Consider the following 57,757-nt stretch of genomic DNA (forward strand, 5'->3'; position numbering starts at 1 on the left):
CCTCTGCACCCTCTGAGGAGTAAGTCACCTTTTGCAAGAGCTTGGTCGAGTTCTGGAGCTTCTTCACGGCTTCCACGTGATCCTCCGCTCCACACCTGCAAGGGAAAGGCGCCTGGTCACCCGCCCAGCTTTCCAAAAGACTTGTGGTGCGAGGCGTAAATCCATGAGGCCCTTCTTGACAGTGCACCTCCCTCCAGATGGGGACCCGGGGACATTCCTAAGCAACTGAGAAAGAAGATAGAAAAGAACAAGTCATTTTGTGTGGGTCTGACTCCCGCCCAAAGTGCTTGATGGCTTATGACGGCATCTCACCCCACTGTGATTAGAGATTATGGTCTTCCCGAACAGGTGGAAAGCTGAGCTTGGGGCATGCAGGACCTCAGACATGGGGACAGGGCAGGGGCAGGGAGCCAGGGCAGGGGGCAGGGAGGAGGGGCAGGGGGGTAGGGGGCAGGGGGCAGGGACCGTACTTCAGCAGCGCAGTCAGTGCTTTTTCACTTCCGTGGCTTCTCTCCATCCACTTCAGCACCCGGTTCCCGGCCAGAAACACCAGGTTGGTCTTGTTCTTTTTCCCTTTCTCGGTGCCCAGAATTTTAATGACCTACACGAGGCAAGGGTGGGAGCACGCCACATGCATGAACCGCAGCAGGAGTGAGACCTGAGGGTAGGAGCTCCCTACACCTGCCCCCAGCTCAGAAGCAAGAAAGGAGTGACTTCACCAAGGCCTCCTCCACTGTCCCCCTCGATCACTCCCAGCTGGTCGTGATCCCTACTTCCCCAACATCCTCCCTCCCACTCAGGAGTCCTTCCTCGCCTACCTGAAGGTCACTGAGATTGCTGACATGGGTTCCACAGCACATGTTGGCATCAACACTCTCGATGGTAACAACTCGAACGGGCCCCGCATGATCGTCCGGCAAACCCCGGCCCCTCACCTGGAACACAGAGGGAGAAGGGGCATCTGACTTCTGAGGGGGGGGCCCTCAGAGGGCCGTTCTACAGACGCTGCCCGATTGGCTCTCCCTCACCTGCTCCACCTCCGGGTCATCCAGGCTCAGCTCTCGCACGTTCACAGGCAGCCGGGCCCTGATTTTTTCATTGACGCTCTGCTCGATGGCAGCCACCTGCTCCGCAGTCACAGAGGGGCTGTCCAGTTCAATCACACTCCGGACTCGCCCTAACTCCCTGCCAGAAGAAGTGGGGTGGTCACCGGATGCTGAGGATGACGACAATAACATAAGACGGTTTCCGGAGAAGGTTTCTATAAATTATCTTATTTAATGCTCACAAGAAGCCGCAAGGTAGAGACTGTCATTTCCTTTTCACAGGTGAGGGCTAAGAAGGAATGTGAGCAAGATCGTGTAGCCAAAATTCACCCCCTAGGTCTCTGGGCTCCCAACTGCACGTTCTTTCCTTCTCCCATCCAAGCATGTCCCCTGAGGCACACAAGGGCACCCACTTCCCTAGGTAAAGGGAAGAGGTGAATATAGCAGATGGTGAATGCTACGTTGTCTTTTCTCCCCCTACCCACTAACCCACTACTGGGAAAGGAGCTGGAAGCTGGGGACCTGCGACCTATGGTTAGTCTTGTGCCCCCTGCTCACCATGATGTGGTCTTCAACCCAAAGAGATGGTCAGCAACGGCTGTGATGAGATGCTGCCCTGAGCCGAAAGAGCGAAAGACATGGAACAGTGAGCCGCGTAGCCGGCCACATAGCCCCACAGTATCATCACAGACACTCTCGGCTAAAGACCTGCCGAGCACTGGCTTATACTCTTGACAGATATTTCACTGAAAATCCTCATGAGGGGACACCTGGCTGGCTCAGTCACTTAAGCATCTGACTCTTGGTCTCCGCTTCGGTCATGATCTCGGGGTTATGGGATCGAACCCCACACCAGGCTCCACTATACATGGAGTCTGCTTAATTAAGATTCTCTCTCCCTCCTGCACGATCTCTAAAAATAATTAACAAATGAATAAATAAATATGAAAATCCTCATGACGGGGCACCTGGGTGGCTCAGTCAGTTAAGGGTCTGCCTCTGGTCATGATCCCAGGGTCCTGGGATCGTGACCTGCACTGGGCTCCCTGCTCAGCGGGGAGCCTGCTTCTCCCTCTGCCTGCTGCTCGCCCTGCTTGCACTCTGACAAATAAATAAAAATGTTTAAAAAGAGAGAAAAAGAAAAAGAAAAAAATCCTCATGAGAACTCTACAAGAAGCTTTATGATACCATTTCATAAATGACCTATGTCAGAGGTCCAGGGGAGAAACACTGAGAGCCGGGAACAGGACGACTGCACTGACATGGAAGGAAGCAAAGAGGTGTTTTTAGAAGATGAAGTAACAGGACTCCGTGACTGGCTATCCCCAAAGAGGTACCCACACTGACTTTCAGGATTCAAGCAACCAGGTGGGTGCTAATGGAAGATCAGGTCTGGGGGAAAAGATGCCTTTTTAAGTCCATTTCAGACACACTAAATTTAAGAAGCCCAGGAGATACTCAGATAAAGATAACAAGTGGGATATTGGTAATACTTAAATCTAGGAGTTATTCTAATACTTTAATTGTTCACGTTGTTGTTGAAGAATTTTATTTATTTATTTGACACAGAGCATAATCAGGGAGAGCAGGAAAGGGAGAAGCAGGTTCCCCACTGAGCAGGGAGCCCAATGCGCGGCTCAATCCCAGGACCCTGGGATCATGACCTCAACCAAAGGCAGTCGTTTAACTGACTGAGCCACCCAGGTGCCCCTGTTCATGTTGTTTTTATACCACTTATCATATCCTGCCTGAATGGGAGCTGATTCTAAACGTCTGTCCTTTACAAAAGGTTACCTCCTAGAGAACCCAAACCAAATCTCAGTCATCACGGCATCCCCACACACGGCAACCAGCCTTCCTGCCCCACGCTGCCCCACCTACCCGAATGCTGCTGCATGTGGTCAAACCTCCGCTCCCAGTCCACCCGGACCTGGACCTCAGTCCCGGGGGCCAGCGGTGTCTGTGTGAAATGATCAGCCTGGGCCCCCCGGCGGGTCACTCGCAGCACAGAGATGTCATTGATTGTACCGTGGTCATCAGGCTGGGGAAAGACATAAAGCTAATCAGTGGCGGGAGGCAGAGCTCACCTTAACTCCTGGATACAAACACCCTCTAGGGAAAGTGTGTGAGAAACACTCCTGGAATTTGAGATTCCCTAAAGGAGAAGAGGCAATGGCAAGTGAGGTGGTCCACTTTGTTCCATGAGAGACTCTGTTCTCTTTACCCTGAACACCCATACATATGGTTCTTCAGAACAAAATAACAGAATTGAAACAAAGATTATTAACTTACAGCAATGAAGATTTTAGTAAAATCTTAATCATCACTATCACTGCCTTAATTTAGATTCTTATTCTTCAATAGTTTCTAAAATGGTTTGAATTTTCCTCCCTCCCTCCCCTCCATCCTTGGTACTACTATTAGAATTAGATTCAAGGGGCGCCTGGGTGGCTCAGTGGTTTAACCCTCTGCCTTCGGCTCTGGTCATGATCTCAGGGTCCTGGGATCGAGCCCCGCATCAGGCTTTCTGCTCAGTGGGGAGCCTGTTTCTCCCTCTCTCTCTGCCTGCCTCTCTGCCTACTTGTGACCTCTCTGTCAAAAAAAAAAAAAAAAAAGATTCAAAAACATTCACTCATGGGGCGCCTGGGTGGCTCAGTGGGTTAAAGCCTCTGCCTTCAGCTCAGGTCATGATCCCAGGGTCCTGGGATCGAGCCCCGCATCAGGCTCTCTGCTCCGCGGGGAGCCTGCTTCCTCCTCTCTCTCTGCCTGCCTCTCTGCCTAGTTGTGATTTCTCTCTGTCAAATAAATAAAATATTAAAAAAAAAAATTCTCTCATTTCAGGGACCCCTGGCTGGCTCAGTCAGTGGAACCCGTGCCTCTTGATCTTGGGGTCGTGAGTTTGAGCCCCATGCAGCACGTAGAGTTCACTTAAAAAAAAAAAAAATTCATTCATTTAAAAAAAAATATCTAGTGCCAACTGCTTACAAGACACTGCTACCAAGAATACAATGTAAACAAGACCAGGCCCCTCATGGAACTTCAGAGTCTGGAAAAGAGTAGACATACACACAGGTCACTGCAATATGATCCACGACAAGCCACGGTGTAAAAAGTACATGGACACCTGGGTGCTCTGTGGGTTAAAGCCTCTGCCTTTGGCTCAGGTCATGATCCTGGGGTCCGGGGATCAAGCCCCACATGGGGCTCTCTGCTCAGCGGGGAGCCTGCTTCCTCCTCTCTTTCTGTCTATCTCTCTACCTGTGATCTCTGTCAAATAAATACATAAAATATATATTTTTTAAAAGGTACACTGTTCTAGAGCTCAGAGGAAAGAGACCTAATAGTCTCAAGGAATCAGGGAAGACTTCTTGAAAGAAAAGTATAAAGTGAGTCCTCCTGTAGTTGCCTGAGGTCACAGCTCTTCCTTCAGCAGAAAATCTCTATAATAATGATAACACCCATATGACATCGGAACTTTCTCACTATCAAGTTTACTAAACATGTTCCCTTGTATCACTTCTTTTTTTTTTTTTTTTAAAGATTTTATTTATTTATTTGACAGAGAGAGAGATCACAAGTACGCAGAGAGGCAGGCAGAGAGAGAGAAGGAAGCAGGCTCCCCGCAGAGCAGAGAGCCCGATGCGGGGCTCGATCCCAGGACCCTGAGATCATGACCTGAGCCGAAGGCAGCGGCTTAATCCACTGAGCCACCCAGGCGCCCCCCTTGTATCACTTCTTTGCATAAGTACCTCCATGGCTCACCAGAGCTTTTTTTTTTTTTAAGATTTATTTTTTTTATTTGAGAGAGCGAGAGCAGGAGTAGGAGAGGCAGAGGCAGAGAGAATCTCAGACTCCGTGCTGAGCGCAGAGCCCAATGCGGGGCTCGATCCCACGACACAGATAACGACCTGAGCCAAAACCAAGAGTCGAATGCTTAACGGACTGTGCCACCCAGACGCCCCTCACCACAGCTTCTCGAATGAAGTCCACACACCTTAACACACCCTTCAAGTCCCTCTGAACTGGCTCCAATTTACCTTCCCAAGGTCATCTCCAGCCTGCCATCAATACACACCACAGGCTCCAACTACACTCAACGATGCAGTTAGCTACACATGTCAGATTCCTTCTGGCTTCCTTGCCTGTGTCTGTGCTGTTATCCCTGCTGGAAAAGCCTCTTCCATAATGCCCACCTTTTTGCTGCTATTACCCCCCTTTCCCGTGTTCACACTGGACCTTGTTCCTACCCTATCACAGCACCGATAAGTCCATCTTCTGCTGTGCTCCCTTGGGGGAATCTTTTCTGGTCCCTGGCACACATCCTAAGCTAATGCCTAGTTCCTTTGCACTTGCTATTCTTGCTGCCTGGATATATTTCCCGCTTCCCCACCAGCCCCAGGAGGTAATTGCAATGGCTTAGCCCCTCACTTCACTTAGGTCTATGAAATAACTTGCCCCCCTACCTAGGAGAACATCCCAGCACTGTCTTTCCCTCAAGCTTTAAATTTCTTTATAGCACTTACTATACTGGGCATGCTATTTTATCTATTTACCACTTCGTCTGTCTTCTCCCATAAGTATTCTACATATGTACACATGCTACCTTGTCCACTCCTTATCCTTACTCCCTGAAATAAGCACACAGCATACGTTACAACCCAACAAACATCTGTTGGGTGAACAAATGACCGGAACTGAACGAACTTCAACCTGCATCACGGTTAGGGTAGAGGGGCAGGAGGGCGTTTCCCACCTGAGCAGAAAGGAATAAGGGGCTTCCTGGGAAGGGATCGGGATGAGGCGCGGGGCTGGTACCTGTCCCCCGCCCTCGGGGAAAAGCAGTGTGTCTTCCAGCACCACATGAAAGCCACTCAACACTTCTTTCCTGCCGTTGCTTCCTTCGGTCTTCAGCTCGGCGGGGCTGCAGGAGACCACGGTGGTGGTGAACTACACAGAGAGGGACAAAAAATAAGCCCGACCCCAGCCCTCAGGCCACTGGGACTGAGTCTCCCTCAGCACCCTGCTCCACGCGGCGCCCTCCTCCCGCACCGCCCCACGCGCCCTCGCCCAGCCAGCCGTACCTCGCGGGCGTAGCTGTCCCGCTGACACCGGAACGCCATTGCCACCGTCTCCCAGGACGCGGGGAGTTGCACACACTGGAACGCCGGCGGGCCGACGGAGAGCCGCGTGGGACAATCTTCACTGCGGGCGCGTCTCTTCTGCGCAGAAGCAAAAGGACAAAGGACGGGGTGTGGCTTGGACAAATTTACCGCAAACGCGATTTGCAAGTGTTCTGGGGTGCCTACCAACTGTGCGAAGACTTTGAAAAGGACCAGAAGACAAAATAAAACAAAACTACCCGCGACCTGAACTTGTCAAAGCAGTTTGGCCCTGTGCATTCTCGGCTGGATGGTACCTATTTGGATAGACGGCAGGGCTGCCCAATAGAAATTAGTGCAAGCCCCATATGCTAATGTTATATTGAAAGCAGCAGATCCAGAATATTATGTCAATGTGTAATAAAGAATGCAAAGATGAGTGAGATTTTTTCCGCACAAAATTTTCGAAAGCTGATGTGTATTTTGCATTTAAAGCACATCTCAGCATGCCGTAGCCACATCTCAGTGCTCAATAATCACATGCACTCAGTAACTACAGGTCACTAGTGCTACCTAACTGGAGAGTGTAGATAAGAAAGGCAAGTTACGAACTGTAATCAGTACCTTAAAACGTTAAACGGATTAGATGTTAAAATTAACTTCCTGCTCTCTTGAATCAGCTAATAATAAAGTCTGAAGACTCCAGATGTTTCAAAATTTAGGACTTTTAGGATTTTAGGCAGTAATGCCGAGCATACCCCATCTGTTATGTATGTTTATTTATTTATTTGACAGACAGAGATCACAAGTACGGAGAAAGGCAGGCAGAGAGAGAGAGAGAGGAGGAAGCAGGCTCCCTGCCAAGCAGAGAGCCCGATGCGGGGCTGGATCCCAGGACCCTGGGATCATGACCTGAGCGAAAGGCAGAGGCTTTAACCCACTGAGCCACCCAAATGAGTTTTGCTGTCAGTTTTTTTTTTTTTTAAGTGGGTTTTCAGAACTTTTTGGTTTTCAGAATTGTGGGTAAGAGGAGGGACACAGGCTATACAAGCTCAAGTCCCAATTCTGCCACTTATTATGACCTGTTCAATCACCTATGAAGAAAAGACCTAATTATGAGGTTGATTTGAGGTTCAAAAAATTTTAATGAGATAATATATAGACTTAGTAAATTGTAAAGCATGCTACAAATATAACTTTATATTATCAGATTTTTTAATGTCAACAGTAAAATGGGCAAACATATAGACAGGGCAACTTAAAAGAAATACCAATTACTAATAAAAATAAAAATGAACACCTTGGGGTGCCTGGGTGGATCAGCGGTTTAAGCCTCTGCCTTCGGCTCAGGTCATGATCTCAGGGTCCTGGGATCAAGCCCCGCATCGGGCTCTCTGCTCAGTGGGGAGCCTGTTTCTCCCTCTCTCTCTGCCTGCCTCTCTGCCTACTGTGACCTCTCTCTGTCAAATAAATAAATAAAATATTTAAAAAAAAAAGATCTATAAAAAAATGAACACCTTATAATTAATAAAAGTACATTAAATCAGGTATACCTTTTTACCTTCACAAATATCTAAAAGGTTTTGGAGAATGCAGCACATTGTTGGTGGGAGCAGGAAGATGTTCAGTTTCATCTAAGAGCAACTTGGCAACAGCTATCAAAATGTTTAAATATATCTACTCTTTTTTTGTATTAAGATTTCTTTTTTTTTTAAGATTTTATTTATTCATTTGACAGACAGAGATCATAAGTAGGCAGAGAGGCAGGCAGAGAGAGAGGAGGAAGCAGGTTCCCTGCTGAGCAGAGAGCCCGACGCGGGGCTCAACCCCAGGATCCTGGGATCATGATCTGAGCCGAAGGCAGAGGCTTTAACCCACTGAGCCACCCAGGCGCCCCTAAATATATCTACTCTTGGGCGCCTGGGTGGCTCAGTGGGTTAAAGCCTCTGCCTTTGGCTCAGGTCATGATATCAGGGTCCTGGGATCGAGCCCCGTATCGGGCTCTCTGCTCAGCGGGGAGCCTGCTTCCCCCTCTCTCTCTGCCTGCCTCCCTGCCTATTTGTGATCTCTGTCTGTCAAATAAATAAATAAATAAAATCTTTAAAAAAAAAATGTATCTACTCTTTGACCTGGCAATTCCACTTCTAGAAATCTACTTTACAGATATTATCTCCAGATATGTAAAGATATTTATTTTTAAACATTCATTACAGCATTATTTGAAAACTGAAAAAGACCAACAACAACTTAAATGTCCCCCAATAAGGAATCAGCTAAATTATGGACAATATACTCAATTGAATACCATGTAGCCATGAAAAAGAGGTAGATCTGTATGTACTAATTTGGAAAGAGTCCCAATATATATTAAGTACAAAAAGCAGGGCTCAAGATAGATCTGCATAGTATGATTCTAATTATGTAGACACACTGCTTTGGCTTATATGTCTATTAAATTTTAATATATATGATACTTTAAGTAAAATACAAAACTGTATATGTTTGATTCATATGTGTTATATATTGATCTACATATTAGATAACTATATGACACAATACAATTATATAAGCTGTAAGTATTAATGGAACTTATGTGTACGATGTATATACATATATAGACGTGGAACTTTATCAGAGAGGGGCACCTGCATGGCTCAGGCAGTTAGGCATCTGCCTTCGGCTAAGGTCATGATCTGAGGGTCTAGGGATCAAGCCCCACATCAGACTCTCTGCTCAGTGGGGACCCTGCTTCTCCCTCTCCCTCTGCCCCTGCTCCTGCTTATGCTTTCTCTTAAATAAACTCTTAAAAAAAAAAATCTAAAAATTGCAGGGTGCCTGGGTGGCTCAGTGGGTTAAGCCTCTGCCTTCAGGTCAGGTCATGATCAGGGCCCTGGGATCAAGTCCCACAGTGGGCTCTCTGCTCAATGGGGAGCCTGCTTCCCCCCACCTCTCTACCTGCCTCTCTGCCTACTTGTGATCTCTGTCTGTCAAATAAATAAATAAAATCTTAAAAAAATAAAACAAAATAATTAGAAACTGTTAACACTGGTTACAGTGGGACACCTGGGTGCCTCAATTGCTTAGACGTCTGCCTTTGGCTCAGGTCATGATCCCAAAATCCTGGGATCGAGCCCCATGTTGGGGGGCGGGGGTGTCCTTGCTCAGCGGGGAGTCTGCTTGTCCCTCTCCCCCTGCCCTGCCCCATGCTCTGTCTCTCTCAGTTTCTCTCTCTCTCAAATAAATAAAATCTTAAAAAAAAAAAAAGTGGCTACCCCTATTGAGGGAGTACAAATTCTACTTTAAATTTTATACCCTTCAGGGCACCCAGGCTCTGAAGTGGAAGGCTCAGTCGGTTGGCCTGAGTCGGTTCCACTTGGGTCATGATCTTGGGGTCCTGAGATTAAGTCCCATGTCAGGCTCCCTGCTCAGCAGGGAATCTGCCTCTTCCTCTCCCTCTGCCCCTCCACCCCATTCGTGTGAGCTCGCTGGCTCTCTCTCTCTCAAATAAATAAATAAAATCTTTTTTAAAATCTTTAATAAATTTTATACCCTTCTATACTATTTTAATTGTTAAACTATGTCTATATATTAGCAATATAAACCCTATAAAGTTCAATTTTTTTCAATCAATCTTAGTACTTTACTATGAGTTCAAGGGCAAAGTCTGGGTATGGCATTTTTTTAAGAACACATTATGCACTCAAAAAATGTTTATGGATGAATGAGGTAGCTGATGAGTAGAAGAGTAGACAAATATAGGCATTAACTAATGTAACAATTAGCTTTGAAAGTATAAAGAAATTTCTGGAGTGTGCAGAAAGCTGAGGCAGGTTTCTGGCTAGTTCTAGGGGTGGCAGTAGACACATGGTTCTAGGGGTAGCAATATAGCAAAGGCTGGTTATGATCTGAGAAACAGGAGCACTGACCTGGGCATGGGAGAGTTCCCCAGTTTGGTTACAAGCCTGCTCCCAACATCTTTCTGCTTCCAGTCTCTACAATGAGGACCAGGATCTGTGACACCATCCCTCCCCTTGAGAGGAACAATAGAGGTAGAAGAGGTCTGCCTCCAGATGGAACAAGTGCAAGAAGAAAAGAGACAGAGAACAGTTCCTACAGATTTATTATAATCTATCTGCTACTTCTTTGGCTTTTGCTCTACCAAGTATATACACGTGCTCCAATACTCAACAGAGACCTGATGACTGGTCCAAACACAAAGATTACAGGTAATTGGTAGAAAGTCAGGAGCCCCAACAGCCTACTCCTCTCCTATCCTGCCATCTGATGCAGCCATACTCAGGTGCCTAGGAAGAAGAAATAATACATGAAGAGGACCCTTAAAAAGAGCTTCACAAAAGGGGTGCCTGGGTGGCTCAGTCAGTAAAGTAGCCGACTCTTGATTTCAGCTTAGGTCATGATCTCAGAGTCCTGGGATTGAGACCCACATCAGGCTCTGTGCTCAGCGGGGAGTCTGTTGAAATTCTCTCTCCTTCTCCCTCTGCTCCTTCCCCTGATCACTCACATGCATTCTCTGTCAAATAAATTTTTTAAAAAAGGAAGACGCCCCAGCTTCCTTCCCAGCTCTGCCGCAGAGAAGTTAATTACTTGTCGCATCAGCACTGTCAGAATCATCCTAGGGAAAGAAAAAAAAAGACAAAAGCACCTGTAGAATCTGCAAAGCATGAGCATTTGTGTTCATCAACTCTTCTCACTCCTTCCTGCTCTCTAAGTTTCCTTTTGTGATTTTCTAGATCACACAACTTCCTGGCAGGCTAACAGGGAAGGGTTTATACTTTGGAAAATAAAATCAACCCCGGGTGCTCAGTAAACAATGCTGTGTCAAGCATCATTTGGTTTCAGAATTCCAATTCATGCCACTGCTCCCAACAGCTGTAAAGACAGTCCAGGGGGCCAGGTCGGCTCTAGGATAGAGAAGAAAAAGGGAGACGGGAGGGTGGAGGGTCTTGCTTTGTTGGGGTGTTCTACAGCCTGGTGAAGAACATTCAACCTCCTGTGTCAAATTCAAATTTGGCTGCCATGCACTGAGAACTACTGTGTGCTAGAGGATAGGACAAGAGCTTTCTAGTATCTCATTTTTTAGCGCTAAAAGGAAACTGAAGGGTTGAGAGGCAGGCTTTACTTACATCCAGGTCATCCATGCCAGGGGGAGGTCTCTTGGTGCTGACTTTCTTCAAAAGCTAGTGGAAAGAGGAAAGCAATTATGAGAGAAAAGAAGGGCAGGGGGAGAGCAACCTGTATATTGACGGGCCGAAGGAGAATGGTCCCAGCCAAAAAACTGCCCCATCTTTACAGCCCCTAACACATCACCAGAACAAATTGGAGAAAAGTAAATAGATCCCCTTTTCATTTGCTTTTATTTTTATTTAACATCTTATTGTATTTTTTAAAGATTTTATTTATTTATTTGACAGAGACCACAAGTAGGCAGAGAGGCAAGCGGGGGGGGTGGGGGGGAAGCAGCCTCCCTGCTGAGCAGAGAGCCAGATGAGGGGCTCAATCCCAGGACCCAGGACCTGAGATCATGACCTGAGCTGAAGGCAGAGGCTCAACCCTCTGAGCCACTCAGGCACCCCTAACATTTTGTTTTTAAGTAACACCTGATGTGAGGCTCGAACTCACAGTCCTGAGATCAAGAGCTGATATATGTTGCACCAACTGAGCCAGCCAGGCACCCCGATCCCTTTTTTAAAAGGAAATCGAGGGGCACTTGGTGGCTCAGTGGGTTAAAGCCTCTGCCTTTGGCTCGGGTCATGATCCTGGGGTCCTGGGATCAAGCCCCACATCATCGTTGGGCTCTCTGCTCAACAGGGAGCCTGCTTCCCCCTCTCTCTCTCTGTCTGCATCTCTGTCTATTTGTGATTGCTGTTTGTCAAATAAATAAATAAAATCTTTAAAAAAATAAAAATAAAAGGAAATCGACACACACAGAGCATCCTCTTACTAATCCGCATTAGGGTCTGTCAGTGTTTCTGCAACTTGAATAAACAGTAGCTGAAATTCTAAAACCAAATAATGTATGGCAGGGTGCAACTTAATGGGAAACTAGTAATTTGTTTTATGATGTGAATTTTTATACTGCCTAGTCTGAGCTTCCCATGAAGTTGTGCAGCTCAGAAAAGACACACAGAGAGAGAAAACAGAAGAGAGAAAAGAGTTACAGAAGAGTTGGGAAAGGTTTTGTCAAACTTTCTCCAAATTCTGTAACTAGTGAGGGAACGCATATATGTGGTCTCACTAGTACTCATTTCTCTCATCCTACCGAATAAACATTGCCCAGAACATGTAAAGAATGTGAGCACCAATGAGGGGAGTTCGTGTAAGTCTGTCTAGCCCTGATGACAGTCCTCCAGAGAAATTGGTCCAGGGAGACGCAGAGAAGGAGCAGGAGGGGCAGGAAACGGTATTACCTCTGCGTAATGCTCCACCTGAGCCAGCTCCACCTCTTCATCCCCTTCCCAGTCCCTCCAGTTATCAAAGTCCACCGACAACCACACTGGCTGCAAGAGGAAAGCGCAGAGCGTCATAGGGGAAGTGCAGAAGTAGGGGGAAGAGCACAGCCATGCGCATGGGGCATGCGTGGGGCAAAGAAGGTCAAGGCGGGGGCGCTGTCTTCCCCAAAGCACCTCTGGACTAATCCCTCTCTAGAATGCGGTCGTCGTCATCATCCACAAAGATTTGCCAAGAACCTACTAAGTCCTTCGCACAAGGCCAGGCATTGTAGGGGACAGAAAAGCATAGAAATTCCACCCTCCAGAAGCCGAGTGACTAAAGAGATAAGTAATACATCTGGAAAGATAATTGGGTCATAAAGTATCTAGGAGTCAACCAAGCAAGACAAGCAAGCTGCATTGCCTGGAGTCAGGAGAAAACCCTTGGAGACCTGCGTTCCAAGTTCCTGCACTTAGATAGGAAGTTATTTCCTCATTAATTTAACAGCTACTTATTGAACACACACTATGTGCCAGACTCTGAGCTGGGCATCGGGATTATTCAAATGTTTTTGATATATAGCCCCAGCCATCACGAAGCAAGTGGGGAAGAGAAATCTAAATAAATCATTATAATACGGTGTGGAAAGTGTGGTGGGGGCTTACACAGGGGATACTGTGGAAACCCAGACAGGAGCTATAGGAACCCAGGCTTCTTAGAGTAGCGGAGACTCAAAGGATGAGCAAGGGTTGGGTGGGCACAGGTACTGACGATGGAGGCTTTCCAGGAAGAAGACACAGCTTGAGCAAAGGTAAATTAGTGAGAAATAGCCTGGTGTGTGGCCAAAGAGCTCCAGGCCATTTGCCACGGCTGGAATGTGAAGTTTAAGGCAACGGCTAATGGGATATAATGCTACAGAAGGGAAGAGTAGCCAGGTCATGAGCTTGTATGTCATGCTATAGTGTTTGGATTTCAACCCAAAGATCAAATGCCTGAAAGAGTTAGGGAACTAATGAAAAGGATTAAAGTGCCGTGGTGCGCATGCTCCATTTAAAGCTCCATCTCAAGTCATTTGAGAATTTATTTTTTTAATTTATTTTTTTAAGATTTATTTATTTATTTGACAGACAGAGATCACAAGTAGGCAGAGAGGCAGGCAGAGAGAGAGGGGGAAGCAGGCTCCCTGCTGAGCAGAGAGCCCGATGCGGGGCTCAATCCCAGGACCTTGAGATCATGGCCTGAGGCGAAGGCCGAGGCTTAACCCACTGAGCCACCCAGGCGCCCCCAGAATTTATTTATTTTTTTAAGTAATCTCTACACGTGGGGCTTGAAACTCACAGCCCTGAGATCAAGAGCCACGTGTTCTACCGACTGAGCCAGCTAGGCACCCCTGGCATTTGGGAATTTAGACCAGTGTGATCAGGATCTCCATTTTCTAAAAAAAAGCTGATAATCTGGACTTTTACATGAAATCGCCACATTTTTATAGGTCAGCAACTAATCAAAACTTAATGTCAATCACCAATCAACATAATTTGTAAATACTGTGAAGACTACGAAAACAAATTTGAGAGCCAGATCAGTCAGGAGATAGCCGATTTTCAACTTTTAGTGGGGAAGAAGTCACTGGAGGGTCTTAGGTGGAAGAGTAACAGGGTCCAGTGGATGTTTTAGACCATGCTGGGAGCAATGTGAAGGATGGATTGAGGGCGGGGCTGAAAATATGCCCTGAGCCTCACCCAGTGATGGACGAGGCCTGAATTAGGAAAAGATGAAGTAAAAGCTCAAGAAATATTTACGAAGTCAAATGGGACTTTTGAGCGATTGAATATGTTGGTGGGAAAGGAGCCAAGGGTGATTCCCTGACTTATGTTCCCTGGTACAGAGATAGCACAGGAGAGAGAGCGGGCCATTCCCCACACACCTACCTTGATATCCTCCTTGGTGAGTCGGGGCCAGGCCACCTTCTCCTTCCATTTCCTCACAAAGCAAGTAATGGAACGACCAGAGCGCTTATCCTGGGAGTCCTGCCAGATAAGAGAGCCTCATTCATAGGATGTGAGGTTTAGAATGAATCTCCCAATTTTCCAGGCAGTCTTTCCACCCAGACATGACTGTCCCACCCCACAATTACCTTGGAGTTCACCTTAGCATAGAATTCAATCTCATTGTACAACTCCACTCCATCGGCATTCTTGCAGCTGAGGAGACAGTGGAGCTGAGGCAATGCGGGAGGCTGAGTGTGGGGGCATCAGGTGAAGGGACAGGTTCCTGGAAACCAGGACCTTCAGAGAGGAGGGCCGTTACCTGAACACAATGCGGTGGTCTTCGATGAGCACATGGACATCGGTGCTGTCCTCAACACAAAACTCCATGAACACGTACTTGGGCCTGTCGTACCACAGCGTCCGGGCATGCTGCCTGCAGAGGAGTTGCGGTGGGGCTTCATAGGAGTGGGAGAGGGAAGACTGAGGGCATTTGGGAAAGGCGGAAGGAAGGGAAAATTTAGGGACGTTTTATGCTACGGCCCTGTCATAGTGGAGCTAAATGAGACGGAAGGGGGTGAAAGGGGAGTGATGGGAGTTGGGAGGGGGGAACGTGTGGAGTGAGGGTGAACTTGGGGAGAATCCAGACTGCCAGAGTTGTGAGGGAGAGGGTTATGGAGAACATTCCTAAGCCCCAAAATTACAGAGACGTGAAATGTGGAGTTTCCATGGGACCTCGCAAGACCCAGAGCGCCCAGAAAATGTGGGACAAGGAATTTCCAAGGAAAAGTTAACACTCACCTTGCCATGGCGGCTCCCCGATACCCAGTGGCGCTTGGACTCTGAGCCAGGGACTGCTATCTTTAGATCCTGGGGACGCTCCCAGCAGCTGGCTCTCCTTATATGGTCGGGGAAGGCTGTAGAGGAAGGGGGAACATGGCCCTACAGCCAAGGGATCTGCACTCCGGAGAGACTCTGGAAGAGCATAATCCCGACAGCCCTTCACATCGCAGCGTCTCCAGAAACGGACAGATTAGGAAGAGACGACCCACCGGCGGGGAACCAGGACAAGGGCCACACTAGATGAACACTGAATGACTTGTCTCTGGTTTCATTCATCTGTTTCTCCAAAGCTCAGTGCATTCTGCGTCTGATTCACAGTAGGCGCTCAATAAAAAATTATTGGCCCGAATTAAATCCCCTGGGAAGGCCCGCCCCCGGTGACGGAGAACTGTTTGACGTAGAGCCCCGCCCATCAGGTCCTTCGGGTTTCCCGGACAGCGCGCCGTTGCCATGGCAGTGAGGGGGAGCGGCTGACGTGCGGCGGCGTTTCCGGGAAGATGGCGGCTGTCGAAGCGGCTGCGGAGCCTGTAACAGTGGTGGCAGCTGTTAGTCCAAAGGCGAAGGACGAAGAGGAGGAGGAAGAGGAGTCGCTGCCACCGTGCGAGGCCGTGCGCTGGGCGCCCGTGGGGGCAGTGGCGGAGGCCGCGCCTGGGACGGCCGCGTTCTCGGAGGAGGCGGCGGCTGAGGAGCCCGGCGCGGCCCCGGGTTCCCCTCCGGACTCGCCCGGCCGGACACTGAGGCGTCTGCGGGCCGAGCGGCGGCGTCTGGACTCAGCACTGCTCGCTCTGTCCTCGCACTTCGCGCAAGTGCAGTTCCGTCTGCGCCAGGTGGTGCGCGGGTCACCCGCGGAGCAGCAGCGCCTCCTGCGCGAGCTCGAAGACTTCGCGTTCCGCGGCTGCCCTCACGTCCTGGGTTATGGGGGGCCCGAGGACCCCGCCAACGACGATGGCGATGGACTGCCAGGGGACCGGCCACGATTGCGGGGCGAGAACCAGGTGAGCAGCTGGGGCTGGACCCCGAGAGACATGGGAATAGGTGGTTGGGTGGGTGGCGGCGATGCTGACCGGGACGGAGGTAGCAGTGGTGAGAAGCCGGCTGGACTGGGTGAGTCCTCCGCGCGTGCGAGACGAGGGGGTGAGACGGTGTGTGAGCCCTGCTGTGAAGGGCAAGGGGACAGAGAGGCCTGGGAACCTGATGGCGAGGGGTGTCCATCTAAGGAAAGAGATGCAGACGCGGTGGCGTGCGGGACCGAGGAGCGGTGAGCGGAGAGTATTCAGAGGGGAGCAGCAACCAACCAAAGTACTGCTGCTCCCGCTCACCTTGCCGCTGCCTCGTGATATACCGAAGACCCGAAGATATTTGCTGATAAGTACCCCGACCTGGGGTTGAGAGCACTGGTTAATGAAGTGTAAGTGAATTGGAATCCATGGAAAGTTAGATCTACTGCCTGTTCCTGCTTTCCTGGAATCTGGAAAACGCCTTTGATTTTTAGACTTTGTGTGGGTGGGAGCTTTGGTGAACAGGGGATCACTAAGTAACCGAAAGAAACACTACTCCTGATTATATACATTTCCTAATGCCAGTATTTTAAACCTCCTTGCCCATCCTGCCTAATAACTAGATATAAATGAAGTTCCTTTACTAACTGTGATGAGATGTACTCAGTTAGCCTCCAGTGAGTAATGAGAGTCTATATGCCATGCCAAGAGAACATTTCCTTGCAGTGTTTGACTCTCGAAGTGCACAGTTGCAGATAGCTTGTTGGAGGTGTTTAAGAGACTTGCTGTCTTCCACCTTTTCGTTCTTCAAGACTATCCATTTATATGCCTTTCCTCCCACTTAAGTTAGTTTTAATCAAGAAGTCTTATCAGTAGTAGATATTGACTTGTTTATTTTTAATCTGAAATGTTTCCAGTGCAGTCCTATGTGTACTGTTCCACCCTTCTCTCCACAAACCCACAGCTTTTCCCCATTATTCCTCCTTGGGCTGGCTAGACAGCTTCTTCTAGTCAGAGCTCATTTTTTGGATTATGTTGCTCTGTCCCTGTTTTTTATGTGTATTAGGAGCTTACCCTGTGCCAGACATGGTGCTCAGCATTGGGGATGCAAAGTCAAGGCCTTTGCCCTAGAACAAGTTCATTGACTGGGGGACAGAATCCTCAACAAAGAATTGCAATGCGAAATGAGCTAGAGAAGTGTGTACCCAACGCAAAGCAAGAAATAGTCAGCTTTTCCTAGGGAGATCTAGGAAATCTGAAGGATAGTTAGGCCCTCCCACAGCAGGTTTCTAAGAAACCACAGCACGGAAAAGTTTGGGGAGGAAGTATCCTGAGAAAAGGCTTGCTTTCATGTTGAGTAAAGCTAAAGCAAGAGGACTGCCTTTTTTTTTTTTTTTAAGATTATTTATTTATTTATTTGAGAAACAGAGATCACAAGTAGGCAGAGAGGCAGGCAGAGAGAGAGGAGGAAGCAGGCTCCCTGCCGAGCAGAGAGCCCGATGCGGGGCTCGATCCCAGGACCCCGAGACCATGACCCGAGCCGAAGGCAGAGGCTTTAACCCACTGAGCCACCCAGGCGCCCCAAGAGGACTGCTTTTTAAATAGCTTGAATGAGGGGTGCCTGGGTGTCTCAGTGATTAAGCACCTGCCTTCGGCTTGGGTCTGATCCCAGAATCCTGGGATGGCGCCCCGCACTGGGCTTCCTTCTTGGTGAGAATCTGTGTCCCCCTCTCCCATTTCTCCTGCTTCTGTTCCCTCACTTGCTGTGTCTCTCTGTCAGATAAATAAATAAAATCTTAAAAAATAATAATAAATAGCTTGAACAAAAAGTTAATTTGTTGTTTTTTGATTTATTCTCTCTCATATCTTCTGGAGGGCTTGGTAAGTACCATCTGAAGATTAAATTTAATATCCTATAGACTGCTGGTTTAAAATGCAGCCCTATACCTACACAAGATGGGCTGGTTTTGCTTTGTTTTGTTTTTGACACTCAAGAAAGTTAAGGGAGAACTAGTATTTGAGAATATATTGGCAACATTTTACCACCCTGAAGGGTTTTTAATCACTTAAATGCAGAAACTACCTCATGGCCAACAGTAGAGAAAGGAATCACTGGTGGGGGAAACTTACCAGATATTTTTTTTGTTTTTAAACATAATTGCCTTCCCACTCCTATTACTTGGCTTTTGGATTTTGTTTTTTTACTTCCCCAGGCACCTGCTTTAATTCTTTTGATTTTGCAGAAGTCTATAATGCACTGGAGGGCTTTAGAGCCTTAAGAAAACTGGTTATGAGTTATAAATCCTTTCTCTACACCCTTATCTCTAGATTCTCTTGCAAAATTTGGCTTCAGGAAGTATTCAGGAGTTGATCTGTGGTAATTGGCTGTGGAGAATGGCATGTTTAGTTCCTGGGAGGCTGTCTTGGCTAAGATAAGTTTGTCTCAGTCCTAACTAGACATTTGGTTGCGGGGGGGGGGGGGGGGGGGGCCTATCTTAACAAAAGGCTCCATTGTATTCATATTCTATTTCTGACAGGGACAAACACTTTCTTTTTTTTTTTTTTTAAATTTTTTATTTATTTCTTATTTTTTTATAAATGTATAATGTATTTTTATCCCCAGGGGTACGGGTCTGTGAATCGCCAGGTTTACACACTTCACAGCACTCACCATAGCACATACCCTCCCCAATGTCCATAACCCCACTCCCCCTCTCCCAACCCCCCTCCCCCCAGCAACCCTCAATTTGTTTTGTGAGATTAAGAGTCACTTATGGTTTGTCTCCCTCCCAATCCCATCTTGTTTCATTTCTTCTTCTCCTACCCACTAACCCCCCATGTTGCATCTCCATGTCCTCATATCAGGGAGATCATATGATAGTTGTCTTTCTCCAATTGACTTATTTCACTAAGCGTGATACCCTCTAGTTCCATCCACGTCGGGGACAAACACTTTCTTTTTTTTTTTTTTTAAAGATTTTATTTATTTATTTGACAGACAGAGATCACAAGTAGGCAGAGAGGCAGGCAGAGAGAGAAAGGGGGAAGCAGGCTCCCTGCTGAGCAGAGAGCCCGATGCGGGGCTCGATCCCAGGACCCTGAGATCATGACCTGAGCCGAAGGCAGAGGCTTTAACCCACTGAGCCACCCAGGCGCCCCATGAGGACAAACACTTTCTTAAAGAAAACACATTTAATAAATTACCCTGGAGGAAATCTTTGTTCTCGTTTGTTTGGGTTTTTTGGGGTTTTTTTTAACCTCTCTCATGAATTCTGCATTTCATTGGGATTATTTGGAAACATTTTTTGTTTCACGAGTCATTTTTAGCTTGAGAAGATTCTTAATGTGCCCTGATTTTTTCCTTTCCCTATGAGATAGAGTATTTTCTTGTCTTAGAGTGAGCAGGAAAAACGGGAACGTCTGGTTGGGATTATTTGGAAACATTTTATGTTTCACCCTTCATTTTTAGCTTAAGATTCTTAATGTGCCCTGATTTTTTCCTTTTCCTGTGAGATAGACCTAAGTATTTTCTTATCTTAGAGCGAACAGGAAAAACGGGAACGTCTGGAAACCCAAAGGGAGAAGCAGAAGGAACTTATACTACAGCTCAAAACCCAGCTAGATGACCTGGAAACGTTTGCTTATCAAGAGGGCAATTACGACTCCCTGCCGCAGTCGGTGGTCTTGGAAAGACAGCGGGTGAGCAGACACTAGAGCCGCCTTCACCATTGCCTGAGGTTACCTGGTCCCTTCCAGAGCTCACAGGAACATTCTTTCTTAGCTTGTTTGTCCTCGGCCTTCCTGAGAATCCCTTTGCTGGCCCAGATCAAAGAGAAATGGGACAGCCTTTATTCACACGTGGAAACGCAGGTTCCAAAGCTTTATAATAGGATAATTGAGCTCTTTCCTTTTGGTGGTTATTAGTAATAATAGTAATAACATATAATAATAATAATTTTCCATCTGATCATTAAAACACTTCTACTTAGACACATCCTACAATGTAAATCAGCTTTTTTCCTCACCACCAGTTGATAAATATTCCAGGAATCCAGACTGGCTGTAATGCCATATTTATTCAAGCAGCGCCTGGGTAGACAGGTCAACCTGCCGGCAGAAATACAGCTACAGTCTCCCCTACAGATAGGCTTGTCTCTCACTCTGATGTGGCTGTTCTCCGGCCAAGCTGGACTTATACGTTATCTGGATTTCAGACTATCCCAAATATTGTCACTAGGTTATATTTGGTATATAGGGTGTATTTGACACACTGAAGTTCAGTAGAGATTTTTGTTTAGTTGCCTAAAGTAGGGCAAGAAGAGAGAAGGAGGACTAGATACTGCAGGAATTCAGTATTTATTCCCTTGGAGGCCTGGGGGGAAGCTAACTAAGAGACTTTTTGGATCATCATTCTCTTCAGATTATTTACACTGTTGTTGCCCTGAAAGTTGCCTGGCCTGGTAGAAAATTTGCAGTTGAGAGGAGCCATTTCTGTCCGAAAGGAACCAAGGGTGCTTGTTGCTACAGGAGAAGTAGCTCCGTCCTCTCACCTTGATCACCAATTGCATTGCTTTCTCCCACAAATTCGGGAGTTCTATCTTTGATTTCCGTTTAAAGGGTACACAGCATGCTAGCAAATACTCTACTTCCTAATCCGCTCTCCGAAAATTCCAAAGGCTATGCTCGTTGCTTGTGTTCTTGATAGGTGATCATAGATGAGTTAATAAAGAAACTGGACATGAACCTGAATGAAGACATCAGCTCACTGTCCACCGACGAGCTCCGGCAGCGTGTGGATGCAGCCGTGGCTCAGATTGTCAACCCAGCCCGAGTAAAAGAGCAGTTGGTTGAGCAGTTGAAAACTCAGATCCGAGACCTCGAGATGTTCATCAACTTCATCCAAGGTCAGAGGAGGGGATGGGAAGAGAAGGGTGGACAGATGTCATAATAATTACATGCAGGGATGACTGGGTGGCTCAGTCTGTTAACCATCTGCTTTTGGCTCGGGTCATGATCTCAGGGTCCTAGGATCAAGCCCCGCATCGGGCTCCCTGCTCAGCGGCGAGTCTGTTTCTCCTTCTTCCTCTGTGTACATGTGTCATGTGTGCTTTCTCTCTCTCTCTCTCAAATAAATCTTTAAAAAATAATAGTTGTACATAATCCAAGTACTGGTACCTGAAGGTGCCAGTTCTTGATGTACTTTGTAGGAAGTTTGTTCACTCAGTAAAGGAGCCAGCATGGTAGAAAGGAAAGAACGGGGATTTTGTTTTATTTTTTTATTTTTTTATTTTTTTTGTTATTTTTTTAAATATTTTATTTATTTGACAGAGAGAAATCACAACTAGGCAGAGAGGCAGGCAGAGAGAGAGGAGGAAGCAGGCTCCCTGCGGAGCAGAGAGCCGGACGTGGGGCTCGATCCCAGAACCCTGGGATCATGACCTGAGCCGAAGGCAGAGGCTTTAACCCACTGAGCCACCCAGGCGCCCCTTGTTTTATTTTTTTAAAAGATTTTATTTTTAAGTAATCTCTACACCCAATGGGGGGGGCTCAAACCCACAACTCCAAGATTAAGAGTCGCATGCTCCACCAACTGAGCGAGCCAGGCACCCCAAAAACATGGATTTTTTTTTTTTCTTTTTAAGATGTTATTTATTTATTTGATGAAGAGAGAACACAAGCAGGAGGAGAGGCAAGGAGAGGGAGACAGAGAAGTAGGCCCCCTGCAGGCAGAGGGAGCAGGGAGCCCGATGTAGGGCTCAATCCCAGGATCCCAGGATCACTACCCCAGCCAAAGGCAGATGCTTCACCAACTGAGCCATCCAGGTGCCCCCAAAACATGGATTTTTAGATCCCAGTTCCACCACTTCCTGGCCTGAGGTTCTTAGGCAGGTTCCTAACTTCCTTAGCCCCACTGTCCTCACCCACGAAAGAGTGATTCATGCCTCCCTCATTCAGCAAATATGTATTGAGCCAGTCACTGTTCCACACAAATCAGATGATATTTGTAAAAAAGTCTTACCATGTGGGAGACACTGGGGAATATTCTTTTTCCTCCGCTTTGTAACTGCTGACTACAGATGAAGTGGGAAGCCCGTTGCAGGCAGAGAGCGTGCCCTGTGAGTGCAAGGCCGGTGGGAAGACTGGAAGTGGCTCCACGAGAACGGGTGGCAGCAGACTGCCTCCAGGAAACAGCCGGAGTAAGTATGGCTTCCAGAACAGGCGGGTCTAGAGAGATAAGAAGTAGACTAGTGGCTGCCTAGGGTTTACGGGCTTGGGGAGGATGGGAATGGGACGCTGGGGTACACAACTCTGTAAATAAACTAAAAATCCCTGCTTTGTACGCTTAAATGCATGATTTGTATGGTATATGCTCTATATCTCAATATAGCTCTGATTAACCCAAAACACTTAAGCCCAGCGACCTCCTGGGTGGCTTTTGCTTCACGGGGGACCCATACTGTAGCTCAGAAGCAAGATCTCAGCTCATGACTTGCTGAGTGCACTTCTATGCCACTATGGCCCCCGCTGATGAGCCATTGCATTTCCTAAACAGCGAAGGCAGAAGACGTGAAGAAGGTTCAGCAGTCGGGGCTGCGCCTCATGCAGCGCGCGCTGGCCGTGCTCCAGATCTTTGCCGTGAGCCAGCTGGGCTGCGCCACGGGCCAGATCCCCCAAACCCTGTGGCAGAGGGGCCAGGCTGACGGGGACTACGCCCCCTTACTGAAGAGGCTGGAGATCTCAGTAGACAGGGTGAGGCAGCTGGCCCTGAGGCACCAGCCGCACGACCACGTCATCACCTCCGCCAGCCTCCAGGACCTGTCCCTAGGAGGCAAGGACGAGCTGACCACCGCTGTGCGGAAGGAGCTGACGGTGGCCGTCAGGGACCTGCTGGCCCATGGCCTCTACGCCGCCTCGCCGGGGATGAGCCTGGTCATGGCCCCCATCGCCTGTTTGCTGCCGGCCTTTTCCTCGGCCCCCGAGGCCATGCACCCATGGGAGCTCTTCGTAAAGTACTACCATGCCAAGAACGGCCGCGCTTACGTGGAATCCCCCGCTCGGAAGCTCTCCCAGTCCTTTGCCCTGCCAGTTACGGGAGGCACCGTGGTGACCCCCAAGCAGAGCCTTCTGACAGCCATCCACGTGGTGCTGACGGAGCACGACCCTTTTAAACGCAGCGCAGACTCTGAGTTGAAGGCCTTGGTGTGCATGGCCCTGAACGAGCAGCGCCTCGTGTCCTGGGTGAACCTGATCTGCAAGTCAGGGTCCCTCATCGAGCCCCACTACCAGCCCTGGAGCTACATGGCACACACAGGCTTTGAGAGCGCCCTCAACCTGCTCAGTCGCCTCAGCAGCCTCAAGTTCAGCCTCCCTGTGGACCTGGCCGTGCGCCAGCTCAAGAATATCAAAGATGCCTTCTGATGAGAGGGCCTGGCCCTGCGCCAGCACCTTCCTCCATGGAGTGGGGGGTAGATGGTTAGTCTTGCGGGATAGGAACAGAGGCGGAGGCGGGCTTACAGACGGTCTCCCCAGCCGAGGAACTGCACAGGCGGTTTTCCCTGCCAACTTAGCATCTCTGAGATGCCAGAAACCCACTTGTTCAAAGGTTCTGCCCCGGTGTGTGACACGTAGGCACGTGTATTTGAGCCGATGTAAAAGAAATCAGTTCTGGCACACAGTCACTGGACCGCCTGATCGTGCCACATCTGCTTTTTACAAAACCCAGTCGCTCTAACCATTCTCTTAATGGTGGTGAGTGACATGAGTCAGTTGTTGGTCCCGGGAGACACTCAGCTTGAGGCTCCTGTCAGTCACGCAGGGAGCCGCACTCGTTCGCTTGGAGCAGGTTCGAGAGTCCCCAGGCCAGAATTTAAATTCCTTTACGAGTACCGACACCCCTTTCTTCCTGACCCCGGCTCAGGGGAGGCTGTGTATACTCCACAGTCACCTCTCAAACTCGGAGTGGGGAGATCTGGGAACAGCGTTTCTGAGGGAGTTCACCGCAAGTTGATTTCCATGTGAGCCCTTTTTTGAGGGTCAGAACTGAAATCTTGTTCTTGACAAGGTGGCCCCCTCTGCCCACAGCAGAGACAATGGTCTTTTGAATTTAGAGCTGGTTATTTATGAGGAACGGCCACCATTGTTGGTACCACGTCCCTTGGCAAATAACCTTTCCTGCGCACACGTCCCAGCAGGGCGCTGACACAGTTTTTTGGGAAGTAGATATGCCAGAGGTACACCCGAGAGAGAGAGCCGCCCCTGCCCCCCAGGTCAAGTGTGAATGGCGGCTTGCTGTAGTGATCAGCAGCAACTCTCCCGGGGCTGGAATTCCACTTGGCCTGGAGGCTGGATGATGGAGGATGTCTGGTCACGCAGTAGGGACAACAGTGGGGGTGGGACTACAGCAGATCACTGTTGGCAGACAAGGGACTGAGCATTTCCTCGTAAAACTGACTGGAGTGATCCTGTTTGGTCTTCAGTGTTTTAGCCTTTTGAGTTTGTATTTATTGAGTTTGTATAGCTTGCTGACTGCTCCAGGACTGACCAAAGATGGGCGAAGTGTATCACTTTCTGGAAAACCAAATGGGATCCCAGTACCGCTGATTCAGCCTTGTTTCACGTGTTCAGTTGCCAGCTGCACTTTGTGTCTGCACTATTACGTAGTGCATTTTAACTTAATTTTTTTCAGCGACATGTTATTTAAGATATGGGATTGATAATTCATGAGAATTAGTCCTGCGTGAACAGGATAAGTGTAAAATGAGAAAAATGATATATCTGTGGTTGCTAATAAAAATCATAGTATTTTATGTAGCTTCTCTACAAAGACCTTGGAGACTCTTGGCTTTGATTTATAAGTCTGTCTGCGCATTATGAGCCCATCTGATCCAAACCAGTATTTCCTTGGTGATGTCTGGCTCTTGGCCTTTCTGCCCCTTCTTAGCCCTCCACCCTGGATCAGCTCAGCTTTGGTGGTGGTTTCTTTCCCCCAGACATTATCCTCCCATCTCATCCAGGCCTACAGCCCCATTCCCACAGCACACCTCCCCATACGTGCCACTTCAGAAGCTGGCATTTTTATTTTTTCTTTTAAGATTTTGTTTATTTATTTGACAGAGACACAGCAAGAGAGGGAACACAAGCAGGGGCAGTGGGAGAGGGAGAAGCAGGCTTTCCGTGAAGCAGGGAGCCTGATGTGGGACTCGATCCCAGGACCCTGGGATCATGCCCTGAGCCGAAGGCAGATGCTTGATGACTGAGCCACCCAGGCGCCCCTATTTTTTTTTAAAGATTTTTTTTTTATTTATTTGATAGAGATCACAAGTAGACAGAGAGGCAGGCAGAGAGAGAGAGAGGGGGAAGCAGGCTCGCCGCTGAGCAGAGAGCCCGATGCGGGACTCGATCCCAGGACCCTGAGATCATGACCTGAGCTGAAGGCAGCGGCTCAACCCACTGAGCCACCCAGGCGCCCCCCTATTTTTTTTTTTTAAAGATTGATTAATTTACTTATTAGAGAGCATGGTGGGCGGGGGCAGACGGAGAGGGAGAGCCTCCAGCAGACTCCACGCTGAGCACAGAGCCTGACTAGGGGCTCAGTCTCACAAGGCCAAGATCACAACCCAAGCTGAGATCGAGAGTCAAGACACCCAATCAGCTGTGCCACCCAGGTGCCCCTGGAGCTGGTACTTTTACATCCATTTGTCTAGATACCTTTTAGGGTGGCTGATAACTGCCATGGCTATGCACCACAGCCCTAGGTCAGCCCAGTATTATCTTTTTTTTTTTTTAAGATTTATTTATTTATTTATCTGACAGAGAAAGATCACAAGCAGACAGAGAGGCAGGCGGGGCGGGGTAGGGGGAGCAGGCTTCCTGCGGAGCAGAGAGCCCAACATGGGGCTTGATCCCAGGACCCCATTATCATGACCTGAACCGAAGGCAGATGCTTAAATGACTGACCCACCCAGGGACCCATTATGTCACCCGAAATTTTTTTTAAGATTTTTTTTTTTTTTGAGAGACAGCATGAGCGGGCAGGGGAGGGGCAGAGAGAGAGAAGCAGACTCCCTGATGAGTGGGGAGCCCAACATGGGGCTCAATCTCAAGACCTGAGATCATGACCTGAGCCAAAACCAAAAGTCAGACAGTTAACTGAGCCACCCAGGTGCCCCATATGTCATCCTAATTTAATTCTCACTGTCTTTCAAATAAATAAATAAAATCTTTAAAAAAAAAATATTCTGATTTTATAGCTGAGTAAACTGAAGTTAAACATTTTCGTCCAGGTTTATGGAATGGAAGAGCTGAGATATGAATTCAAGTTGCCTGAATCCAAATCCTATGGTCTTTATAGTCTATCATGTTATCTCATTGTATCATGCTGCTTCCGGATCTTTTGTTCCTCTCCTTTATCCACCACCTCACTCCACCATCATTTTGGGGAAGAGAAGGTATTTCCAACACACCCACCAGAAATGGATGCTGCCAAGGGACTGGGCCACAAGGAGATGGGCAGACAGCTGCTGCTCTTCAAATTCTTCATGAAACGTGAAGGCAACGTGTAGAGATAGAGACAATCCCGCCAGCATCCCATCCTCAGATATCTGGTAGTCACTGATATCACCTGCATTATTACTTAAGACATAGCCCTGTCTTTGGCTTTGGGTGAGGCACAGAGGACAAGGGAGGAGAGAAGGAAACAGCCTAGGTCTAAGCATATGCAAGAACAGAATGAAAAAGAGCCATGGATATATATCCATAAAAGGGCAGCGTCAATTGTTACAAAAGTATGATCTGCAAAACATCCTTTTTTAAAAAGATTTTATTTATTCATTTGAGACAGCATGAGCATGGGGAGAGGCAGAGGGAGAGGGACAAGCAGTTACCCTGCTGAGCCAGAAGCCTGACACAGGGCTCGATCCCACAACCTAAAATGACTTGAGCCGAAGGCAAAGACTTAACCATCTGAGCCACCCAGGTACCCCCACAAAGGAATCTTAAAGATTTCGAAGGTGTGGGCACCTGGGTGGCTCAGTTGGTAGACCATGTGATTCTTAATCTTGGGGTTATAAATTCAAGCCCCACATTGGGTGCAGAGATTATTTAAAATCATTTTTTAAAAGTTTCCTAAATTGTTCTGTATTCATTCATTCTTGAATGCCTGCCAGTTGCCTGGGCCTGGCTGGATACTGAGGAAAGAGATAAATAAAATAGACCCCCTGCCCTCAGGGAAGACACAGTCTAACCAAGGAGATACCAAACCAACTGGAGATTTGCGTAGCTTGTGAAAACAGAAATTGCTGGGTCCCATCCCAGAGATTTTTTTTTTTTTTTTTTTTTTTTACAGAGAGAGCACAAATAGGCAGAGAGGCAGGTAGAGAGAGAGGAAGGGAAAGCAGGCTCCCGCTGAGCAGAGAGCCCGACGTGGGGCTCGATCCCAGGACCCTGAGATCATGCCCTGAGCTGAAGGCAGAGGTTTAACACACTGAGCCACCCAGGTGCCCCCCAGAGATTTTTATTCAGTAGTTCTGGGGTGAGGCCTGAAAATTTACAATCCCATCAAGTCGCGGGTTATGCTGATGCAGCTGATCTGGGGACCACACTTTGAGAACCACTAATCTAAACCAAATTTCTTTTTAAGATTTTATTTATTTGAGAGCGCATGTGCAAGCTTGGGAGTGGGAGGGTGAGGAACAGAGAGAGAGGGAGAAAGAACCCCAAGTAGACTCTATGCTGACACAGGGTTCGATCTCATGACCCCAAGATTATGACCTGGGCTGAAATCAAGAGTCAGACACCCAACCGACTGAGCCACCCAGGCACCCACAAACCAAAGACGTTCTATAATAAAGATGAATATGGACTGGATTGCTGAGGGAGCGCAGAAGGAAGAGATCGATTCTGCTCAGGAGAACTCTGGATAGGATTTGGATAGGTTTTTGCCTGGCTGCAGTGGAGGAGAATAAAGACTCCAGGACTCAGAAGAAGTTGGATATTTGAGTGGTTGAGGGATGGGGGAGGGCAGTATGTGAGGGTGTGGAGTAGGAATTTAGGCTGCAGGAAAGGAGAGGTGAGTTCAGACTTTGGTACAGAAAGCCAACGAAGGATTTCAAGCACATAAATGGATTTAAGAGTTGTGTTGAGAAAAGCATTCCAAAATCAGTCCTATAGATCATATACCTCCACCGGACTGAAATTGTTATCTCCTAGGTTGGAAATCCATCTTTCATAAACGTAGCAAGCAATGCTGACCCACAGAAAAGTTTGAGGAGGAGACGAAAAAGATCTGAGGCTGGATTGATTAGGAGGCAGGGCGAAAAAAAAATTTCAAAACACAAGGAAAAATTCACAGGATTTCATGCTAATTTGATTTGGAGAGAGTTTGTGAGAAGAGTCCAAGGCAATTACAAGATTTCAGGATCTGGTTTCTATTTTCCAAGAGAGATAGAGCAAAAGAGGCAGCAGCAGCACATAAGGAGGCGAGGAGCCGACTATGGAGCTGGAAATGGGCAGGTTGGTGTGGTGCAGTGGGTTGGGAACGAGAACTTACTCTTTCATCACCATCTCTATGACTTTGCTGCTCTGGAACTGTCCTCTCAGAGGCCAGAATAGATGATCTCTGAGGTCCCTTCCAACTCTAAAATGTCATATTCCAAATTAAAACAAAAGATTGTAATTGAATATAGAAATATAAATACATAATTACTGTGATAAACCATTGGAATGAGGTCGTGAGGGCTGCAGGGGAAACTGGTCCCTGGAGAGCCTTAAGACAAGAGTTGATGAAACCCTGATTGTTTGCACATTTTGCCCAAGACCAATCCTATAGATTCTTCAATGTTCCAATAGGCAAAACTGTAAGATGGTTTCCCTTTCTCTTGAACTCAGAAGACAGCTAAGGGACCATGTAAAAAAACACTCTTCCAGGGATGCCTGGCTGGTTCAGTGGGTAGAGCATGTGATTCTTGATCTCAGGGTCCTGAGTTCAAGTCCCACGTTGGGCAGGGAGCCTACTTTAATAATAATAAAAACATTTTCCAGTAAGTGATGGGAAATAATTCACTTTGAGAACCAACTAGACCTGCGTTCAAACCTAAATTTGAATCTCATCTATGCTACTGATCAGGGTCAACCTCGGATACGTAACATATCCTCTTTGAAACTCAATTTCCCTATATCTCAATGGGAGGAAAATAACCAAGACGCGGAGTTGTGAGAATTAAATAGGCTATCGGCTTACCTAAAAACCCTAGCACAGAGTAGGTGCTCAGTGATTATCACCATCATTGTCCTTCACCTCTCACTGCTTATTCTAGCCAGTAATGTCTGTGACATCACGACTCTAAATATTGGGGGTAAGCACCCTTGTCTGATTGATCTTTGTCTCGCCCTCCTTACGCCTAACAGTGCACACTAATACAAGTCCTATTTTGCTGACTTGCAAGGCACTGTGTCCCCTCCTCTGCTCGGCGGGGAGCCTGCTTCCCCCCCCACCCCCCGCCTGCGTCTCTGCCTACTTGTGGTCTCTGTCTGTCAAATAAATAAATGAAAACTTTAAAAAAATAAAATAAAATAAAATAAAACTGTGTCCCCTCCTAGCGCCCGAGAAAGGAACTACAACCAAGGGTACAGCAGAGCGGCGGAGTCAAAAATCCGCGGGCATTAGGGCCTTTCTCGCCGCTCCAACCTAAGGGGAAGAAAGGGACTCCTTTGCTCTTGCCCACTGCTGAGGCTACTAATAAAGTTTGATTTGAATAAATGAGCTCCCAAATCCCGCTCTCCTCGCTAAAGCTTCTTCCGCCCACAACAGCTTTCGAGAAGTGGGGCAACCTTGCGGGGCGGGACAGGAAGTGAGATCATCGCTCTCGGGGGTGAAAGGTTAGGGGAAGTGCCCTTTCTTCCTTTCTGCTGTAGGCTCGAGTGGTTGGTGTCGGTGAGTAGATCTTGAGTAGGAGGTCCCAATCCGCCGCCATCCGCGGCCGGGGGTCTAGCTGCGGGGCTGCTCCGGACGATTTCCACTGCTCGGTCTCTGGCGGCTTCGTGGCGGTCCGGTCCTGCCTGCAGGGCCTGTGGGCGGCCTGGGCCGAAGCGGCCGGGAGCACAGCCCCAGTTTCCGGACCCAGAGCCCCGTCTTGCGCGTCTCTGATCGATCCGTTCTCCTTCCTCTGCAGAGATGGGCAAGTTCATGAAACCCGGGAAGGTGGTGCTGGTCCTGGCGGGACGCTACTCCGGACGCAAAGCGGTCATCGTGAAGGTACCAGCCTCGCGAGCCTCTGCGATGCGTTTGCATCTCGGGAATCGGGCCGGATTCGGAGGGCTTGCAAGCTTGGAGTGCGAGAGCAACCTGGGGGGCATTCGTCCCTGAGCATTGCGGGTGGGGGTGAATGCGTGAGGGCTTTGGAGGGAGGCATGTGCAAAATAAAAACAAATGGGAGTGGAAGTGGGCGCCCTCTACCACGGAGGGTTTTCAGAAATAGCAGTGGCCACGTCTATCGAGCGCTCGCTTGGTGGCTGCTGTCGCTCTTCAGAGGTTGTCAACGTCCGGTCCCTGAAGTCACTGTAGGGGATACTTTTCTGTTGCCGAGGTGTGAAGACGTTAAGTGCTGCGGCTGGGAGTCTGTAAGAGGAGGAGAAATTGTTTCTAGTCCGAAAGATCACGTAGCATGTTCTGGCCCTTCACGGGTGGCTTTCTGCCCACATTTTGTAGCCTCTGGTGAGGCTCCCTGAGCTCTGGCCACACACACCTGCTGCTGGCCGAGGTGGGGTCGGGGGGCATGGCATCCTTTGTTCCCCTGCCCCCCTCACTCTGACTGGTTTCTGGAGTTAGACCACCAGTTTTGGGGTCGTGCCTCTGTCCCTCACTACCAGTGCGGTCGTAGGGGAAGCTACGAGATGCAGAGATGCTTGATAGAAAGCAAGCACCGCAGCAGTGTTACTATTGTGCCTTTTAATTCTCTTACCTCCTAGGAGCTTTTTCAGACTGTTGTGGGAGTGAATGCGACCCTTCCCTATTACTCTCTCTGCGCTCTGGCACGGCACTCCCGAGTGTCTGCTTTGTGGGGTTTTTCCCATAGTGGGTCTCAGACCTGAGAGTGGGGGGTGGGGGTGTTCCTTTTATGCAAGCCCTCCCTCTGGCACAGGGCCTAAGTAGGCCCTCAGTCAGTGACATGTGATTCTTGCTCGTTCAGAACATTGATGATGGCACCTCAGACCGTCCCTACAGCCATGCTCTGGTGGCGGGAATTGACCGCTATCCCCGCAAAGTGACAGCTGCCATGGGCAAGAAGAAAATCGCCAAGAGGTCAAAGATCAAGTCTTTTGTGAAAGTTTATAACTACAATCACCTCATGCCCACAAGGTGAGCATTTCAAGAATGGGAGTGAGGGGCGCCTGGGTGACTCAGTCAAGGGTCTGCCTTTGGCTCAGGTCATGATCTCAAGGTCCTGGGGTGGAGTCCACATTGGGCTCCCTGCTCAGCGGGGAGTCTGCTTCTCACTCTCCTCTCTGCGTCCGTGCACACTTGTACACATGCGCTCTCTCAATTAAATAAAATCTTGAAAAAGAAGAAGAAGAAGGGGTGCCTGGGTGGCTCAGTTGATTACAACTGCCTTCAGTTCAGGCTATGATCCCGTAGTCCTGGAGTCAAGTCCATCGGGCTCCCAGCTCAGCAGGGAGCCTGCTTCTCTCCCTCTGGCCCTCTCTCCTCTCATGCTGTTTCTTTCTCTTTCTCCCTGAAATAAATAAAATCTTTTAAAAAAAAAAAATAGATGAAAAATTTTTAAAAATGGGAACGAAAGGGACTCTTTTGCCCTTTGCCCTGCTGAATAAGGAGACAACCTTGCAAGCATTCTAGTGTGAAGAAGAAACGCCGTTTTCATGTGTCACTTACAAAGTGATGGTGATTTCCAGTGTTGCCTCTTTGGTCCAGCATGGAGCTGTGTTCTACCATTTTTCTGTGGTGACTTCCCTGAGTTGGCTAAGCGGGATAGAAAATCTCTTCCAAACTTGCTCTTTATCTGTCTCCTCCCCTGAAAATTCTGTAAGTGTTGGGTAAAGATCATTTCATTAATTTGCGTTCAGAGTAAACACGGGCACAGAGTCTGGCCTGCTCTCTGCCACTCTCCACTTCCCTGGATAGTTGTTGAAGGCTTTCAAAAATGGTTGGTAGATGAAGGCAGCAAGCCTCCCCACCCACCATCACCAACAACTAATTCCACAGTGCTGCCATGCCCTCTAGTTCCTGGCCTTCCACAGGACTCTGCACTGTACACGCTTATCTTGGTGCATGGGTTATACGGAAATATAATGGTTGAGAGTCCTGAACAATGATTGGCAAAACCCAGCAATAGTTTGCTGCCGGGGGCTGCATGTTTACTGTCAAAGCTGTCTTAAAAGGACAAAGCTGGGGCGCCTGGGTGGCTCAGTGGGTTAAAACCTCTGCCTTCAGCTCCGGTCATAATCCCAGGGTTCTGGGATTGAGCCCTGCATCAGGCTCTGCTCAGCAGGGAGCCTGCTTCCTCCTCTCTCTCTGCCTGCCTCTCTGCCTACTTGTGATCTCTCTGTCAAATAAATCTTTAAAAAAAAAAAAAGGGACAAAGCTGTTTCTCAGGTGCTGGGAAGCAGTGAGACCCCTCTGTACTGTCAGCAGTGAGGCTTTCCCTGCCCAGGCACAACCCAAACAACACTAAAAAGACTCCAAATAGAAAGCTGGCCAACTGCCGTGATCATAGTGAGGGTGTAATAAAGTGACAGTCCATAGCTAGAAAAGTAGTGACTCTGGAGAGTTGAGAATGAAATGTGGAGTATTTCAGTAGTATGAATCGTGTAAATGAGTCTTACTCAATTGGGAATTATCAAAGAATATTCTCAGGACTTTGGCACAGATTCTGTGGATTGCTCCTATGGAGACAGACCCTGACACCCCAATGTCCCAGGGCTGTGTGAAGGGTCCTGGTGGCCTATGCACTGATCTTCTGTCCCCATCATTGTTCCAGATACTCTGTGGATATTCCCTTGGACAAGACTGTCGTCAACAAGGATGTCTTCAGAGACCCTGCTCTTAAACGCAAGGCCCGACGAGAGGCCAAGGTCAAGTTTGAGGAGAGGTAAATAGATTGGTGGTGGGTATTGGAGTATGGTGGCTTTGTCCTCCATGAAGGGAATTTGGTTTCACTGTTCTCAATGGTGTTCCTTTCCCCCCCTGCCTCTAGGTACAAGACCGGCAAGAACAAGTGGTTCTTCCAGAAGCTGCGATTTTAGATCTGTTTTGTTTCCGTCATTAAAAATGCCCCCCCAAAAAAATTCCTGTCTGCCTGTGGCGTGTGTTATTAGACTGGGAAAGAAGAACATTCACGTGATGAGACATCGGGTGATGGGTGAGAGGCTGTGGGGAAATGTATAAAATAATGCCTTAGTGAGGCTTGGACTACTTCCGTCCTCAGCCTGATCATCCTTTCGTCATTTGGATGCCCTTGATGCGTAAGGTGGGAGCTACTGAACTGTTTCCCAAAAAATGAGTATTACTGACTTCGGGGGTGCATAGTAGAACCTGGGCTGCTCTGCTCCCTGCCCCCCCCCCCCCCCACACACACACTGGGAACACCCACAGGCCCCGCTCAGTGGGCACTGGCTACTTCCAATTGAGAGCCACCACTCTGAGGACCTCAAACCAACTGCAGAGTGCCATAATCCCACTCTTGAGGTTCAGTAGGTCAGAATTTCTGGGAGGTTACCTGCCGATAGCCGTGTTGATCTCATGAGGCCCACCCTGGAGAACTGCTCGACAGCAGTGGTGAGGATTAATGAAGGCCTGAGCCCCAGAACAGCTGTTCCTAGTAAGATCAGAAGAGGTCCCCAGGTGGCCTAGCAGAGCCCGGCAAGAAAAGGTGTGATTGGAGGCTCTCGGGCACAGTTGTGTCACTGCTTCAGTCTGCCATTTTACCGTTCATTGGATACATGGGACCCTGCTCTACTGGTGAGATAGGCTGTCTCCAGCTGGACTGGTTCTAAGTCCCTAGATTGAAGCAGGAGTCCCGACAGGTGTGTTCACCAAGCACTGATTGACACAGGCCCACCTGGGTTGTGGAGCAAGGGCTGAGTCTAAATTACTGGAAAAATCCTAGACTGGTTAGTAGGAAAACAAATCTGTGCACTGAACTCGGTGTTTGATTACTCACCTGCAAGTACTGGGCATCTCAAGACAGACTCCTAAGTAGCTTGCTTGCTCAGTCACAAATGGAAGTAAATTTCAGCCCTCTGACTAGAAATTTAGAAGTTCTTCCACTCTACCTGGAGGCCCCAGTTCAAACACGGTTCTAACCAGGTTTGGATATGTGCTTGACTTCTAGCAGTATGACCTGGAGCAGGTTTCTTCACTTCCCTGCCTCAGATGGTTAGACTAATCATCTGTAAAGTGGCAAAAGCAACCAACTTTGTGGGGTTATTTGGAAGACGGAGTTAATTCATGCGAAGCAGAGTCAGTATTGGGTACAGAACAGTTCTCCACAAATGGCTGGCTATTAGGACAACTTTGTGAGCTTGGAGAGGCTTTAACGGTCCTGGTTGCATTTCTCAATTAATCTCATTGAGTCTGCATGTGCCCAGCATCTTTTTAGGCTCCAGGGAAATATCTTGACAGCAGACAGAATTCTACCGGCCTTGATAGGCTGGAATGAGTGGTTCATAGGGGCCCACGTTCTTTTGGCTGTTACTTCTGGGTGGCTTCCTCTCAGGCCTCAAGTGGGTGAGGTCAACTTCCAAGCCCAGAAGGGCTCCTCCTCCCAGGGGCGGGGAGACCAGCTGGGGGCGTGCAAACACGCGGCAGGGGTTTTGCTGAAATGAAAGTGGAAGGAAAGCCTGCAGACAGAACCGTCGGAAGTGTACCTCAGGCCCAACTTGGAAGGGACGAAGCCACCTCCGAAGGTACAAGCAAGAGTTTAGTTACAGGGGACACTGCCGCTTTGTGCCCAGCTCTGAAGCCTCGGCTCTTGTCAACCAGACCCCAGGCCCACGTCAGTGATGTATGATGATGCCGTAAGTAAAGAGGAGAGTATTGGGGGTGGAGGGAGAAGCAGAAGGACATTCCTTGGCTGGGAATCTGCAGGTATCTCGGGGTCTGGTGGCTAAGCCTCTTTGCCTGTCGCTTAGACCTGCTAAACATCAGGGGAGAAACACAGCTGGGATTACCTCTCCCCTAACCCATTGCCTCAGAGACAATCCTATGGCCTGTGCCTCAGAGCTCACGAATTCCTTGTGTGAATGCGTTTTTCTGAGAGAATTCAGTTCTTAGGTACTTAAAGGGTTCTGTGACCCAAAAAGTTTAGGACTCGTTCACACTCTTCTCTCCTGAGATCTCACCCAGCAAACTTCCCCTCCTTATATTTCATCCTAGAATTGAACAGTTCCTCACCTTACAGTTCATTTCAGGTGAATCCTGGGTCCTCTTCTGGCTCACAGGCAGATGTGTTCCTCCTCCAAGAGCTCCCCTAAGCCTCGCAAGCTGTGGTCTTCCCTTTCCTGACTTGTGATGCCCCAACTTCTGCTAGACTAAGACTGGTCCCCTGTCTAGCCTGCTCACCCTTGGTCCCTACACATGCCAGCACTGTGCCCGGCGTACGGTCCGCACTCAATAACCAGCCCTAGAATGAATGAATCTCCTCCCCTCTCCAGCTTCTGCAGTCTTTCCCTTGCTGCTACTACTCCATCTGTTATAAATACACAGATGTCTTGCTTGGGAATTTTTCATTTGCCCCAAAAATGTAATAAGAGAGATCACAGGCGCAGGGAGCCTGGCTGGTTCAGTTGGTGAAAGTGGGTGACTCCTGATCTCAGGTTGTGAGTTCAAGCCCCACACTGGGTATAGAGGTTACTTAAGAAAAAAAAAAGGGGGGGAGGGTGCCTGGGTGGCTCAGTCGTTAAATGTCTGCCTTCAGCTCGGGGCATGATCCTGGGGGCCTGGGATAGAGTCTTGAGTCAGGCTCCCGGCTCAGCAGGAGGCCTGCTTCTCCTTCTCCCACTCCCCCTGCTTGTGTTCCCTCTCTTGCTGTGCTTCTGTCAAATAAATAAAATTGTAAAAAAAAAAATAATAATAAAAAATTAGGGACGCCTGAGTGGCTCAGTCGATTAAGCGTCTGCCTTCTGCTCAGGTCATGATCCCAAGGTCCTGGAGTAGAGTCTTGGGTTGGGCTCCCTGCTTGGCAGGGAGCCTGCTTCTCCCTCTGCCTGCTGCTCGCCCTGCTTGTGCTTGCTTGCTCTCTGACAAATAAATAAATAGACCTTAAAAAAAAAAATTTAAGGGGCGCCTGGGTGGCTCAGTGGGTTAAGCTGCTGCCTTCGGCTCAGGTCATGATCTCAGGGTCCTGGGATCGAGCCCCGCATCGGGCTCTCTGCTCCGCAGGGAGCCTGCTTCTTCCTCTCTATCTGCCTGCCTCTCTGCCTACTTGTGATCTCTGTCTGTCAAATAAATAAAATAATAAAATCTTTAAAAAAAAAATTTAAGCAGATAATCCATAAATCCATACAGTAAAAACTTAGCGCACTGCTTCGCACTTACTAAGCATACAGTATGTGTTTGTTATTATTAATGTTATTGGCAACTTTTCAGAACCCCAGTTCCCCGAGGTTATTCTTGGGGAAGAAGAATTCTTGATTCACCCCCATCTTCTACCTCTGCCAAAACTACTCCCTTAAAGGGCCTTTACATATTGAAAGGTGGGTTCAGGAACCTCTTTTCTTTTAATCACACTAAATTCAGATTTGAGAGACAACCTCTGTTAATACAGAGGTTAATACAGAGATAATAATGTCTATCTTCCCAGAGTTTTTTTATGCCTTTTTATTTTTTTTAAGATTTTATATATGTGTGTGTGTGTGTATATATACACACACACACATATATTTTTTTTAAGATTTTATTTATTTATTTATAAATAAATAAATTTTTTATTTATTTGATAGAGAGAGAGACATCACAAGTAAGCAGAGAAGCAGGCAGAGAGAAGGAGGGGAAGCAGGCTCCCTGCTGAGCAGAGAGTCCGACACAGGGCTCAATCCCAGGACCCTGAGACCATGAGATCATGACCTGAGCCGAAGGCAGAGGCTTAACCCACTGATCCACCCAGGTGCCCCCAGATTTTATATTTTTTAAAGTAATCTCTACATCCAACATGGGGCTCAAACTCATGACCCCAAGATCAAGAGTTGCACGTTCTTCCAAAACTCAGCCAGTCAGGTACCCCCATGCATTTTTATGTGTTAATAAAGATCCTTATGAAATAAAACTTTTTAAATCAACAGAATAGGAATCATACTTTCTATACAGTTTTATATCTTGCTTTTTGGGCTTATTGTGAGCATTTTTTCATATTGTTAAATGTTCCTTATGTCTTTTAATTGTTTACATGATATATTTAGCTATTCCCCAATTGTTGGACACATAGATTTCTTTTTGTTTTGTTTTTATTTTATTGTTTTGGTTTGTTTTTAAGATTGTATTCATTTATTTGTGAGGGAGAGAGAGAGAGAGCACGAGGTGGGGGTGGGTGCAGAAAGCTAAGCAGACTCCCCACTCACCTGGGAGCCCCATATGGGGCTCGATCCCAGGACGACAGGATCATGACCTGAGCTGAAGGCAGAAGCTTAACCCACTGAGCCACACAGGCCTCCCTATTTTGTTTTTTTGTTGTTGTTGTTGTTTTTTAAAGATTTTATTTATTTATTTCACAGATCGTAAGTAGGCAGAGAGGCAGGCAGAGAGAGAGAGGCAGAAGCAGGCTCCCTGCTGAGCAGAGAGCCCGATGCGGGGCTTGATCCCAGGACCCTGGGATCATGACCTGAGCCAAAGGCAGAGGTTTAACCCACTGAGCCACCCAGGCGCCCCCTATTTTGTTTTTAATGAAAGTTCTACACCCAATGTGGGGCTTGAACTCAGACCCTGAGAACAAGAGTCACATGCTCTACTGGCCAAGCCACCCAGGAACCCCTCTTTTTGTCTGTTTTTTTTTTTTTAAGATTTATTTATTTATTTATCTGACAGACAGAGATCACAAGTAGGCAGAGAGACGGGCAGAGAGAGAGGGGGAAGCAGGTTCCCCGCTGAGCAGAGAGCCCAACGTGGGGCTTGATCCCAGGACCCTGAGATCATGACCCAAGCTGAAGGCAGAGGCTTTAACCCACTGAGCCACCCAGGCGCCCCTTTTTGTCTGTTTTAAATAAAGCCACAATAATAACCTTTGTACATGAACTTCTGGCCGTTTCCTTATCAGCAGGACTGTTTCTTTGGCGCTCAGTGGTCACTGAGTGTCCTGACGCCGGGAGTGTTGCTCGTTCCTCACCTTAGTTGGCCTTAATTAGCAACGTTTGGCCCAGCTGCTGGCTCCCCCTTGAAACCCTTCTTCACACTCCTGTTCCCCCTCCAGGTGCACTGACCCCTCTCCTGTATTCTTGGCTGGTGCTTCGTTGTTCCCCTGACCTCTTAGTGGTGGGCACCCCAGAAATCAGCCCTTGGACCTCCCTCTGTCTATACCTTCCTCCCTGTTGCTCTCAAGTAGTGTGAGACTTTCTTGTGAACTTACTTAGCTTTGTGACTCTGTGACTATGTCTCCTCTACATGACTAAACCCTAAATGAGTACTTCCGGCCTGGACATCTTCCCTGAATACTCGATCCCTAGAGGCAACTGCTACCCTCCGTCTCTCTGACATGTCAAATAGGCACTTCATACCTAATGTGTTCTAAATAAACCCTTCATTTTCTGCCCTAAATCTCTCCCACCCACGGTCTTCCCCATCTCAGAAAATGGCTTTCATTCCTTGCAGTCGCTCAGGCCAAAAAGCTTAGGGTCATCCCAGACTCCTCTCTTTCTTCCACACTCTATTTCCCATCCATCAGCAACTTCAACCCATCTAGACTCCACGGCCCCTCACGGCCTCCATTACTCCCCCCGGTCCAAGCCCCCAACATGGCGCTCCTGGACTCTGTAATGGCCTCACCAGTGGTCTCCCTGCTTGTGCCCTTTCCCCACATCAGTCTAGTCACATAACAGCCAAGTTATCTTCTCTGTGGCATCCCACCCCACATTGTGTGAAAGATGTGGCATGGTCTGACCCCATTTCCTCCTCTGTGACTTCCTCTCCGGCCCCCAGTCCCTCAATTTCTCTGCTCCTACTCATTGGCTTCCTTGCTGTTCCTCAGATCTGCCCGACAAAAACTCCCACCTCAGGGCCTTTGCACTTGCTCTTCCTGTGCACAGAACTTTCCCCCGCATGTACATATGGCTTTCTTCTGCATCTCCTTCAGGTAAATGATCCAGTATCATCTCAGCAAGGCCTATTCTGATCACCTCATTTAAGATGGCCTCTAACATTCTCTATCCTCCCCTGCTTGGCTTCTGTCCACAACACTTACCACTAGCATACTGTAGATTGTATTGATTCTATTTACTGTCCGGCTCATTTTCTAGAATATAAACTCCACAAGGAAGCTGTGTCTGTTGTGTTTGTCACTGTGTTTCCAGAGCCTAGAGCAGTGCCTGGCACTTGGTAGCAGTTCCGTAGCTAATTAGTGAATGAGCGAATGAGAAAGCAAATGAGCACGTGGACCCCTTTAGCCTCCTTTCCTTGAAGTGCCGCTTCATCCCTCCTCTTCCTCTGTATCTCTGACAGTCCCCAGTCCTGGCCCTGGCCCTCCTTATCTTTGGCCAGGCTTTCTTTTTTTTTTTCTCTGCCATTCCTTTTGTCTCCCCTGACCCCTGACTCAAAGATTAGATTTCTAAGGCTCTGTCCCTCAAAGAGTTCTTCCTTCCTCTTGGCTTCTTCCATTTCCACATGTTGTTCCAACCCAGAGTCCTTTCCACCATTTCCACATGTTGTTCCAACCCAGAGTCCTTTCCACCACATCCTGTCCTTGACCCCTTGTGTCTTCAGTGGCCTTGGGTTTGACTTACTTTGGCCCATTAATTAGCCCTGACAAACCTCAAGTTCCTCATCTATAAAATGAAGTTCAATAGGGTCGCCTGGGTGGCTCAGTCAGTTAAGTGTCTGACTCTCTCACACATATGTAAATAAAATAAAATCTTTTTTAAAAATGGGAACATAGAGGATACTGGAACCACATTCCCATTCGAGAAAATCTGGGTTGGAGCTGGGAAGAGGCTGCCGTTTTGGTGTGGACACGCTTTCTCCAGTTGGTGAGTCCCTAGCACTGCCTATCATCTGCAGTGACTCCCTGCACTCACTGATGCCATCTGACCGGCCTTTAAGTCACCTCATTTGTAGAAATACGAAGAACTGGCTACCTTTCTCACTCCTCATAAACCAGCATTATTTGATTAAGCTCTAGTTTTCCTCTGCTTAAAAATAGAGCAAACTAGAACGCCCAGTAGCTCGGGCGCCTGGGTGGCTCAGTGGGTTAAAGCCTCTGCCTTCGGCTCAGGTCGTGATCCCAGGGTCCTGGGATCGAGCCCCGCAGGGAGTAATCTCTGCTCAGCAGGGAACCTGCTTGCCTCCTCTCTCTCTCTGCCCACCTCTTTGCCTACTTGTGATCTCTGCCTGTCAAATAAATAAAGAAAATCTTAAAAAAAAAAATAGAGTGAACTCACACTGAATGTCTTCAGTGCCCTCTGTAATATGCCACCATTCTGTCATTCATTTACTGCAGTCATTCATTCATTCAACACACATTGACTAAATGCCTGTTTTGTGGCAGGGGCTCTGCTGGACACTGGGGATACAGAGATGACTGGGACAGAGTCCCGCCTTCCCAAGTGAGCTCGCTCGTCTCTGAGCTGACCTTATTTATCAGGCTTCCCAACCACAGAGCGAGCCCTGCCAGCTAACATCTACTCCATCCCACAAACAAAGGTGCATTTATTCGTGTCCCTGGTGTCATTCCCTTGCCCATGTTGTCACTCTCTGTCTCTGGACTCACTCCAAATCACACCCAGCCTGAAAGGCTGCTTAGTACAGTGGAAAGAGTGGCAGTCAAGGGACAAGCTGGGAGATGTGGGGTAAACTGCTCCCCGCTCTGGGCTTGATTTCTTTTTCTGCGGCTGTGGAGGGGGTGGTGCTTGATTTTTTTCACTGGAAAGCACAGATTAGCAGTCTGGAGTCAGCCTGGATAGGACTGAATGACTTCGGGGAAGTCACTTAACCTCTCTGAACTTTGGTTTCCTCATCTGTAAAATAAGGTTAAGAGGGAATTTATGTCGTAGGGTTGTTTCAAGAGTTGAGTGTTACACTCCATATAAAAAGCTTGGCACAGGGCGCCTGAGTGGCTCAGTGGGTTAAGCCTCTGCCTTTGACTCAGTTGGTGATCTCAGGGTCCTGAGTGTTGGGCTCTCTGCTCAGTGGGGAGCCTGCCCCCCCCACGCCTGCCTCTCTGCCTACTCGTGATCTCTGTCAAATAAATAAAATCTTAAAAAAAAATAAAAATAAAGAGCTTGGCCCAGTGCCTGACATACAGTAAGTGCTTAATAAATGTTAGCTAGTAGTATGACATTTTACCACTGTAAGCCCCCACTCCTTCTGGAGGCCTCCCTTGTGATGTTAAGTCCTATGGCACAGTCCCTCCTCCACACTCCCGATGACCTCCACAGTCCCTTGTGTGAGGGTACACTGTCTACGGTACTGTTTCCTCCAGACCTGAGGGTTGGCCTCTTGGCCCTGTGTCTCCCTGTGTCCGTGCCCAGCACCCCTCAGCAGGAGCTCAATCAGTGTTTGTTAAAAGCAAGGTCCCCTGTAAAAAACAGTTGTGATTGTACCCAAGGTTCCTCCTGGACCCCCCAGAGAGCAGCCAGGCTCCCAGAGATGAGGCCAGCCAAGTCCCAGCCCGGGGGCAGGGGAAAGGGGTTGGGCTGTTCTGGAGCTGAGCATCAGCTCTGCTGGTGGGAGATTCCACAGTAGGGTCCCCTCTCCCTGGGCTCCTTCTCCAGGAAGGCAGGCGGATGCGTGGTCATGTCCCCCCTGTTCTAACAGGCCCTGGATGCCCTTCGGGAGGAACAGGCCAGACTAAAGGGCCGGCTGCGGGAGCTGCAGCAGCGGAGAAGGGAGCTCAGGGACCAAGCCCAAGACCAGGTAAGCGGGGTAGGGGGGTGGCCTGGGAAGAAGAACTAGACGTTAGTTTCTCTCCTGGCCCTGCCGCCTCCTTGCTGTGTGACCTCAAGTATGTGACTTGAACTCTCTGGACCCGCTTTCTCATCTGTAAAGTGGAGCTACCAGACTTGCAGGGCTGCTGTGCAAGGACAAGTTCGGATCTTGGGTCTAACGTGCCAGTGCAGGCGTGACCTAACTTCATCTGCTCATTCACCCGGCTCTTTCAATAAATGTATTCATCCCCACCGATCATGTGGAACGCTTTCCTCCTGAGGGGGGGCAGGGGGGCCTCTCCCACCCTTGAAGGCTGCATCAGCCTCCCCTCCCCCATCTCCAGGTCCCATTCGTGGCAACTGCAGTCCCCCTGGTGTTCCGAGGACACACTCAGCAGGGCCAGGAAGCACCCAAGTGTTTGGTTTCCGAAGTGAGGATCTCCTACCCTCTGCCAGGAGGCTCTGCTCTGGTCACCTTCGACGACCCCAAGGGTGAGCTCTCCAAGAGGCCCCGGGAGGGAGGTTGGGAGGCTTCCGTCACGCCCCCCCCCCCCCCCCCCCGCCTACCCCCCTACACTGAGTCTGCTCCCCCGCCCTAGTGGCCCAGAGGGTGCTGCAACAGAAGGAGCATGAGATCCACATAGAGGAATGCCGGCTGCGAGTTCAAGTGCAGGCTCTGGAGCTGCCCGTGGTGACCGCCGTCCAGGTGACAGAGCAGCAGGGTCCTTGGGACACGCAGGGCTGCTATGCACCGGGGCTCCCGGAAGCAGGGCCGGACCTCTCCTTCCTGTCCGCCCCTAGGTGTCCACTCGGGTAAGCAGGCAGAGCGTGCTGGTCAGTGGGTTTCCCGCAGGGCTCCGGCTGAGTGAGGAGGAGCTGCTGGACAAGCTGGAGATCTTCTTTGGCAAGACCAGGAACGGGGGTGGTGACGTGGAGACTCGGGAGCTGCTGCGAGGGGCTGCCGTGCTGGGTTTCACTAAGGACACTGGTGAGGGCCCTGCCACGAGACTGGGGTTGACGGAGGCCTCAGGCCCCAGGGGAGCAGAGCCCTGGATGCTAGAGGTCCTTCCCTCTCTCTCCCCGCAGTGGCCCAGTACCTGTGCCAGATTGGCCAGTTCTCAGTGCCACTGGGCGAGCGAAAGTTCCCTTTGAGAGTCTCTCCCTACCTCAGTGGGGAGATCCAGAAGGCTGACGTAAGTGGGAAGGTAGAGCATTGGGGGCTGGGCCCCACACCTGTCTGCCTGCCAGAAACTTGCCCAGGAAAAGGATCAGAGCCCCCAAACCCCATTGTCCTTCCCATTGCTAGCCTCTCTGGCCTCCTTGCCCCTCCCTTACCCCCAGGGGCACCACCTGCCCCCGGTCCCTGACTCTCAGGAGACTTTGCCCATCTCCCGGCTCTTTTTCCAGATCACCTTCCACCCGGTGCCCCAGTCAGTGCTAGTGCTCAACATTCCCGATGTGCTGGATGGCCCGGAGCTGCAGGACATCCTGGAGATCCACTTCCAGAAGCCCTCCCGTGGAGGTGGGGAGGTGGAGGCCCTGAGAGTCGTGCCCCCGGGACAGCGGGGCCTGGCGGTCTTCACTGCCGCATCGGGCTAAGAGCCTGCCCTCCTCCTCGCCCGCACCCCTCCGCCAAGCCTCTCCAGCCAGGCTGGAGTTGGGTGCACCGGTGCAAGAGATCGTGCGGGTCAACGGCAGCAGGGATTATGGGTTGTGAAACGCTGCCCAGGAACAATAAAAAGTGGTGTGACCTTCTCATTTCATTTCCTGAAAGGAAACTTGATTTGAGCACAGCAGGAGGAACCCTAACCATCCACTCTCGGCCCTGGCCTTCCGGGAGCCCACCTTCCCCTCCAACTCTCAAGAGGCAACATCCCAGGACCCAGGGTTTGGCTTTTTATTGACACAAACACAAAGGCAGCTTCGGTAAAATGGGGTGGGGTACACAAAAGCAGAAATCGCACTTCACACGTTTAGGCCTTGTTTAGACAATGAAGAGGCTGAGCCCCTCCCCCCACCTCCCCTTGGCAGTGGCTGGGCAAGAACCCTACCTAATTCCCTATCAGTGAGCAGACGGAGTTACACCCCTACGCCAGGAAGCCCCCACTTTGGTTCCAGCGGCCCAGGTCCTAAACCGCCCCCCTCCTTATTCCCCTGTTCCATCTCCCCACCCCTGTAAACAAAGTTTGGGGCTGAGTTCGAAAAGCTGCCCCCTGCTCTGAGAAGGCAGTGGGCCTCCCTTGACGACATGGGAAATGGGATTTGATTTTTACTTTGGTCCCAGAACAAAAAACAGATGGCATCGCCTCTCAGAGCTCTGGCTGGTAAGTGCCACACTTGCCTGCAAGGCTGGGAGAGCTTCCCCGCCTCCTCCTCCTCCTCTACCACCCAGAGAGAAATGACAGCCCCCCGAGACAGGACATGGCACAGACCCCAGGTGGCTCGGGGCTGCCGCCCACCCCCACCCGCCACCGGCATGCACACAGATTTTTGGCAGTGTTGTGGGACTGGGAGGCAGCAAAACCCCAGCTCCAGCAGAACGAGGAAGGCACTGGGGAGTACAGGGTAGAGAAGGAGGTGTGAGACAGGGACACCCCCCCACACATACACGCACAGGTTTTCCGTTGCTAAGGCACTGAGAACAACTCCAGAGAACTCAGTGAAGGGTGGGGAGCGGCCGGGGGGGGGGGGGGGGAGTTGATTGGGTGGGGGGGACTCTGTGTCCCTCCCACAGAGTTGTGACCTAAGGGGGCAGTATGAGTCCCACCCTTGTTGTAAGAGGCAACCTTGGTTACGAGGGGCGGAAAACCCGGAGGTGGAAGAAGCCCAAGTGTGCTTAAGGAGATGGGGGCAAGAGGACAAGGCCATGCAACGAGGTGACAGAGTTCAGAGGGGGGCACTGGTCGGCCTGGGTTGAAGGGACACGAGGGCAAGACAGGGACATGCTGGATTCACACAGATTGGCCCCATATCCTGAGCTGACATTTCAATTATTTGGGGGTGGGGTGGGGCAGGGGCAGGAGTGGGAGATGAGGCGGCGGGGGAGCACACAGAACTGGACGGAAAGGGATCGGCTAACCTTGGCACAAAAGCAGCACAGCAGGCCCAGGGAAAGGGTGGGGGCAGGAAGCAGCCGGCCTCCCTCTGACCCTCCCTGTCCCCTTGGCAGGGCCCAGACATCCAAGTGGTCACTTCCCAACCTCTTCCGAGGGCAGGAAGGGGGGGAGGGGGCAGCCCTGCCTCGGGAGACAGAACAGGGCCGGGGAGAGGCCATCAGGATGGAGACCTTCAGGGGAGAGAGGGCAGAGCATGATGACAGAGGATGAAATGTGAAAGAGTCTGGAGACCAGCACAGTGAGGCCCCCGGTGTCTCTCTTCCCGGGGCCCTGAGGGTCTGCCAGCCCCCTGCCCTAGTTCTCTTTCTCTGGTCCAGGCACCAGGAGGACTTTGCCCACATTCTTCTTCTCCTGCATCTGCCTCATGGCGTCCGCCACCTGGGGATGAAGACAAGACCCGGCTCCCAGGGCTGCCCAGTCCCCCCTGAAAGCCAGCCAGAAGGAGCCAGCCCTTCTCTTCCCAGGAACCCCAGCCCCCGGAGCACCCTCCCAACGCAGGGGTCCCACTCACCTTCTCAAAGGGCCACACAGAGTCGATGCGCGGTTTGATGCGGCCCTGGTTGTAGAGAGCCAGGAGGCGGGCCACCACGCCTTGGACCAGCTCCACCTCGCCCTCCAGGTAGCCCAGGTGGAAGCCACACACGGCGCGGTTGGCGGGCAGCAGCTGCAGGGCCGTCACGCTGAACTGGTTCCACCACGTGCGCGCCAGGGCCATCAGGTTCCGCTTGGGGCCCGTCAGCAGGTTGGCCATTCCTGAGGGACGAGGCAACATGGCCCATGAGTCTGGTCGCCCGGCGCATCCCTGCCTGAAACAATGCTCCTCGGCCCCTATGGGCCAGTCACAAGCATCCCCGGCAGTGCGGGGAGTGACAGGAGGACCCCCGCCCACTGGCTGCCAGGCCCAGATGCACTCCAGCCGACTCAAAACTGCCCCCATCTTTATTTATTTGCTGATTTTTTGTGTGTGTGAGTTTTTCAGATGAAAATGCAGCTTATCCAAGAAGCCCAGGAGAGCAGAACAAAGGAAGGCAGGCAGATGGATTTTACATCCGGAATAAACCCCAAAGAGGAGCACGGAAAGAACACAGAATTCACTGCGTGTGACTCGCAGGAAAAGGAGCAAATGAGAATGCCGTCAGCTGCACCCCGGAGGCAGCGATCCGGACGCGTTACCCGTCCTCACTCTAACCCTGATGCCCGCTTGAGTCCCGGAGTCCCTGGGCCTCCGCAGCCTGCCCTTCAGACGCAGCTGGCTTCCTCTCACAGCCCTCTCCACCCCCCGCCTGCAAACTCACCGTAGGTGACCACTTTGCCCATGGGTTTGAGGAGGTTGTAGCCCTTGGCAGTATCTGACCCACCCAGAGGGTCCATGACGATGTCCACTCCTGTCGGGGGGCGGGGGGAGCCCAGAACAGCGTTAGGTGCCCCTCCCTATCCTGGGCCATCCTGCCCCCGCCCAGACCCCAACCCCCAGCCACACCTTTGGGGGAGATCTTCTTGATCTCATCCACATAGTCAGTCGTGTGATAGTCAATGGGGTGTGTGACCCCGTTCTCCTTCAGCACCTCGTGCTTGCTGGCCGAGGCCGTCCCGAACACCGTCACGTTCTCCACCGTGCGGCACAGCTGCAAGGCGGCCATGCCCACACCCCCTGCAGTAAGACCCTTTCATGAGGCAAGAACTGGAGTCACCCGCTGCCGCCGCTCTCCATCCTTGCCCCTCAAGGACTCTGCTCATCACCCTCAATGGGCCTGGGCACATTCTGAGGCTTTCTTTCCTCACAACTGGGTCCAATGGCCATGACTGAGAACTGGGGGAAGGGTAACTGGCAAAGGAGGGGCTGCCAGCTGAGGGCACGTTGCTATGGATAGCACACCAGGCTGGACCTGGAGCCTGAATGTTACCACGGCAACAATAAGGCAGAGGCCTCTGGGAGCCATAGGCCAAGGCAGCCTGGTGTTGCCATGACGACCGTCCAGACAGGCTGCAGGGAAGGGGCCCCAAGGAAATCTGGGTGGGGTAAGGAGGGGGGATAAAGGGAGGGGGCCTGTCACCTGCGGCCATGTGTACCAAGACGCTGTGGCCGGGCCGTAGATTGCCAAAGTCAAAGAGGACCATGTAAGCTGTGATGTAATTGACCAGCAAGGCAGCGGCTTCCTCGAAGGTCATGGCCTCAGGCATCTGGAAGGTCTGGGCTGAGGGCACAGTCACCTCCTCCTGCCACATGCCTGACCGGATCAACACCATCACCCGGTCCCCTACCTTGAAGAATAAAAGAAGAGCATCATTCAGTCCCTTGCTCATTCACCCACTGGCGATTTATGACCTTCTACCACGTACAAGGCCCTCTTCCTGGCAATGAAGTAGCAATAAAAGCAGCCACAGTCCTCATGCTAATAGTAATAATAACACCATGGAAAACAATAACAACGTACCCTTACTGGAGGGCTTGCCAGAGGCCAGGCCCTATTCTAAGAGCTGTAATAAGCTTATTACATATAAACAGTCGATTAATCCTTCCCAGCTCTTTGAGGTAGATACCGTCCTTATCTCGACTTTACAGATCTTATGCTTACTATTGTGTAAGACCCCTGAATGCAAGAAGCTTATACTTAGGGCTGCATAAAGTATTGTTAAAGACATCAAACTGTTTTGGTCAAAAAAATGGACTCTGCTATTTACTGACAGTGTGACCTTGGGCAAATGAAAACTATTTAACCTTTTTGAGCCTCAGTTTTCTTGTCTGTAAAAAATAGAGCAATTATGAGGATTAAGTGGCAAAAAAAAAAAAAAAAACCACTCAGTAATTTTTAGCTCAATGTCTGGCACAGAGTAAAGAGTTCACAGTATTAGGTAATAACAACAATAAAGTCCCCGTAGAGCCTCTAGGGTTGGTGCAATTACCTCATGAGAAGCATTTGAGCCAGCACTACTGGGGGCCCAGAAAACACCCTCCCCCAGAGACAGGGAGCTGGGGTGGTGGACAAGGACAGCCACATTGCCCTAGTCCAAAAGGAAGAGGCAACCTGTCCCTGCAACCAGCCCTGGCCACCTGTACAAGAGCCTTGTTGCAGGAGGGAAAGGGAGTTAAGAAAACAGAATCTTTTCCCTCCAGCTTAGCCTCTGGGGTCAAGAGGATGGCAGAGGAAAGGGAGCAATTGTTGAAGAAAGCAAGGCCTCTCCTCACTCTGCAGGCCATGGAGAGAAAAGTGTGGGTGCTATTCCAGGACAATCTGGGTCTGTTTTGGTCCCTGCCAGGGATGATGGGAATTCTGTATATTAAGAAGACTTGGGATCCATGGAGAGAGGGCATGGGGTTCCCACACACACCCCTTTTCATGTCCTCAAAGCCCCATACTCCACTGATGAGGACTGAAGGCAGGCTGGGATGTTTCCTTGCACGCACTGGCCTGAAATGAGGTCGGGGGAATGGAAGCATTCCACCCTAGGACTCAGGACTAGGAGACTCAGAAACAGCCCGGGACTGCTGGAAAGTGCAGGGGTCAGCCAGAGTTGTGACCAATGTGGCCCAGAGCAAGGCTCACCTACCCAGGCTAAAGCTGACCCCTTGGTCCATCACAGGGCAGAGCCATGACCCCTCCCCTTTCCAGACATCAGGAGGGAAGGAGGGCTCTCCCCACAAAATCCAGCCTCTTACATCAGGTTCTTGCCCTGGACAGGATATCCTGTATTTACTAAGCGGAAAGTGTGGGGAGGGAGGTTAGGTGGGTGGCCTTCAAACATGAACTACAATTCCCCCCCACTCACCCACCAAATACACAAATTCCTCTTAGCACCTTCTCAAGAGTGGGATTACTCAGAAGTCAGTGGAAAGGGTGGGGCCAGAGCTAGATAGAGGCAGAAGCCCTCTAAGGAGGAGATGTGGACATGCACAATAAATCCAGTTCCAGCTCTGGGACCTGGGACTAGCAGGTCCTGCAAGAGGAAGGCTGTGTCTGAGGGGGCCTCTCTTGCAGGGAGCTGATTCCAAAAAGAAACACCCAAACAAATGACGTGCAAAGGCTTCACCCCGGGTCCCTCAAAAAGTCGCTCATTTGGAACTCTCCGCTGTCCGGGTCTGTGGCCAAGATTAATGATAAACGAAAGGAGAAACAGACCGGCAGAGCTGGGCCAACCTGCTCCCAGTGCCACACCCCCACACCCCAGTCCAAATGGGCACCACAGGGGTTTCTGAGCCCAGGGTCCTCCTGGAGGAAGGGGAAGGCAGAGGCGTGTTCCCCCCACTCCCGCCCCCTCAACGTTCCCAAGGGCAGCCTGGGGTCGTGGCTCCGCTGGCTGAGTCACTGCAGAAGGAGATAGTGCAGTCACGGGATACAGAGAGCCTAAGACAAAGATCCAGAGACCCAATCTCGCCCCCACCATCGCCAAGATCAGAGCAGCAGTGTAAATCCAGTGGAAGAGCGGGTGGCAGGCTCCCACTCCTCCATGATGGGCGTGCCTCGTCTCTTTGGCCCTGCTCTGGGAGGGGCCTCCTCACACCCCCACAGACCACGGGGCTGCATGTGACTGGGGCTCTGGCAGGGTCATGCGTCCCCGCCCAACCCGGACTACACAGCTCCTCAAGCTCCCTCGGGGGTAAAAGCACTAATCCGTACTCAGGGTCACAGACCACAATTACCCAGGCAGTGTTTGATGGCAGGGGTACAGGTGTGGTTTTAATCGGGGTGTTGGCAGGGGGCGGGGGGCGGGTGTGGGGAGAGCTGTAAGGTCATTGTGCGCATGCGCATGGGTGCCTTATTGTGTCCCCCCCCCCCCCCACCCCAACCCTAAACCACCACGACCGCCGCCGCTTCTGGGCGGCGGCCACAATTAAAAATGGTTGGGGAGGGGGCGATAACTCTATCTACACTACCTACCCTCCAATATAAACCCAGTTCCCCAGGGCCCTCGTAACACAGGCTCCTTCCCAACGCCTTCCATGCCCGTCTGCCCGGGTCAGTGCCAGTTTCTTCCGCCCTGCCACACCCCCGGCCCCCGCCCACTCAAGCCCCACTACTCTGTGGCCTGGGCAGCCTCGCCCTGCCTTGCCCTGTCCCGCTCACCTTGCGGTCGTTGACTCCCTCGCCCACCGCGATCACGACGCCGGCGCCCTCCATGCCCGGAGTGAGGGGCAGCGGCGGTAGCCGATCGTACAGCCCCTGCCGGGCCATAAGGTCGGCGAAGTTGAGCCCGCAAGCCCGGACGCGCAGCGTCAGCTGGCCGGGACCGGGGGCCGGTGGCACGGCAGGCCGGCTCTGCAGCTTCACCTTGTCGTAGCCGCCGAAGCCGGTGAGCACCAGGCACCGCAGCGGCGGCGGCGTCGCGGCGGCGGCCCCCTCGGAAGCCGCGGATGGCTGGGCGTCGCCAGCGGCCTCGGCTTTCGGGGGCTGAGAAGAGGCGTCTTCTCCGGCCCCTGCTTCGGCCGCCGCTACCACAGTGGCCACCTCGGCTACCTCTCTCTCCGCGGACATGTCTGGGACTCCCGACGAGCACGCAGCTGGACCGAGGGTGCACAGCTGGGGAGGGCGGGGCGCGCGGCTGGAGGAGCTGCGGCTGCGGACGGCTCGCGGGAGGGGCGGGGCGCCAGGTCGGGGGCGGGGCCTCGCGGGCTTACTTAAAGGGCCAGCGGCACAGCACAGTTGTGGCAAGAGCGCTTAAGGTGGAGACCAGGAATGTTTGGAGAGAGACCCGCGCGAGGGCATTCTTAAGGTCATGCAGACTGCGACTTAATTTTCTTATTTATTCATAATAAACCTTATGCAAGTTAATATGTAAAAGGACAGTCTGAAGGACAATCACAAAACCTGAGCTTACATCAGATTTGGGGAGCCAGCCACCTGTGGCCTAGAGCACAACTAAGTTGTTCTTCAGGCTCACACTCTACCCATATGTGACCCATTCTTGTGGTCTTGCAGTGGCAACTTGGAGCACGGAGACCGAGCCTTTAACCCACTGAGCCACCCAGGTGCCCCCTTTTTTTTTTTTAAGATTTTATTTATTTGACAGACGGAGATCACAAGTAGGCAGAGAAGCAGGCAGAGAGAGAGGAGGAAGCAGGCTCCCTGCTGAGCAGAGAGCCCGAAGCGGGGTTGGATCCCAGAACCCTGGGATCATGACTTGAGCCGAAGGCAGAGGCTTTAACCCGAGACCGAGTCTTTAAAACTTTCCATCTGACTGTTAAAGCTCTGTGCCTCAACTTTCCCTTCTGTAAAATGGTGATGATATTGCTTGCTCTAAAAGATAAAATTAAATGGAGTATAACCGATTTAAAGAGGCGCTTTTAAAGGGTAAAAGATGTCATGCAAGCGCGAAACAGTGGTGTGATTATCATTAGACTCCGAATCAAGCCTTAAATGACTAGAGCTTGTCTCTGGCTCCATCAGGGCTGTCACTGTAGGTAATTCTATCTTCCTCCCCATCTCTGTCTCCCCTAAGTATCCACCAGAGGACGCAGCTCCCCCAAAACTTTCCACCCTGAGCTCGGCTGGAGAAACTAGTCCACACTTCCCTGTTAGTCCAGGCCCGCGGTTGAGACACCCCAGCCCCAGACTAGGCCGTCCGTTGCTATGGGGACGGAAAGCCATGATGTCACCATTGACCGGGTGGGTGTGCTGGAGTCCATACCCTCATATCCCCAAGACTCCCTGCTGGGACGTTGAGAGGAGGGGGAAGAAAGAACCAAAAAGACTCCCTCCTTCTCTACCATCTCGCGCCCCCTCATGTTCAGGAAGTGGATGGCTGCCCCCGCGCGTGTCCGCACTAACACACCGGCGTGTACGCGTGGGCACGCAGAAGGCCCGAGCCTCGCGCGTTTGCCGCTTTCGCCCTACACCTCAGAACTTCGCCCGAACTCTACCCCCCGCCCTTCTCCAAAAAAGTCAAAATAGTCAAATAAACCCGGCTCGGCCCACCCCAAACCTAGAAGGGTTCCCCAGATCACCCTCGCGCGCTGGAACCCTGCTCCGGGCCCTCGCATTCCCCGGGCCCCGCCCAGCTCCTCTGGGCCCCGCCCCCCCCAACTGCGCGGGCGGGAGGCGGGGCCGGGGGCGCGGCCGTCGGGCTGGGGGCGGGGCTGAGGGGGGGCCGCGGCCCCAGGCGGGGGCTCGGCGCGGGCCCGCGAGATGCCGGTGTCGGCGGCCCGAGCGGCTGCAGCTGCAGCGGCGGGGGAGGCGGCAGCGGGGCCCCGGAGGGGGGCTGCGCAGGGGGCCGGCGTGTAGCCGGGACTATGGAGGGGCAGAGCGGCCGCTGCAAGATCGTGGTGGTGGGGGACGCAGAGTGCGGCAAGACGGCGCTGCTGCAGGTGTTCGCCAAGGACGCCTACCCCGGGGTGAGGGACCCGTGTCTTGGGAGGAGGGCGCTGAGGACGCGGTGGTGGGTGATTAGGGCCATAGGGACGGACCGAAATGGGTGCCGGGGTAACCAGGGTCTAGAGAGAGGGGCTTGGAAAACCAGGGACCGAGGGAGACATTGGGAGCTCTGGGGGACTGCAGAAGATTGGGGTGGGAGGAATTGGGGAGCAGGATGAGAAGAATGGGGTTTGGGAGAACCAGAGGATCCAGGAGGGGACACTAGGGGAATGTCGGGGGTCCTGGGCTTTGGAGAGGGGAAGAACTAGGGCCTGAAGGGATAGGGAGGGGGTCTGGGAACCTAGTGGATATTCCGCTGAGGCGGCCGCTCCCGGGATCTCCCCTTTGCCCAACATCAGACCAACTTGTGTCCAGGAGCTGGGCTGCACGGTGTGTGGGAGCGAGGATGGCATTTGTCTGGGATGGAGACTGAAGGATCTCATCTTGACCCATCTCTCTCTGCAGAGTTATGTCCCCACCGTGTTTGAGAACTACACCGCGAGCTTTGAGATCGACAAGCGCCGCATAGAGCTCAACATGTGGGACACTTCAGGTAGCCAAGTCCCGGGGGGTCACCCTGACTTCCTCGGCCCCCATCTTTGCCCCTCCCTTGGCTAGACCCTTAGGCTCCAGTTAAGCCCAGTCCATCCATCCAATTTGAGGAGGAAGGAAACCCAGTTTCCTGCTTAAAGCCGGAGAAACTGAGGCAGAGCTTGCAGAGACACATAGAAACCTTGTCCTGTGGGAGAAAGCCCAATACCCAATCCTCCCAGCTGGATTCTGCCTACCTGGGAAAGTTGGGAGGAATGGATTTATTTTGGAACATGTTTCTTAGGAGATAGGGCTGGGTGGGTTTAGAAAAGACATTTAGAATTTCTTTGCGGGTGGGGAACTCATTCTATAGACTGAAGCATAGAAATCTGAGATGTCCCAAGTGGGTGGGAGAACTTTGCCCCTGCCCCTCCCCCTTCTCCAAAAAAGAAGGAGGGTTTTTATTTCACTCAGCTCCCCTGGAGAGCTTTGGAAGATGTCTGTCAAAGCCCAGAAAGCACATGCAGAATTTTGAGAATGTTGAGAGATTTCATGAGCTTCTCAAAGACTCAGAAAAGATTAAGAATGATTACTTTTAGAGAAGCCCCTAGGGAAGCGGAGAGCTGTTTTCTGCCATCTAACCTTCCCTCTGCCTGCTCCCCTCCTTGGAGAAACCCAGATTCCTTGATGGGTATTAATTATTGCTCTTTTCCATTCTGTGCTCCTAGCGAGTGTCCCAAGGGTTGGTAAGGTCTCCCATTGCCTTCCAGGGCTCCCACCCACTCAGGACCCTTGTGTGTCTCCTCCCTCCCTTTCTTCTCTCAGGTTCCTCTTACTATGATAACGTCCGGCCTCTGGCCTATCCTGATTCAGATGCTGTGCTCATCTGCTTCGACATTAGCCGACCAGAAACACTGGACAGTGTCCTCAAGAAGGTGGGAGCCTGGGGAAGCAGGACAGCTAGACTGAGGGGGACCGGTAACCATGGTCCTGATACAACATGGGCCAGAAGGAAGGAGTGATGCCTAGGGCATGGTCATCAGCTGGAGAGTGTGTGAAGTTCTCATCCTTCCCCATTCCCCTCACCCTGTACTCCTGACCCCCCCTGCCCCTGCTTCCTGGAAGTCTGTCCTCAGAGCTGGATTCAGCATCTGGGGGAGATAGAGGAGGGCAGGGAGAAGTACTCAAGGGATTCCTTATCCATCCTCCCTGTCTCCTTGGGTGTGGGAGCACCAGATGGAGGGGATGGGAATGCTGCTTCAGGAGCTCAGGAGAGCCCTGTGGTCCCCTCTCCAGGCCTCTATTTCCATGAGAAAAGCCCCCATTGAATGGACAGAGGTCAGCTAAGAGCCCTAGTTCCCAGGTGGGGGAGGGAGGGCAGATTGGTCTGTTCTCAGGAACAAATCTGGGAAAGGGGTTGGGAATGGGAAGGTTTCAGGCCTATAGACCCTGTAGACCCTTCATGGCTCCTGAGAGAAGTAGGGCCCCTGACCCTACAGCCCTACCCTGGCTCTGTCTGTCCTCCCTCCCCTTCTTCTATACCCCATCCTGCTTCTAGCCCAAGCCCACCATCCCCACCTTCTTGCTCGCATGGTAGAGTCGAGAGGGGTGCATGGTTTCTGCATGATGTGAGGAAGGGTGCTCTCCTGGCATGGAGCAAGGGTTCACCATGTGCCTCTTCCCACCCCACCCCTCCATAACTGTTTTCTTCCCCCAAATAGTGGCAAGGGGAGACTCAGGAGTTTTGCCCCAATGCCAAGGTTGTGCTGGTTGGCTGTAAACTGGACATGCGCACCGACCTGGCCACACTGAGGGAGCTGTCCAAGCAGAGGCTGATCCCCGTTACACATGAGCAGGTGGGACTCCTGAACTCTGACCTAGTCCTAGCCTCGACCTCTCACCTCTGTCCCTATCTCTGATTTGAAAACATCTTACTTGGCTCCTCCCCTCCCTGGCCTCTGACCTCTGACCTCCAACATGATCCCTTGACCCCCACACCCCCATCCCCCCACCCCCACCTTTGTGCCCTCAGACTCCCTGCTCCTCTCGGAGCTGCAGGCTAAAGCCCATAACTGCCTCCATGCTCCATCCTTCCAGGGCACTGTGCTGGCAAAGCAGGTAGGCGCTGTGTCCTACGTGGAGTGCTCCTCCCGGTCCTCTGAGCGCAGCGTCAGGGATGTCTTCCATGTGGCCACAGTGGCCTCACTTGGCCGTGGCCATAGGCAGCTGCGTCGTACTGACTCACGCCGTGGACTGCAGAGACCTGCGCAGCTGGCGGGCCGGTCGGACCGGGGGACCGGGACCGAGAGCGAGATACACAAGGATCGAGCCAAGAGCTGCAACCTTATGTGAGGGGCTGGGATGAGGCAGAGCGTAAGGAGGGGCGGAGAGGGCACAGCGGTTCCCCTGCTGCACCTGACCTCCTGACCGCCTGACTCGGGCAGAGACTTCAGAGCAGGCCAAGGGAGCGGTCCTCCTGGGCAGGGGAGCCGAAGGCAGAAGGGTGCCACCATTCCCCATGTCCTCATCCCCCTCCTCTCCACGGTAAGTGGAGGAAGCCAGTGGGACAGGCATCTGGGCTGGGAGCTGGACTGGAAAGGGGGCTGGGGAAGCTGGCATCAAGCAGTGACTTCGGTGGAGGCTTAGTTGATGAAGGGTGCCTTCCCTCCCCACCCCTGGTATCCATATCCTGGCCCTGGCTTCCTTCTGTAAGGAAAGTGTCCATTCTATGACCTTCCCTTTTCTTCTCCTTTCCCTTCCACTGCTGTTCTCATTCATCCTAACCTCCAGGCAACATGCACTAAATTAAAAAGCAAGTTGAGATGCCCCCCCCCACCCATCTACCCACAGTCCTAGCTCCCTCAATCCCTTCCCTCAACTGTCCCCAAATAAAGCCCATGTCCATGGAAAACGGCTGTGGCTTTAGTTTTGTTGCTTTCTAAAAAACCCAGTCTACCAGTTTCTAGCAGCAGGAAGGGAAGTTAGACTTCAGGAAGAACTTACTTGTCTGTGCCCACAGAGGAAAAAAAAGCCCAGGGTCGGATTAGCAGTGTCCTTTTAGGAGCCAGAGGTGGGGGAGTGAGAGATCTTGAGAATATTCATCTCAGTTAATGAGCCAGACAATCCTAAGGCCATCTGGGGGGTTTAGAGTAAACTGATGTGCAATTCATTCCTCAGCCCAGCTGGGGCCCCCTGCTCCCGTGGGAAGGGTCTTGCTGAAGTGGTCCAGGCCCCTCTTATACCATCTCCACCCCCCAGCTTGGAATCTGCTGGTGCTCCAGGAGTTGTGGGGGTAGAGAAAGTTTCAAAAGCCTTCCCGTCACAGAAGCTGACTCTTCTGTGCAGTGAGTTACCCAAGGGGACAGTAGTTTGATTCTGGGATTTCTCGGAGGTGGAGACAAGGGCTATCACCTCTTTTCCGTCTTGAGCTCCTGGATGATTTTGGAGGGGATCTCAGCTGTGAGTTAAGGTCACTGCCCGCTGCCCCCCCAACCCCAACCCCAGAGAGGAGGAAAGCCTGTGGAGGGGCTGGCTGGAGCTCTTGTTGCCCGGAAAGACAGTGCTGGTCTGTTTTCTTGGGAGTCTGGTTTCACATTGTCCTGTATTCCCTCCCTGGCTCTGGTCCCACTGGCCTCTTTTCGGTGACATTCTCCCCCAGGAACCATCCCTGGTACTCCCCTCCCCCAGCCCCCGCCAGTTCTTCCAGACACATTCTGGGAGAGAACACAAACCATACCCTCCCATCTGCTGGGTTCCCCCCGAATTCGCAGCCCATCCCCTCCTCGTTCATTCAGAGGCTATGCCCTAAGCACCGACTGTGCCAGACACCAGCTTGGGATTGTGAAAGGACCAGACTCTGTGCTCCGGAGGCCAGCCCAACGGGGAAGAGAGGTACCCCAGGTGTGACAGTGCCTTGTGTGTGGCAGGGCACCCAATCCTATGAGCCAGGGCCCAAGGGTTGCACAGGGGTTTGTATGGCGGGCATAGAAGGGGTAGAAGAGGCACTCTGGGCAGAGGGTATAGCATGGGCAGACGTGTGGCAAAGAGCAAGAGTGTGGCGCAGTTGGGGGACTGCCATGGCAAGGAAAGCAGAAGACAAGGCCGGGAAGATACATCAAGGCCACCGCAGGGCCCACAAAGGAACCAGGTCTTCGTTCTGAGGATGTGAGGAGGCACCAGGGATTTCAAGCAGAGAATGAAGGGACCAGATTTGGCTTTGGGATAGACGAGTATCTGGATGAGGGGATGGAGACTGGGGAGATCTGAC

The 57,757-nt window shown here is 50.8% G+C and overlaps 7 protein-coding genes across 8 annotated transcripts in view; 4 read left to right on the forward strand and 3 right to left on the reverse strand.

The window, feature by feature from the left end:
• The window catches only part of AARSD1 (alanyl-tRNA synthetase domain containing 1), a 10,671-nt gene extending 4,290 nt beyond the window's left edge, over nucleotides 1-6,381 (reverse strand). Inside the window, exons 1-8 of the mRNA XM_045985086.1 lie at nucleotides 6,128-6,381; nucleotides 5,862-5,993; nucleotides 2,928-3,087; nucleotides 1,605-1,662; nucleotides 1,029-1,185; nucleotides 819-935; nucleotides 471-601; nucleotides 29-95 (exon numbers count right to left, since the gene is read on the reverse strand). Coding sequence (XP_045841042.1) covers nucleotides 29-95; nucleotides 471-601; nucleotides 819-935; nucleotides 1,029-1,185; nucleotides 1,605-1,662; nucleotides 2,928-3,087; nucleotides 5,862-5,993; nucleotides 6,128-6,166 — 861 coding nt within the window. The 5' untranslated portion in view covers nucleotides 6,167-6,381. The remainder of the gene's footprint in view (nucleotides 1-28; nucleotides 96-470; nucleotides 602-818; nucleotides 936-1,028; nucleotides 1,186-1,604; nucleotides 1,663-2,927; nucleotides 3,088-5,861; nucleotides 5,994-6,127) is intronic.
• A 3,866-nt stretch (nucleotides 6,382-10,247) lies between these two features.
• On the reverse strand, nucleotides 10,248-15,852 carry PTGES3L (prostaglandin E synthase 3 like). The gene is made up of 8 exons (XM_045985087.1): nucleotides 15,633-15,852; nucleotides 15,382-15,497; nucleotides 14,903-15,063; nucleotides 14,730-14,796; nucleotides 14,524-14,622; nucleotides 12,574-12,663; nucleotides 11,290-11,343; nucleotides 10,248-10,778 (listed from the first exon to the last, which is right to left on the reverse strand). The coding sequence occupies exons 1-8, from the start codon at nucleotides 15,697-15,699 to the stop codon at nucleotides 10,743-10,745; spliced, it is 690 nt and encodes a 229-aa protein (XP_045841043.1). The 5' UTR covers nucleotides 15,700-15,852; the 3' UTR covers nucleotides 10,248-10,742.
• Nucleotides 15,853-15,886: 34 nt separating this feature from the next.
• On the forward strand, nucleotides 15,887-25,232 carry RUNDC1 (RUN domain containing 1). Its single transcript, XM_045985085.1, has 5 exons — nucleotides 15,887-16,418; nucleotides 19,962-20,120; nucleotides 21,127-21,325; nucleotides 22,499-22,618; nucleotides 22,975-25,232. Exons 1-5 carry the CDS (start codon nucleotides 15,921-15,923, stop codon nucleotides 23,838-23,840), a joined length of 1,842 nt encoding a protein of 613 aa, XP_045841041.1. The 5' UTR covers nucleotides 15,887-15,920; the 3' UTR covers nucleotides 23,841-25,232.
• A 5,030-nt stretch (nucleotides 25,233-30,262) lies between these two features.
• RPL27 (ribosomal protein L27) lies at nucleotides 30,263-33,719 on the forward strand. The gene is made up of 5 exons (XM_045983864.1): nucleotides 30,263-30,351; nucleotides 30,590-30,672; nucleotides 31,607-31,776; nucleotides 33,413-33,523; nucleotides 33,629-33,719. Exons 2-5 carry the CDS (start codon nucleotides 30,592-30,594, stop codon nucleotides 33,675-33,677), a joined length of 411 nt encoding a protein of 136 aa, XP_045839820.1. The 5' UTR covers nucleotides 30,263-30,351; nucleotides 30,590-30,591; the 3' UTR covers nucleotides 33,678-33,719.
• A 1,536-nt stretch (nucleotides 33,720-35,255) lies between these two features.
• Nucleotides 35,256-44,255, forward strand: IFI35 (interferon induced protein 35). Of its 2 annotated transcripts, none has more exons than XM_045985795.1 (7): nucleotides 35,256-35,450; nucleotides 42,388-42,486; nucleotides 42,842-42,989; nucleotides 43,097-43,203; nucleotides 43,299-43,485; nucleotides 43,584-43,702; nucleotides 43,905-44,255. In XM_045985795.1, the coding sequence occupies exons 1-7, from the start codon at nucleotides 35,436-35,438 to the stop codon at nucleotides 44,094-44,096; spliced, it is 867 nt and encodes a 288-aa protein (XP_045841751.1). In that variant the 5' UTR covers nucleotides 35,256-35,435; the 3' UTR covers nucleotides 44,097-44,255. The 2 variants fall into 2 exon arrangements, with proteins under 2 accessions (XP_045841751.1, XP_045841752.1); XM_045985796.1 differs by having other exon boundaries at nucleotides 35,258-35,450; nucleotides 43,584-43,690.
• A 125-nt stretch (nucleotides 44,256-44,380) lies between these two features.
• Nucleotides 44,381-51,150, reverse strand: VAT1 (vesicle amine transport 1). The gene is made up of 6 exons (XM_045985793.1): nucleotides 50,677-51,150; nucleotides 47,668-47,875; nucleotides 47,094-47,264; nucleotides 46,909-46,998; nucleotides 46,125-46,366; nucleotides 44,381-45,991 (listed from the first exon to the last, which is right to left on the reverse strand). Exons 1-6 carry the CDS (start codon nucleotides 51,082-51,084, stop codon nucleotides 45,908-45,910), a joined length of 1,203 nt encoding a protein of 400 aa, XP_045841749.1. The 5' UTR covers nucleotides 51,085-51,150; the 3' UTR covers nucleotides 44,381-45,907.
• Nucleotides 51,151-52,719: 1,569 nt separating this feature from the next.
• On the forward strand, nucleotides 52,720-56,405 carry RND2 (Rho family GTPase 2). The gene is made up of 5 exons (XM_045983923.1): nucleotides 52,720-52,940; nucleotides 53,425-53,512; nucleotides 54,316-54,425; nucleotides 55,212-55,346; nucleotides 55,588-56,405. Exons 1-5 carry the CDS (start codon nucleotides 52,839-52,841, stop codon nucleotides 55,840-55,842), a joined length of 690 nt encoding a protein of 229 aa, XP_045839879.1. The 5' UTR covers nucleotides 52,720-52,838; the 3' UTR covers nucleotides 55,843-56,405.
• The last annotated feature ends 1,352 nt before the right edge of the window (nucleotides 56,406-57,757 follow it).

This window comes from Meles meles, chromosome 18 (genome assembly GCF_922984935.1).
Source record: "Meles meles chromosome 18, mMelMel3.1 paternal haplotype, whole genome shotgun sequence".
Lineage (NCBI taxonomy): Eukaryota > Metazoa > Chordata > Mammalia > Carnivora > Mustelidae > Meles > Meles meles.

Bases quoted from the DNA above. Each gene is read 5' to 3' on its own strand.
- PTGES3L (XM_045985087.1), bottom strand. From the start codon at position 15,699: ATGAATGAAACCAGAGACAAGTCATTCAGTGTTCATCTAGTGTGGCCC. The intron at 14,623-14,729 runs GTAATTGTGGGG...CTTATCTGGCAG, and splicing joins ATGCTAAGGTGAACTCCAAG to GACTCCCAGGATAAGCGCTC. The intron at 10,779-11,289 runs GTAAGTAAAGCC...TTCTTTCCCTAG, and splicing joins CTGGCATGGATGACCTGGAT to GATGATTCTGACAGTGCTGA.
- RND2 (XM_045983923.1), top strand. From the start codon at position 52,839: ATGGAGGGGCAGAGCGGCCGCTGCAAGATCGTGGTGGTGGGGGACGCA. The intron at 52,941-53,424 runs GTGAGGGACCCG...CTCTCTCTGCAG, and splicing joins CCAAGGACGCCTACCCCGGG to AGTTATGTCCCCACCGTGTT. The intron at 53,513-54,315 runs GTAGCCAAGTCC...TTCTTCTCTCAG, and splicing joins CAACATGTGGGACACTTCAG to GTTCCTCTTACTATGATAAC.
- RUNDC1 (XM_045985085.1), top strand. From the start codon at position 15,921: ATGGCGGCTGTCGAAGCGGCTGCGGAGCCTGTAACAGTGGTGGCAGCT. The intron at 16,419-19,961 runs GTGAGCAGCTGG...TTCTTATCTTAG, and splicing joins GATTGCGGGGCGAGAACCAG to AGCGAACAGGAAAAACGGGA. The intron at 21,326-22,498 runs GTCAGAGGAGGG...TGCTGACTACAG, and splicing joins GTTCATCAACTTCATCCAAG to ATGAAGTGGGAAGCCCGTTG.
- IFI35 (XM_045985795.1), top strand. The intron at 42,487-42,841 runs GTAAGCGGGGTA...CCCCATCTCCAG, and splicing joins GGGACCAAGCCCAAGACCAG to GTCCCATTCGTGGCAACTGC. The intron at 43,486-43,583 runs GTGAGGGCCCTG...CTCTCCCCGCAG, and splicing joins GGGTTTCACTAAGGACACTG to TGGCCCAGTACCTGTGCCAG.
- VAT1 (XM_045985793.1), bottom strand. From the start codon at position 51,084: ATGTCCGCGGAGAGAGAGGTAGCCGAGGTGGCCACTGTGGTAGCGGCG. The intron at 47,265-47,667 runs GTGACAGGCCCC...GTCTTACTGCAG, and splicing joins CTTGGTACACATGGCCGCAG to GGGGTGTGGGCATGGCCGCC. The intron at 45,992-46,124 runs GTGAGTGGGACC...CTTCATCCCCAG, and splicing joins CTGTGTGGCCCTTTGAGAAG to GTGGCGGACGCCATGAGGCA.
- RPL27 (XM_045983864.1), top strand. From the start codon at position 30,592: ATGGGCAAGTTCATGAAACCCGGGAAGGTGGTGCTGGTCCTGGCGGGA. The intron at 30,673-31,606 runs GTACCAGCCTCG...TTGCTCGTTCAG, and splicing joins GCAAAGCGGTCATCGTGAAG to AACATTGATGATGGCACCTC. The intron at 31,777-33,412 runs GTGAGCATTTCA...TCATTGTTCCAG, and splicing joins AATCACCTCATGCCCACAAG to ATACTCTGTGGATATTCCCT.